This window comes from Musa acuminata, chromosome BXJ3-10, assembly GCF_036884655.1.
Source record: "Musa acuminata AAA Group cultivar baxijiao chromosome BXJ3-10, Cavendish_Baxijiao_AAA, whole genome shotgun sequence".
Classification (NCBI taxonomy): domain Eukaryota; kingdom Viridiplantae; phylum Streptophyta; class Magnoliopsida; order Zingiberales; family Musaceae; genus Musa; species Musa acuminata.
Genome location: NC_088358.1, coordinates 15,510,786 through 15,582,874, shown reverse-complemented (window position 1 = coordinate 15,582,874; position 72,089 = coordinate 15,510,786). Strand labels below are relative to the sequence as shown.

Genomic DNA, 72,089 nt, shown 5'->3' with positions numbered 1-72,089 from the left:
CAAAGGCATACTTGTATGAAATAAAAAGGAAATACATTTTACTTGAAAACTTCTCAATTCCTATCTTATTGTGTTTTCAAGGAGAGATTAATGAATGTTTTTTTTTATGAATCTCTTGAAAATGATTTTGATTTGACGATTTGAATTTGAATGAGATTTATCTTGATTTTTTTAGATTTATAACTTGAAATTTCTTATGCCTGAATAAAGACATTATATCATTTGATCTCCTACGTTTCTTTTTGCTATTTATAAAAGAAGAGATTTGTTAAAATCAATCATGTCTTGTGGCATTTATGATTTGATATTAATATCTTTCATGTCATAATTTTCATCTGACACCTTTGTATTTTTGTGATGACTTGAACATTTACACCATCATGTTCTTTCCTTCTTCTTTCTTATTTATAATGACAAATGGGGAAAAGAAAATAGCTAGCATCTCAAAAGAACCAAATTTACTAGCTTGCATGATAAAATTTAGATACGTTGAATCTCCCAAATGCATAAATTCTTCTTATACATTTTTTAGATCATGATATTGATTTCTCAAATTTTAGACTTGAATCTTCTTTTTGAATCAAGATTGTTTCCCTATCATTCCTTCTATATACAAAAGAAGAGATATGTCAAAAATCATGACTTGATCTTTCATTTTTGATAATTGAAATAATGATTGGAATATTGATGTAAATTTATTATTTATCTTTGTCATGCTTTGAAAATTGTTGTAAAAATCTTTCACTAAAGCAAAGATTAATAAGCCATTAATCACAAGAATCATCATGCATAATTTTGAAATATAAACTCATTAAACATGATTATTATATACCATTATATCATCAAGCATAGTTTCATTGAACATAAGGCATCTTTAATTAAAATCAAAAAATATATAAAAATCATCAAAATACACATTATTGCTTCTTAAGAACATACATAAGATTAATCTTATTTGGTTTACAAGCATTAGATTTATATATCTAATATTTTATTATATTTTCATAAAATATGCAATGGTCATTATCATTTTCAAAATTACTAGCATGATCCTTTTTTTTTACATTTTTATTACATCATTAAACATGTAATTTTTTAAGAAAATTTTAAAAATATATATAATTTTTCTAAACTAAATTAAAAATAACTTATGAAAAGTATCAAGTAATTTCAAAGTAAACTAAGGGGATTTTGATTAACTTGTCATCGAAAACCGTTAAGGCGTAGTTTGCCACCTCGCCTTTGTTGGTTTGCTCCTCGTCTTTGGATGAGCTCGATTCATCCTAGAGTACTTTCTTTATCTTGCATTCATAGCAAATAGTTGTAATCTTTTTAGTTTATTTTTATTCTTTGATTCTTGTTTTAAAAACTTTTTAAGCTTTATTGTGAGAAGTTCAAGTTCATCATCACTTGAGCTTTCGCTCGAGTGATCTTCTTTTGTTCTAAGTGCAAAATCCTTCCTGTTCTTTGGAAGGTTATTCTCAAGTTTGTCATGTGCCATATAAGTTATTTTATAGGTCATCAAAGATCCAATAAGTTTTTCGAGAGGAAAATTATTTAAATCCTTGGCCTCTTGAATGACCGTTACTTTAGTATCCCACTTTTTAGAAAGAGATCGTAAAACTTTATTCACAAGTTCAAGATTCAAAAAACTTTTACCAAGAGCTTTTAGACTATTGATGACATTTGTAAAATGGGTGTACATGTCTCCAATAGTCTCACTTGGTTCCATATGAAATAATTCAAAATCATGCATCAAAATATTTATTTTAGAGTTTTTAACTCTACTAGTAAGACTGTGTGATTTCGAATGTGTGCCAAATGTCAAAAGCCATTTTGTAAGTAGAAACCCGATTGAATTCATTTTTATCTAAGGCGCAAAATAGAGCATTCATAGCTCTAGCATTTAAAGAAAAAGTTTTCTTCTTCAAATTATTCCATTCATTCATTGAAGTAGAAGACTTTTGAATGTTGTTTTCAATAATATTCCATAAATTTAAATCCAAGGAAAGCAAGAAAACTCTCATTTGAGTTTTCCAATAAGTGTAATCCGTCTTATTGAATATGGGAGGATGAATGATAGAAAAGCCCTCTTGAAAGTCGAAAAGAGCCATTTCTATTGGGTGTTAAACCAAACGAGAAATAACGTGGTTCTAATACCAACTATTAGGAACGAGTCGGCACTAAGAGGGGGGAGTGAATTAATGCAGCGGTAAAAATATTGATTTCAGAAAATATTCGTTCGTTGAAAACCAATCGGAAAGATGTTAACTTAAAAACACTTACGTAAGCGTGTAATGAGGAAGTAGAGTAGTGAGCAAGTAAAATGATTTGCAGCAAAGGTAAACAGCAAAGTAAAAGGCAGTAAACCGATGTTATAGTAGTTCGATCGTCATGACCTACATCCACTCCCGATTCCTCTTCCGTCGAGGCCACCGGCATGCACTAACAGTCTTTCTTCAATGGGCGAAGACCAACTACCCTTTTACACCCCTTTTCTCATTTTCACAGGTTTAGGAGATAACCTTTTATAAGCACTCACTCCTCTCTAAACAGAATTCCAAACTTAAGCTAGAGGAGGGGATCTCTCAAGTAATTGCTACAATGTTTTCTCACTTTTAAGTTCTCTATGCTTATCTATGTTAACCAGGGATGAGAGAGGTACTTATAGGCCTCAAGTGGATTTAAACTTGGAGCCTAAAAATGTCTCATCCTCAGTTTTCGGGGTACTAGCGATACCACCGCTTGCAGCATTGACACTAGACGGTACCATCGCCTAACACCCTGCCACTAGGCGGTACCACCGCCTGACAATCTCTCGAAGACTGTGTTTGGGTGGTACCACCACTTGACATAGTCTCAGAGACTGTGCCACGACAGTGCCACATGTTGGGTCACTGTTTGGGCCTTTCACTTGGCCCAACAAAGCCCAAACTTGGGCCCAATTGATCCCTAATTAAGTTATCCCAATTCCAACTCAATTATATGCTAACTATGAATTTTAAGACATTCATTAAGCTAAATAAGTCTATAAGTCTAGGTTTCTTCCAGCGATCTTCCGGTGAACTTCCGACGATCTCTCGATAATGTTCTAGTAGACTCTCGGCAAGTTCCTGGACTTCACGATGATCTTCTTGGTGAGTTCCAACGAGCTTTGTTGGCAAGCTCTTAGACTTGGTCAATTCCGGCAGAACTTCCAATGAATGTTCGGGCTTCCGACGAACTCTCGAACTCCCACCGAAATCTTATTCTTAACTGCGGGGCTTTATTTTACTTTATGCATTGATCGCTATCATAGTTAATCTTGCACACTTAAAACAAACTTTTGTCTAGACAATTATTATAAAGCTTAAATCAAATGTTGTCTAGCATGTTATTGGTTCATCGATACTTCATCCGATTCTTCGACGCATCATCCTCTCTTGTGGCCTATTGCCTAATCAGCCAGTTGACCTCTATAACTCCGATTTCCTTGACGTAATTTTCGCTCTTATTGGCCCGATGCCTAGTGTTAGGACCGGAGCGGCACTAAGAGGGGGGGGGTGAATTAGTGCAACGGTAAAGTATGATAAACTTTCGACGATTTAAACAATTACGGAAACTTCATATGATAAAAGCAACGTTTTATTTGAAACCATTTCGATTGCGTTTTAACTTGAAGGTATATGTAAGAAGGAGACAAAGAAGTAGAGCATCAAAATGAAGATGGTTTGCAGTAATATAAATGACAATAAGATAAATGCAAACCAGAGAAGACGGTAGTTTATAGTGGTTCGGTCAATCGTGACCTACATCCACTCCTCTGATTCCTCTTCCGTCGAGGCCACCGGCATCCACTAATGATCTTCCTTTACTAGGCGAAGATCAACCTCCTTCTTACACCCCTCTTACAACCTCTTACAAGTGGTTCACCCTTTTACAAAGATTTCAATGAAAAGAAAGGAGGTGAACACTCAAGCTATTGAAAATAAGACTTTTCCTAAAGCTTTTCTCAACTTCTAGCTTCTCAAAAGGTTGTATTCTCTGCTAAGAATTGAAGGGTATTTATAGGCCCCAAGAGGATTCAAATTTGGGCTCCAAAATTTGAATTCTCTTGGGTTTCCGAGGCTGGCGGTGCCACCGCCTGTCAGTGGTGGTGCCACCTCCTATCAGTGTCAAACACTAACAGTGGACTAGCGGTGCCACCGCCCAGCCAAGCGGTGCCACCGCCCAGCTCTCGGGTGCTGGGCGGTGACACCACCCAGTCTAGGCGGTGCCACCGCCTAGGCCAATTCAGCTCACTGGTTGGGCTCCAAACTTTGCCTAAACCAGTCTGAACTCGGGCCCAATTGGCCCCTACTTGGGTTATAGGATTAACACCTAATTCTAACCCTAATTAACGTACTAACTATGAATTTAAAGACATTTTATAAGCTATTACAAAGTTCGTAAGTCAAGACTTCTTCCGGCGAGCTTCTGGCGAACTTCCGACGGTTTTCCGATAAACTCTCGGAAACCATTCTGTGGACTCCCGGCAAGCTCCTAGACTTCACGATTTGATCTTGGCAAGTTCCAATGAGCTTCTTCGACAAGCTCTGATCTTTCTCGAAGAGCTCCGCGAACTTCCAACGAACCTTTCGGCGAGCTTCCGAAAAACCCTTCGGCAAGCTCCCTACTCATTCTCGGCTAGTTCCGGCAGCATTCCCGACGAACCTTCGGACTTCCGTCGAACTCTCGAACTCCCAATGAATCCTTCGCGCTTGACTCCGATACTTTATTTCGCTTTATGTCTTCATCGTTATCGTAGTTAATCCTACACACATAAGCCAAAACTCTACTCCGATCTAGACAATTATTACAAAGCGAATTAACATTCTGTTGCCCGGCACGTCATTGGTTGGCGCTTCATCCGATTCTTCAGTGCATCATCCTCTCTTGCGGCTTGTTACCCAATCGGCGGTTGACCTTCGCAACCCCGATATCCTTGGCGCAATTCCGCTCTTGGCCCGATGCCCGACGTCCGAAGCCTTCTGCCATCCAATATCCTAACGTGATCTCCTCCGGCGCAACGTCAATTCTTTCTGCGTTAACTTGTCTAATCCTGATCGAGTAGACCTGCATCACTCAAAATACAGTTTAAATTATAAACACATGTTAAGTGGTTTCATCATCAAAATACGAGATTCAACAATCTCCCCCTTTTTGATGATGACAACCACTTGATGACGGAGTTAACCTTAACTCCCGGAGTTTAAACAAACTCCCCCTATCAATATGGCTTATTGATAGAAACTATTGGATTCAAGAATCCAAGCAACATGTCATCATAAACTTATGCATAACATGTCATGTCATCATACTTCTCCCCCTTTGTCATCAACAAAAAGGAGAAGTTCCTACTCTTATGTGTTTAGAGATAAAAAGTTCCATACATTGCATGAAAAACATAGTATCAAATTTTATCATCATGTAATCTGGCAATTAAAGATGTGTAAGTTTAGCATGTTTGCTTTTCTTGAGATAACAACTAATTGCTTCTCTTTAAACTACAAGCTAGCAATTTTCATGATATGCAAGTTGTAGGCTAGCAAATTTTTGCTTCCTTTGCAATGTTTGAGCTAGCAATTTTGCTTCCGTAACAAGTTAGCATGTTTTGTATTTTGAGATAGGCAAGATAGCACATTTGCTTCTTTTGAGATAGCAACTCTTTTGAGATAGTGATCTTAGCAAATTTTACATCATGCAAGGTAGCAATTTTTGTGATGTTCAAGATAGTAAGTTCTTTCTTCTCTTTTGAGAAGTGCTATTTTTCACTTCCTTTACAAAGTCCAAGCTAGCAAAGTGTTTGAAAAGTGAGCAAGTTTTCCCACATACAAGCTAGCAAAAATCTCGAAAGCAAATATAAGATAGCTTTCTTGTTGAAGTGTGTAAGCTATCGATTCTTGCTTCCTATTGTAATGTGCAGGTTGCAAGTCTTGCTTCTTGAGATAGGCAAGATAGTGATGTTCAAGAAGACAACTTTTGCTTCTTGAAATAAGCAAGTTAGCTATCTTTGCTACTTAAGATAGGCAAGCTAGCAATCAAGTTTTTGCATCTTCTTGACTTGTGCAAGCTAGCTATCTCCCCCTTTGTCATTGTCAAAAAGAAGGGAAGACCCTTTACATCAATTATGACAAAGGTAAGTATCAATCTTATTTGTGCATCATCATATTTTTAAATTAGAATATACACATTTTCAAAAATCTTATATTCATTCATGCACAATATTGAATAAATCGATCAACATTATGAGGATATCATACATGATACTAAAATTTTTAACTATTTATCAACATTTTGATCATGATACCAAGCATTCATCATTTAGAGTATTTATGATACAAAACATTAAATCAATATTTATAATACATCATTTTAGCAACAACTCATAGTATTTTAAATCATGATTTACATCATATGTAATACATCACATCATAATTAGAAAGCACAAGTATTGTATGCATCATTGCAAATCATAAACATTTCAAATCATCATGGTATTAATCTGTCAAATTGCATCCTGTCATGCATGATCATAACTTTTTCCCATTTTATCATTGTAAACAAGAAAGAATAAGGGAAGAACAAAATAGCGCATAATATTTCAATTATTTCAAGGCATACAAGCCATAAATCCAATGTCATTATGTCATGAAAGATAAGACCTCTTGAATTACAAAAGACATGATTCATTTTATCAAATCACTTCTTTTTATAAATAACAAAAATTGTAGGTGTACAAAGAAGAGATTGTGATTAAAAAAAATCTCAAGTAGTAAATCCAAGAAATCAAGATCATAATTTGAATACAATCTCATTTAAATTCAAATCGTCAAATTCATCAAAATCTCAACATTACTTTCAAGAGATTCAAAATGGTATACATAGATTTATCATAATAAACATCAAGATCAATAGGATAGAGAAAAATAATTTTTCAAGGAAAAAATATTTTCCTCTTTTTAGTTGTTTCAATTCATATGATTTTATTTCACTTATACTAAATAAAAACATGTATCATGTTTAAAACCGAAAGTGTAAGATTTATTACAACAAAGATTAATAAGGCACTTTCATTATGGTAAACATCAATAATCCATAAATCACAAGATTCATCATGCATAATTTTGAAATTTATTAAGCATGATCAATATGCATGACACTCATTTATTTTCAAAATATTCATCATGTTTATTTTCATGAGATTCACAAGAATGGTAAAATAAATTCATTAATCTCAATAGGATATAAAATTTATTTCCATTTCATACAATTGATTTCATGTGAGGGTGTTCAAGTTTTTTTGTGAAAACAGTATCATCATTTAAAATCAAAACATAAGTTTCGTCATAAAGCCGTCAAGACTAAACACATCAAAAATAAAACATCATGATATCACATCTAACATCAAAAGACTATCAAGAAATTCATACATAGATGTACATGCATTATGCCATCTTAATATGTCATGAGAATGTCATCTTAATTCGTCATAAAAATGATTCAACCAAAAACATGTTAATCCAAAATGAGAGTTTCAAATCAACATTTACTTCAAAAACTCATGCATGACATAAAATCATCAACATACATATGTATGGATTAATCCTAAGCATTATCACATATCATATTATCATCCCTAATATTGCATCATTTAACATTTCAAAACATAACATGCATGAAACTTTTGCAATATACTTTTTATGATCAAATTTTTAATTTTTCAAAGATGCTACAAAGAAAAACATAATATGATTTTTGAAAAATAATTTTTTATTTCCTATTCCTATTATCTAAATTAAGCACTTCATGAAAAACTTCAAGTAATTTCAAAATAATTCAAGAGAGTTGAGTTACTTACCTTGTAGTCGAAGCCCGTCAAAGCCCAATTCGTCGTTTCACCTTTGGAAGTTCTTGATTCATCCTTGGTTGCCTTCCTCTTCTTTGGCCTCTTCCTCCATTCAAGTTCATTGTTTATTTTAGATTTTTGTTTAATAAAGTTATTAAGATTTAGTGTTCGAAGTTCAAGTTCATCATTGTCCTCATCACTTGAGTCATCACTCAAGTGGTATTCATTTGTCCGGGGTTCCAAACCCCTATTCTTTATAAGGTGGTTCAAGTGTTCATTGTGTTCATCATATGCATTGTGCACCATTTCATATCTTATCAACGAACCAACTAGTTCTTCAAGTGGAAAAATATTTAAATCTTTTGTTTCTTGTATTGCGATTATTTTAGGATCCCACCTTTTTGGAAGGGATCTTAAGATCTTGCTTACGAGATCAAAATTTGAAAAAGATTTACCAAGAACTCTTAGATTATTGACGACATCCGTGAAACGAGTGTACATGTCGCCTATAGTCTCGCTTGGTTGCATTCGAAAAAGCTCAAAATCATGCAATAAAATGTTAACTTTCGAGTCTTTGACTCTACTAGTTCCCTCGTGCGTGATTTCAAGTGTTCGCCAAATATTAAAAGTCGTTTCACACGTAGAAATCTGATTGAACTCATTTTTGTCTAAAGCACAAAATAAGGCATTCATAGCCTTTGCGTTTAAAGAAAAATACTTCTTCTCCAAATCCGACCATTCGTTCATCGGTTTAGAGGGAAGTTGAAAACCGTTTTCAATGATATTCCATAAATCCAAATTCATAGAAATCAAGAAAACTCTCATTCGAGTTTTCCAATAAGTGTAGTCCAATCCGTTAAACAATGGTGGATGAAAAACCGATAAGCCCTCTTGAAAGCCATGAAGAGCCATTTCTCTCGGGTGTAAATCCGAAATGAGAAATATCGGGCTCTGATACCAATTGTTAGGACCGGAGCGACACTAAGAGGGGGGGGTGAATTAGTGCAACGGTAAAGTATGATAAACTTTCGACGATTTAAACAATTACGGAAACTTCGTACGATAAAAGCAAGGTTTTGTTTGAAACCGTTTCGATTGTGTTTTAACTTGAAGGCATATGTAAGAAGGAGACAAAGAAGTAGAGCATCAAAATGAAGATGGTTTGAAGTAATATAAATGATAATAAGATAAATGCAAACCAGAGAAGACGGTAGTTTATAGTGGTTCGGTCAATCGTGACCTACATCCACTCCTCCGATTCCTCTTCCGTCGAGGCCACCGGCATCCACTAATGATCTTCCTTTACTAGGCGAAGACCAACCTCCTTCTTACACCCCTCTTACAACCTCTTACAAGTGATTCACCCTTTTACAAAGATTTCAATGAAAAGAAAGGAGGTGAACACTCAAGCTATTGAAAACAAGACTTTTCCTAAAGCTTTTCTCAACTTCTAGCTTCTCAAAAGGTTGTATTCTCTGCTGAGAATTGAAAGGTATTTATAGGCCCCAAGAGGATTCAAATTTGGGCTCCAAAATTTGAATTCTCTTAGGTTTCCGAGGCTGGCGGTGCCACCGCCTGTCAGTGTCAAACACTGACAGTGGACTAGCGGTGCCACCGCCCAGCTCTTGGGTGCTGGGCGGTGCCACCGCCTAGGCCAATTCAGCTCACTGGTTGGGCTCCAAACTTGGCCCAAACCAGTCTGAACTCGGGCCCAATTGGCCCCTACTTTGGTTATAGGATTAACACCTAATTCTAACCCTAATTAACATACTAACTATGAATTTAAAGACATTTTATAAGCTATTACAAAGTTCGTAAGTCAAGACTTCTTCCGGCGAGCTTCCGGCGAACTTCTGACGGTTTTCCGATAAACTCTCGGAAACCATTCTGCGGACTCCCGACAAGCTCCTAGACTTCACGATTTGATCTTGGCGAGTTCCAATGAGCTTCTTCGACAAGCTCCGATCTTTCTCGGAGAGCTCCGCGAACTTCCAACGAACCTTTCGGCGAGCTTCCGAAAAACCCTTCGGCAAGCTCCCTACTCATTCTCGGCTAGTTCCGGCAGCATTCCCGACGAACCTTCGGACTTCCGTCGAACTCTCGAACTCCCAATGAATCCTTCGCGCTTGACTCCAATACTTTATTTCGCTTTATGTCTTCATCGTTATCGTAGTTAATCCTGCACATATAAGCCAAAACTCTACTCCGATCTATACAATTATTACAAAGCGAATTGACATTCTGTTGCCCGACACGTCATTGGTTGGCGCTTCGTCCGATTATTTAGCGCATCATCCTCTCTTGCGGCTTGTTGCCCAATCGGCGGTTGACCTCCGCAACCCCGATATCCTTAGCGCAATTCCGCTCTTGGCCCGATGCCCGACGTCCGAAGCCTTCTACTATCCAATATCCTAATGTGATCTCCTCCGACGCAACGTCAATTCTTCCTGCATTAACTTGTCTAATCCTGATCGAGTAGACCTGCATCACTCAAAATGTAGTGTAAATTATAAACACATGTTAAGTGGTTTCATCATCAAAATACGAGATTCAACACCTAGATCCATGGCCCGAAGCCTTCGGTCGATATGTCGACTGATCCTTTGGCTCAATGTCTAATCTTCTAACATGTTTTTCTCTGGCCCAACATTCTTGCTTTAATTATCTCTCCTTGATCGAAGCTTCCTGCATCACTCAAAATGCAAATCAAATTATAAACACTATCAATTGCCTCATGCTGCTTAAACTGGGTGGGTGCTAGTTAGAGCTTTAACAAGCATCGCCTCGTAAACTTTCAACGTTTTTGGTCCTTCCTCTACAAAATTTACTCATCGACTCTTCTTTCACTTAGTTGTCACTTCCAAGTAGATTCGCATTACTTCCGCTTTCGATTGGCATTTTGTTGGGAAATGAGGCGGATACTCTACTCTTAGTAGCACTAATCACCAATGGTGAGGATTTGACAACTATTGTCTTCTAATATCTTCGAAGGGTCTTTGAATATGTGCAGAGCTCCTCTGCTGGATAGATAAGAGAATCAGGGTACTTAGTTTCACCCATTCTCTTAAGGGTTGAGAAGGCAAAGGTTACATGACTTTGCCCGCCTCCTCGAGGTTGTACTCCATGCATCGAGCTGGTTACTGGCCTTCGCCTGCTCTTTGCTCACACTTCTGAAGCACTTGAAGTGTTTGCACTCCTTGCGTTGAGTTAGCTACTGTGATTCACCTTCTCAATGCCATCGAACTTCTGGAATGCAAGAAGTTTTCACCCTAACTTGGAGTAATTCTCTAATAGATTTGGTTACCTTTGGGATTGTACCGTCTTCTCCATCAACCCTACCGCCTACTCCCCTGAGTAGCAAAGGTACAGCACCGCGTACTGCCTGCTTCGTTCCTTGGTCATGCACTCTTGCATGACTCGAAGTCCTTCACTTTCGACTATCTTGATGAGAAGCTCGTTGACACTAGTCTTACGAAGTTCCTTGGCCTCTGCCCTTCAGCCTTGTCTCGATACTTAGAGTTTGCCTTTGCATGCTCTTGCTAGTCATAGGTGCCCAGCAAGCCAATCACGTGAGTGATGGCACGTGTGACTTGATACAGAATCTTTTTGCTTATTATATTTTGACGGATATCACTTTATAACTATTGCATATGTGTATATATATATTGTGATGTCCTTGGATTTGTGCAATGGGAATCGGATCGTGATGAGATCACGATAATGAGACCGATTCACCTTTAAACACATATCCTAAATAATTCCAGTCATAGGTTACTCGAGAGGGACATCGTGATAACCGGACAGACTAGTGTACTGTATACCCGTCCATATGATGGATGCAACTGGTCTCATAGTTGCTCGTGTAGGGACACTAGGGATACAGTACAGGTGCTCATTGGAGAATGAGTTCACTGATTGATCCGCTTACGGAATGCTGGATGGTTGATGATGCCTTATTGTCAGACAGCGATTCCGTAGTCCTAGTGGTATATCTGGTCCTTAGACTTGAGACACCAAGGATGTCCTGTATGAGTGCTCCACTCTTTGATACCAGACTTATAGGTTTGGCTGTCCCAGATCTAATACAGTTGGTCATTGGGAGTGGTAGTCAACCTTACGAGGGCTATTGAGTGTCGATAGAGGATCATCCACTCTCGGCGTCATGAGAGGAATATCCCATGTGTTCTTGCTCAGACAAATCCCTGGCTAGGGTCATTCGGGTTGAGAGAGAAAGAGTTCTCCGGGAGAATCCGATTAGAGCGAGACTCGAGTAGAAACCGTATAGGTCTGTCTGACAGCACCATGCTCGATATACGGTATCTGGGATATTAGAGGGATGAGGGACTATAGGTACACGGTAACTGAGGACAGATAGGTCCAATAGATTAGATTCCCCTGTATCGTCTGGGGACTACAGCGTAGTGGCCTAGTACGTCCGTAGTCGATGAGTCAAGTGAATTATTACAAAGATAATAATTCACTGAGTTAGAAGGAGTTCTGACAGGTATGAGTTACGGCCAGCTCGATATTGGGCCTAGAGGGTCACACACATATGGTAGGTATTGCGATGAGTCGAGATTCTGATATGAGATATCCGACGGAGCCCTTGTCTTATTGGATGCAGATCCAATACCTACTAGGGGACAACCCATTAGGATTTGACAGGGGACCTCTATAAATAGGAGGGATTCAGAGCCTCATAAGCTAGAGCCTTTGCTTGCCTCTCCTATTCTCCTCCCTCTCTCCACCTCAGAGTAGGCCCGAAGTTTTGAGGAGTGTCGTCGCAGCCCTATTGTGTGGATTACCGCTAGAGAGGAGGACGCTTGACCTCCTTTACCCTCTCCTAAGGATCTACAAGGAAACAGGGATATATGATCTCCCTAGGTAACACAATCTACTTTATACGCAGTTTTAAGTTTCGCGGATTTTGCACATCAATCTTCGCACGACAACGAACATCTCTTTGGGAATCGGAAATTTTGTTTTCTTGTTCTTCCACTGCGCATCTGATGTCGCCCCCAAGATTTCCCAACAGCTCTGCCTCCTCAGCCCCTTTCATGACCAAGCGCTCTCCCTCCATGAGAGCAAGGGATCGATGACTTTCGTGGAAGTCCCGCCTCTATGGTACCATGGCGCTGCCATGCCCATGGCCCTACTATCCATTGCCTCGCATCTGCATCCCTTTTTATCACAATCAGTAGATATGTCTCTATGGCACTCCACTGAGTCCACCTCCATTCTAACTGATGCTTGATTTTGGCTAGCCAAATCCCTCTGGATTTGTTGTCGCTTTCTCGCCCCTTTCGACCCCCAGCTTCAACACCTCTGTGTTCTCCAAACAGCTCCCTTTTAGTCGATGGAAAGACAGACTGCAACTCTCATGCATGGCCTCTGCCATCGCATTATAGGGTTTACACCGATTCTGTTCTCCTTAGCTTCCTTGGTAGCAACGTTCACTTACTCGACCTTGTCCTCTGATTTGTCGGGCTCCCTTAAGCGAATATGGGCTCTAGAGCAATCCAACTATCCAGCTGCTTCGATTATACCTCTACATGATCAAGTCCCTCCCATGGGACTCACTAGTACTTGCATTCGAACTTTTTCCTTGGCTGAACACAGCCCCCATATGCTGATGACCAAGGCTTTTATCCGATGTAAAATTCGATGCATGCATGGAAGACCCACCTCTATGGTACCATGGCCTTCACTCCTTGAATCCATAGCCCTTCTTGTCGTCATGTTGTTCACCAAAGTGGAGCTTCCAGTAGCTCCCGATCATACCTCTATATGATCTAGTCCCTCACGGGACTCATTTATGTGTATCGTATTACCATGAACTATTCCACCATGATCCGCTGTATCATGTCGCCTCCTGGTGATATCTCCATTGCATTCTGATCCTTGTGGGATGAACTCGAATTGTGATCCCTCCATGTGTGGCCTCTACCAATACATCGCAGGGTCTCTTCCACCTTCGATTTTGTTCACTCATTTGGCAATCGACCTTCATCCACCCACTCTTGGGTCATGCCTAGATGAAGCACTGTTCTAGGACAGTCCGTCGCCTAGTAGCTCCCGAGGTCCTCCCCCCCCCCCCCCCCCCCCCGACTTCGTTGCAATTAGTGCACCATTGTTTGTATCCTAGGCCTCTGCCCCTACTAGCACAATCTTCACTACGCACCGCTTCCTTCATGGTAACTTGAATGGCAACACTATGGCATATTCTTTAAGAGTACCTGCCTCCGCGTCCTTTTGCCCCGTGCTAAGGCCTTCTGAACCTAATTTCGCCTCTACAAGTTAAGTCGCCTTAGTTCCTCCATCAAATGCTTCTTCGAGATAAGGTGCATGTGCCCAGAAGCTCCCTTTATCTTTGGCACCATGTAAGATGAGTCCTCTCCGTTAGAATGAAGGACTCATGGAATAACATGATCCTGCTCTTGCCTCTGTAATAGTTTATGTCCTTGACCTCTGTCGAAGGAAAGCACTGTGCCTTTGCTCTATGTTCCATCTTCTATGCTGACTCCCTTCATACGGCTTGGGTACTTTGCCAAGTTACACCCAAGTTGCTTCGCTCCTCGTTTTTGCATTGAGTTGATGGTGGCCCTTGCACCCATCATTCCACGGGTCAGCCCTCCCTTGAGTCCAATCTCCATATCGACTCCAAGTGTGCCTTCATTTGTGTTGCTTTAGGTCGCTCCCCCACTTGATCTCGCAATGCATCCACCAATGCATTCTCTCAAGCGAGATCATGCGACGACTCCTCACCGCTTACTAGGTCCATTGTGCTTCATGTTGAGGTACTCCTCCTCAACATGTGAGGTCCATCCCACATGATTCTCCCTTTAGAGAGCCAGGACTTATCCCTCCTGGATAACTGTCCCATTGGAGCAACATCTCTCTTCGTTTCGAAGACCACCATCCCCTTGGACTACTCCGATTTGCTGAACAAACTGTCCATTGTTCTGCCTTCTGCAAACGTACTTACTAGATTACAACTCCACGTCAATACAGCCCCCGCTGCATCACTCAAGGCCTAGCAACATGCTGAACTCATTGCACATTTCAGCCTCCTACGGATGTATCCTTCACATGCCGAAGAGAAAGTTTTAAGACTCCATGGCGTCGAGTTTCAGTCGCCTTGGGATGGCCGCCAACATTCCATCGTCCACATACAAGCCCATGCATAAGTATCAAATTCTTCGAGTTAGCAATTCCCCTCATCTTTGTGAGCTTTGCATAACTCTTTCGGTCATTGAAGCACTATCAAGTATAGTTGTCAACATTGAGCCATAGCTCAAACTCAGCCATCCCACCCTTTGTGCGCTCCATATTCTTCCAAGCTTGCCTGTTCTCGTGGTGCCTCTTGCGCGAAAGGTTGGCCATTCCTCTGAATGCCAATCTCAGATGCCCGCTCTTCTGAACGACTCTTTTCCCTACATCTCCATGCCTGTTTTCCCCTAAACGGTCACGCGTATGCTGACTGCCCTCAACGCAGCCCCGCTAGGTCCCCTACGTTTGCATGCTAAGTGTTTCTATGAGAGCTTGTCCCGCTCTGATACCATCTGTCACGGACTTAGCTGGTTTTGCCTAAGTCGTGCGGCACCCTTGCGTGTCCGTCCACAAAGGTCAGCCTCCCCGAAGTCTTCCACGGTCTCTTAGGACCCATAAAAGAGAGAACGGGTTAGAGAAAATGCCTCATTCGGGATCCACAAGCAAACATTTTCGAAAACACTTCATAGATAATGCAAATTACAAACATGCTTTACAAGCTCTGAACAGTTGCACAACAAAAAATGGTCAACTACAGACCAGAAATCTCTCACAAGTGTCCACATGACACAACCTTTATTTACAAGCCTAAAGCGGCCACCAACCCAACTAAAATGGGACTATTAAGCCTTCGACCGTCCCTCTACATGTTGTACAAAGCATGAACATACCAAAAGACACAGACATACATAAGCATTACATCAAACATCCTGTTTAGGAGTTTGTCTATGACAAACTCTATTTACAAGCCTAAAGCTGTAAATGCAAATTACAAACAGACTTTACAAGCTCTGAACAGTTGCACAACAAAGGGTAAAATAGTCCATTATAGACCAAAAATCTCTCACAAGTGTCCATATGATACAACCTTTATTTACAAGCTTAAAGCGGCCATCAACCCAACTAAAATGGGACTATTAAGCCTTCGGTCGTCCCTCTACATGTTGTACAAAGCATGACCATACCAAAAGACACGGACATACATAAGCATTACATCAAACATCTTGTTTAAGAGTTTGTCCGTGACAAACTCTATTTAAAAGACACGGACATACACAAGTATCTACATGACACAACCTTTATTTACAAGCCTAAAGCGACCACTAAACCTAACTAAAATGAGACTATTAAGCCTTCGGTTGTCCCTCTACATGCTAGGCAAAGAATGAACATACCAAAAGACACGGAAATACATAAGAATTATACCAAACATCCTATTTAGAAGTTTGTCCGTGAGAGTGGTACCATTGCTCACTCTGGGCGGTACAATCACTTGATAGTGCTCGGAGACCGAGCTCTAGCGGTACCACCGCATGACAGCAATAACTGCCAATGGTACTACTATCCAGTCTAGGTGATACCACTGCCTAGAGTACCTGGGAGATTGAGTCCCAAGCGGCGCCACCGTCGGTCATGACTTCAGGTGCTAAATAGGCTATTCAACCGGCCTAATTCAGTCTTGTTAAAGGCCCAATTGGCCCCTAATTGAGTTAGTGGGATTACCTCCCAATTCTAAATTATATCTAACTACGATAATTAAAATATTTAAACAAGCAAACTCTATCTGGTATGTCAATTGATCTCTCAGCGAACTTCTAGCGAACTTCTTAGTAAACTTCCGATGAATTTCTCGACAAACTTCTGACGAACTCCCGACGAACTCTCAACGATCTCCCGACGAACTCTCGGCGAGCTCCCGACGAACTCTCGGAGAGCTTTCGACAAACTTCCGACACATCATCTGAATCTTCGACGTATCGTCCGATCTTTGACTCCGGCCCAACATCTGCTTTATGTCTTATTGCTATCGTAGTTAATCCTGCACACTTATCTCAACATATAGATTAGATCAAATAATTTATTAATTGATTTTATCATTAAAATCCTAGATTCAACATAAATAAACAGAACCTCTAGGGGCTATAGACGCATCTCAATGTAGTTGAGAGATTAAGTTTTTCCTCTCAATCTCCCTAATCCATCAATCTAAGTAGTCCTGTGAAAGTATAGTAAGAGAGAAGTGTCTAGTTCTCTTTGCGGATTCATAGCGATCTTAGATCTAAAGACAATGCCTTTGCAGATCATACAAAGATCTTCTTTTCAGATGGCATCAAAATGTTCTCATCGTAATATTGTTAGATCTAATTTTATTTGATTTCAATCCTGACATAAAAAATTTTCCACGTTACAATAGTATGATTATAGATTTTATGCTAACACTAATAACCAAAACCTGTTACTTGACCTTGCCATTGTTGTATGAATTGCTTGAACATTATCTGAGCTACAATAAATGATAATAACCGAGAAGCAGTCTACCAAAATTATAGTGTCAATTTAATTGTCATCTTTTTGTTGATTATTAAGGGTTTGCTCTAGTGTCACTGCTATCATAATTTATATCATTTCTGTATTGGTTTTAGCAGGTTCAATGAGATTTAAAAAGGTTAAGAATACTAAAAAGGGCCACCTTTGTAGTTTCAGTCCTATAAGGTATAAGGTAGATTGAGCTTTGTTCACAATTCATCACCCTTACAACCAAACGATATATTTTGCGAGAAGCCACAGTTTTCCTCTGGATAAGAGCAACAGCGGAGAGAAAAGGCAGAAAATAAGATAAATGCTGAGGAACTATGGAAGGGGGATGAGAAAACTCTATTAAGGAGAAGGTTTTGGCACCTTGAACTTCTTGGATGCTTAAGGAAGCTCAAGCAAGAGAGTTATGTGAAAGAGTATCGAGCGTAGCTGATGCCATTAGACTGCAAGGGATGTGATGATGGGAGTTAAAGCATAAGGGTTGGGCATTAGACAAATGTTCAGTAAGAACCAGATTTCAAGTATTGGAGGATTAAGATTCCTGTAGCATAATTTATCTCATTCTTCTGAACAATGGTTTTTGAATATCATATTAATCTCAAAATGTTTAAGAAATCTTTGGGTTCCTTTTCTGTTTTAAGGTAGATTGAGTATACATATTGTTCACCATGGTGAAAGATGCACAAGTTTATAAATGTTATATAGGTCTTGTTTAAGTCAGTCTTGCATTGTTAATAATGTTGGAAGTGGCCTTTTATGTAAATCTTTCTTAAATGTTAGGAGTGGTTTACTTTCTATGACCGTCATACCGTTCTTACCCAAAGATCTTGGTGATACCAGCATTGGTCCATTTTAAAAGAAAGAGAGGTTCAAAGTCCTCCATAGGATAAAGGAAAATGTGTATTGGATTCCAGAATCTGCTTGACACGTTTGTGATTGTTTAAAATTTTGGAGAGAGCTTCAGCAGATTCATGGATTGGACAAGGAAATAATATTATAGGCTGCACTCTTTACTTGTGAAACCTGCTTAATGATAAGTGTTCATGTATACCATGCACCAAGCAGGTTGGTTCATTTTGTTTTATCTGATACACTTCTTAATAGGTTGAAATGGGAAATGATGTGCATCTCAGAAGGGCATTCTCCTACTTTGATAAAGATGGGAATGGCTTGATTGAACCTGAGGAAACTTTGTGAGGCCTTAGCTGAAGATGGAACTGCTCCTGATAGCATGGATGCTGCAAATGACATCTCACGAGAAGCTGACACTGACAAGGTAGCTATCTCAACTATCTCTGGTTCCTACATCTTCATTCTCTCCATCACATTCATGCTAGAGTATTTATGTGATTGTAGGACGGGATAATCATGGCAACGATGAAAACTGGAACAGGTTGGAGGAAAGCTTCATGGCAACTGGATAAAAAAATGGATTGATTTAAAAGGACCCGACGGATATACAATTGTTAATGGGGGGCTTGAAGTAATCCAGATGCACAGTGATGATCATGGATTGGCTCGGAAGATGAATCCTGTCATCTTTAACTCTTCACTTTGGATTTTTGCTGCGATATATGCTAAATCAGACCATATTACTTTTCCTTATAAAGCACTGAACTTTTTTACTTCCAAGACCATATATTGTACCACATTGATGCATATATAGCTTCGATCATAACATATAACCCAGCATGTGGAACTATGCAGATATCTATTTATCAAATCAGGTGCATGGAATTAATCCTTAAACAACCTGCTGCTGAAGTTTGAAGCAGAAGCTCTCATATGAAACTTTTGGAGTTGGGTCTGCGTCTCTTTCTGGTTAGTTCATCTAATTCCGAATCACTTCTCCCGGTATGCAATCCAACAGAATGACCCACAGAATTTGAATCTGCTTCCTTGCAGGAAATGCTTCCATGGTAGTACGGCTCCATCAACAGGTTTAGGCTCATCCCTTAAAGGCAGCCATTCTTCAAGCTTTTGTGCTTTCTAGGTTACTGGTATGCTTGGCAGATCTGAAGTCAATGTCTCCATTGGTAGCAAGTTAGATCTTTGATTATGACGGACATTGTAGGGTAGTATATAAGATGAGACTTCCCCGTATGAGTATATTCTAAGTACGATTCCCAGGAAAAGCAGCTGAAAGTTGACAGACTGCCAAAACAAAACCTACCACTTAAATTTGGTTGGTTCAGATTTCTTGACTCACATGCAATCTGACAATTTGTTCATGTAGTAAGGTTTGACTTGGTATGGTAGACCAATCTGAATCAGGTTCAGTATAATGTATCAGATCAGAGTTGGATTATTATGCTGCCTAAGAAACTCAATCAAACCAACAGTTTCCTAGTTCCTTGCATTTTGCTTTAGATAGTTCTTGAGATCTTTCAGAATGAGACAAAGCAATATATTGGGTGAAGAACTCTGTTATATCCTTTGATTGTTTGGTAATATGTTACATCCACTTTGAAATGAAAAGGCTGATTAGTGTCAAAGAATCACACCAAACAAAGTTTCAGAATAGTAAAATGCCAGCCAGAACGTGTTAGATTTATGAAAAGTGGAGGTCTATTATTGTCCTTTTCGAGACTATAAAACACTAGTCATAAATTATGTGAATAAAGTTGGAACCTTCCAAAGAATATGTCAGAGGAGCATATTTGAATTATTATCACCAAATTTTGAATTATTTTAGTTTGAGAACCAGGGTCCGGTCACATCACAACAAGGCGGTGAACCTAACCTTACTTTATCTCCTCTTTGTGAAAAGCTAAAGTTTCATGGTCCCTGTTATACATGGAATTGAAACCCTATTTTATTCCATTTCCTGTCTTATAAGCAGTCTCGCTTATGGAGAGAGCACTAATAGAAATTAGGATAACATTCTTTTTAAATTGATGAATTTATGTGCACATGCAAACTACAAATATTTTACGGCGTGGGTTGCGTGACGCACCGGGCGGTGACCGGACCACAAGGGGAGGACCGGCGGGCATCAGAGAGGGAAAGCAAAGTATCAACGGCTCGGAAAAGCTCCGCTTCCCTTTCCCAATTCTAACTCACCTACGTTTGGTACTATACCCGCGTGCTTACTCGCTGGAATGACCACAGTCATCGTCTCTAATGCATACGACAGAGTGGGTATGTCGTGAGGCATGTACGTTATAATTTTAGCTCAGAGAACAGATACGACCTGCCCCAATCCGTTAGGCGTCGCATCGCACGTGGACCAACTTAACGAAGGTGGATCCGATGCAATGCTAGTTGTGCTGGTACATCCTACAATTCGTTCGTGGCAGTGCCTCATTTTTGATGAGGTTATGTGGGGATGGAGGTCGATAGTGAAAGATGGGTTCACTGCAGCGTGGCGAGAACACGATCCCGCCTTCCATCTTTCTCCTCTCTCTCCTCCCCCGTCGAAGGCAGCCTGCTGCTTCGAATCCTATGGTCCATGGCGGCGCCGCGGGTGGAGGATGTGATCGCCTTCCTCACGGCGCGCGGCTTCTCCGCCGCCGCCGCCGCCCTGCGCGACGACCTCCTCTCGAGCCGCTCCCCCGGCGACGCCGCGGGCGACCTCAACCTCGATCTCGACCTCGACGTCGGATCCGCGCTCCCGCCACTAAGGCTTCCGCCGCCGTCCCGTGGTGGAGGGGGCGAGGATGCGCTGCCCAGCGCCGCCTCCAGCTCCTCGGATGCGTTCCTCAGCCTCGGCTCTTCCCCATCTGGTACGCGATCCAGGGATCCTGGACTATGGTTGTTTCTTGATCTCGGCACCCGACGTCTCCCTTTGCTTGCTCACGGAAACCGATTTGCTGTGACTAATGCGCTGCTTTTGATGACCTCTCGATTAGAGAGTCGAATCGCTTATAAAGAATTTATCGTTTCCTGAAAGGATAAAAAACGCTTCTTTTTCGACAAATGAGTATTTAAACGTCAAATGTGAATGAAGTGCCATTGCGAAAGCCGAGCTGATTTGTACGCTTATCCTAAACTTTAGATGAAATTTTCAGTTCTCTAAGGGAAAAATGCATCTTTTTGTTAAACGAGTAGCTATAGATCAAATCTTGAATTGAGTTGTGATTCCTGCTCACTTAGATTTCCTGGAACAGAGCTTCTCAATCCCTATGGAGTCTGGTCACCAGGTCGAGCAAGATCGGATGACGAGTCAACCGATATGCACTCAGAATTTGGGACTGCCCGAGAGTATAATAGCTACTGGTATGATGACCAGTATGGAGGATCTCGCAATGATCATTTCTTTGTGAGGACCGACTCTGGCAGATTGCGTAGTGAGGACAAATTCATCATGTCCACAGAGGGGGAGGAGCAGTTGAGGAAGCGAGACAATCTTGATTTTTCAGCGAATGATCATAGGTATGAGCATGATGATGATGGTTGCGAAGGATGTGCTGAGATTTACAGCTCTCCGTTCCCTATTTGCGATTGCTGCCGTGGATTGAAGATGCATGACAGTGACGAGGTTGCGGAAATGATTAGGAGCTCGAGTTCAGCTATTTATGGCCGCTATCAGATATTAGATGACCAGACGGAGAGGTTGGATGAATTTGGGGAGGATGAGTTTCAATTGAGAAGGGTATCTGAGCAGACTGTGACTATTGTTTCTGCAAGTGATCTCTTTCATGACAGAATCCAACCTGAAGAGAAGGAAAGCCCCGAATTGGGTTTACCGGAGAAGGAACTGCGGATGCTTGATAATAATGTAGTTAATGCTAGTATCGATTCCACAAGTGAGTTTCTTATTTATTTCCTATATTCTCTTTTGGTAAATTTAATATGCTTATGACTGGATTTATGCATACATGACAATTAATTTCTGATGAGAGCTCCAATTCAGCTTTATTTTTTGCTTCATTTGCAGTTTATTGAAAGGATTCAATCAAAAAAAACTTTTGTTTCACTGTCTCCTTGTACATTATGTTGTGCCTTCGTTTCACTTTTCTAATGTGACAGCGCACCCATATCTAGAATCTCATGGACATGAGCATTGGCTTTGCTTATGTTTCATTTTCCAATTCCTGAATACAAATTTTTCAAGAGGTTCATCCTGCATGACAGATTAGTGAGGATGTTACTGTTTAATGCTTATATGTACCTCAGTTTTGCTGCATGTCTACCAAAAAATATCCTAAAAACACTATACTGTTTGTCTTGTGAGAACTTCTATTAAGATCTCTTGCATTATATCTAAACACAATCAGAGCATGAGTGCTTTTGTTTTTTTTGTTCCATGTGAACTTGTTGGTTTTTGCAGTTCTAATCATCATGAAAGTTTGTTTCTGAATGCAGACTGTAATCTTATATGCAATAAAGATCCCAAGGGAGATTCATACAATAAAGAAGTAATTTTTGTCAATGAGACGGATGAGGAGGTGCTACAAAAAAGAAATTACAGTACACCACCATTTGAAGAGAAAGCTTTCAAACAAGGTGCTAATGATGCCTGTGGATTCAATGATTGTGGAACAATTGATAGAGAATTCCAAGACAGTGGAACCACTGACCTTAAAGGAGAGGATGATATTAACGATGACCTTCATCTTTACAGTACTTGTGAGGATGAGCTGGAAGTTTTCGACTTGAGAATAATTCATCGTAAAAACAGGTTAAGAATCACATTTTCTTCCTACAAATTTTGGCATAACATAGCGAACAAATAAAGAAAAAACTATTGTGCTGATATTGTTAGGTGATCAACTACAGGACCGGCTATGAGGAAAATAAACATTTTCCAATTGTTTTGAAGTCAGTTGTGGCAGGCAGATATTATGTCACAGAGTATCTTGGTTCAGCTGCATTTAGCAAAGTTGTTCAGGCACATGATCTCCACACAGGAATGGATGTGTGCCTTAAAATAATAAAGAATGATAAGGATTTTTTTGACCAGAGTTTGGATGAGATTAAACTCCTCAAGCATGTTAATAAACATGACCCTTCTGATGAGCACCACTTATTGCGCCTTTCTGACTACTTCTATCATCAGGTATGTATTATCTGGTTTTATATTTTATCTCCAGCTTGCCATCAAACTCTTGTTTTTCCTTGTTCCTTATGGCTATCATATTCACATCTCACTCAATAAAAATCATTTGTTCATATTCCTATCTAGATAATGATGAAGTTTCTTTTACGGTTACATTAGTCAGTTATCGTGGATGTTCTAACCTGATCTGAGTTGCAAACCATTATGGACTGTCGTTGCATATCTTACTTCACGTAAATTGTTAATTCATAGAACTGAATATGCATGGTTTACAGGCCCAAATATGAAAGCTTACCTATCAACGGTGCAAGAAGCACATTGAGTTGAACCACCTGTGTAGTGGACTACATGTCATACATACTTCTTACTAGGGAATGATTCTGGAAAATGTTTTGGACCTTGGACCTTGGACCTTGATGCGGATGTCAAATATATGATCATGGGAAATTGTAACTTCTTGATTGGTCTCACATCAAAAGTTCAACGAAGAATGTCGCATGGTACATATGGTTAAATAGGTCTACCACTAATAACTTGGACTAAAACATATATTTATGGTTCTAGACCTCTAAGTTATTAGGCTGGTCGGTTTATCGAGCCAGGTCATGATAGAGCAAGCATGATAAATGCTTGTATTTTTTGAGCATCTAGATTCTTAATGTAAACCTGAAACATAGAATTTTCAAAATGACAAGCTCTTGTGACAATGAGATCCCACTGACCATTTACTTTATCCCATTATCCAGTACAGAAGAAGACCATTAAGGATAATCTCCACAAAGGACCTCAATGATCATCGAGTAAGCTAAGGTTCTGTTGCTAGAATCCAAAGGATACCATGCCCTAACATCAATTCATTCCTTTCAAGGATTCAACAGGATATCTAATTTTTCCAAGAACTGGTGCAAATCTCATTGATGCAGTCCATATTACTGCACCATCATATGAAACTAATACTTATATATTTTGATATGGATATGGATGAATTTATTGACTTTTGAGTCTTTGGACTTTAAAGATAGCAATATTAATTTTCATTGAGTGGTCAGGGAAGAACTTCTCTCCTAGACTGCTTTGAATTCATTATGTAATTTCTTTCATATGCTTTCCAAATTGGTACTCAAATATCTGAAATTTTTATCAATAAAATTTTCACATTTATGAGTTGGTTCTGGTTTTTCTTGGTATTCTGTATATACGTGTTCTTTTTTAAAATTGGTTATAACCTTGGGAAGCAAACATATCATTGTGATACACTAATTCTAGTTGATAGAGAAAGTGTACTGACATCAATAATTAAATGTTACAGGAACATCTTTTCATTGTCACAGAATTGCTCCGATCCAACCTGTATGAATTTCAGAAATATAATCGTGAATCAGGCGATGAAGAGTATTATACATTGCCCAGAATACAGGTATATCATTGACTCATTGTAATTCATGAAAAGAAGTATGGTATTTAGTCGCAATTAGGGAACTATGATTGGTATAAGGAATGACAAAGAAAGCACACAGTGTACTGTCAAGGGAGTTTGCAACGTATTTCTGGTCTTGTACCAAAATGGATTTCTTTCAATAGAATGCACACACTTAAATCTTGTCATTAAGATCCATATCATGCAAGCCCTTTCATGGGAAAATTTCATTGAAGATTAAACTCTTGTTTCTCAAAACACCTCTCTCTCTTGTGTCAGTGATTGCCTTCTCATTTTAAATTTCTCTTGTTCCTATTGGTAGGAAGAAATTGTGATGTTAATAATTGTTATTTATTTCATTGATATTGGATTAAATATATTATCCTCCTCTTGCAGGCTATAGCTCGACAATGTTTGGAGGCATTGGAGTTCCTGCATCATTTAAGGATAATTCATTGTGATTTGAAACCTGAGAATATTCTTATCAAGAGCTATAGCAGATGTGAAATTAAGGTTATTGACCTTGGAAGCAGTTGCTTTGAGACAGACAACTTATTCTTATATGTCCAGTCTCGTTCTTATAGGGCCCCTGAAGTTATTCTAGGACTCCCCTATGATCAAAAGATTGATATATGGTCTCTTGGTTGCATCCTGGCTGAGCTTCACACTGGTGATGTAAGTTCCCATCTTATCTTATTTAAGCTAAATCTTTAGAATATAATCTTCTTTATTTATTGGCCAGGTCCATATTCAAGTATGGCAGCTGTTTAAAAGTTATAAGTTCTTGAAACAATGCAATTCAAATTTCAGCATGTTTCTACCAATAGGTTGTTTCTTGTTTATGATAAGGTCGATCCTATTCTACCTAGGTTAGTAGGTGATTGAAGTATTTTTACTGCATAGGCAAAGCTGCTTCTATTGACCTTCTCCGGATCCTGCATTTCCCTTAGGTTGTTTCTTGTTTGCCTTTACTAAGAAGCAATAGTTAATGTTTCATGAGTCTAGCATCCGAAAAGAAGTCTGATTGAGAGCTTCAGAGCCAAGCATTGTTAAATTATCATTGTGCATTCAATTCCTACAAATGGTTTAAAGAGTGTCATTATCATTCTAGATTACATAGCCTTCAGTTTGGAGGCTTCCCAGTGTTTTTAATAGGTGCTTTGGCACTCGCCTAGGCACTCATGGGAGGCAAGGCGAGACCCGAGTGCCTCACACAACTCCAGGGCAACGCGCTTCATTGAAGCGCCACTTGGGCGCTCGCTTGAGCCCAAGCTCAGAGCGCCTCTAGCAAGTGCCTGAGTGAAAGTGACATGTGCTAGAGCCTGGTTCGATTTAATAGGTTCGTACGTTTAATTGAACCGACTAAAGAGAAGAGCCCTAACATTAAACCACACCCCCCCTCCCCCCGCATGCTCGACCCAACTTTGAAACCCTAAACCTTACGTTCTGTAACGGACAAACTTCTAAACAAGATGTTGGATGTAATGCTTATGTCTGTCCGTTGTCTTTTGGCATGTTCATGCCTTGTACAGAATGTAAAGGGGCGGCCGAAGGCTTAATAGTCCCATTTTAGTTGGGTTGGTGGCCTCTTTAGGCTTGTAAATAAAGGTTGTGTCATGTGGACACGTTCGAGAGCTTTTCGGTCTGTAATGGACCATTTTACCCTTTGTTGTGCAACTATTCAGAGCTTGTAAAGTCTGTTTGTAATTTGCATTGTCTATGAAGTGTTTTTCGGACATGTTTGCTTGTGGATCCCGATTGAGGCATTCTCTTTAACCCGTTCTCTCTTTTGTTGGTCCTAAGGGACAATGGGAGGCTTCGGGGAGGCTGACCTTTGCGGACGGACGCGCGAGGGTGCCGCACGCCTTAGGCAAAACCAGCTAAGGTCGTGACATTGTGGTATCAGAGCGGGACAAGCACTCATAGAAACACTTGACATGCAAATGTGGGGGACCTAGCGGGGCTGCGTTGAGGGCAGTCAGCACACGCGCGACCGTTTGAGGGAAAACGGGCATGGAGATGTAGGGAAAAGAGTCGCTCAGAGGAGCGGGCATCTAAGATTGGCATTCAGAGGAATGGCCAACCCTTCGCGCAAGAGGCACCACGAGAACAGGCAAGCTTGGAAGAATTTGGAGCGCACAAAGGTTGGGATGGCTGAGTTTGAGCTACGGCTCAACGTTGACAACTTTACTTGATGGTGCTCAAGGCAAGCGAGGCGCTTGGCAAAGGACGAGACCATGCAAAGTGGAATGAGTTGCTCAGCGACCGAAAGAGTTGTGCAAAGCTCACAGAGGTGAGGGGAATTGCTAACTCGAAGAATTCGGTACTCATGCATGGGCTTGTATGCGGACGATGGATTGTTCGTGGCCATCCCAAGGCGGTCGAGACTCGGCGCCATGGAGCATTGAAACTTTCTCTTCGACATGCGAAGGATACGTCCGGAGGAGGCTGAAGTGTGCAACGAGTTCAGCATGTTGCTAGGCCTTGAGGGGTGCAGCGGTGGCTGTATTGACGTGGAGGCGCAATCTAGTAAGTGCGTTTGCAAGAGGCAGAACAATGCACAGTTTGTTCAGCAGATCGGAGTAGTCCAAGGGGATGGTGGTCTCCGAAACGAAGAGAGATGTTGCTCCAATGGGACAGTTATCCAGGAGGGATAAGTCTCAGCTCTCCAGAGGGAGAATCATGTGAGACGGACTTCACATGTTGAGGAGGAGTACCTCACAAACAACAACTCCACGAAGCTCGATGGACTGAGCAAGCGGCGAGGAGTCGTCGCATGATCTCGCTTGAGAGAATGCATTGGTGGATGCATTGCGAGATCAAGTGGGGGAGCGACCCAAAGCAACTCAAATGGAGGCACACTTGGAGTCGATATGGAGATCGGACTCAAGGGAGGGCTGACCCGTGGAATGGTGGGCGCGAGGGCCACCATCGACTCAATGCAGAAACGAGGAGCGGAGCAACTTGGGTGTAACTTGGCGAAGTACCCAAGCCGCATGAAGGGAGCCAGCATAGAAGTTGGAACATGGAGCAGAGGCACAGCGCTTTCCCTAGACAGAGGTCAAGGACATGAACTCTTGCAGAGGCAGGAGTAGAATCATGCTGTTCCCTGGGTCCTTCATTCTGACAGAGTGGACTCATCTTGCATGGTGCCAAAGACGAAGGGAGCTTCGGGGCACATGCACCTTATCTCGGAGGAGCATTCGATGGAGGAACTAAGGCGACTCAATTTGCGGAGGCGAAGTTGGGTACAGAAGGCCTTAGCACGGGGCAAGAGGACGCAGAGGCGGGTACTCTTGAAGAATATGCCACAGTGTTGCCATTTGAGTTGCTATGAAGGAAGCAGTGTGCAGCGGAGATTGTGCTGGTAGGGGCAGAGGCCTAGGATCCAGGCAATGGTGCACAAATTACAGCGAAGTCGGTGGACTTCGGGAGCTACTAGGCGACGGACTGTCCTAGAGCGGTGCTTCATCTAGGTGTGACCCAAGAGTGGGTGGATGAAGGTCGATTGCCAAAGGAGCGAACAAAATCGAAGGTGGAGGAGACCCTGCGATGTATTGGCAGAGGCCACACATGGAGGGTTCACAATTCGAGTTTATTCCACAAGGATCAGAATGCAATGGAGATGTCACCAGGAGGCGACATGGTGCAGCGGATCGTGGTGGAACAGTTCGTGGCAATGCGACACACACGACATGTCCCGTGAGGGATGAGATCATATGGAGGTATGATCGGGAGCTACTGGGAGCTCCGCTTTGGTGAACAACACGACGGCAAGAAGGGCTATGGATTCAAGGAGTGAAGGCCATGGTACCGCAGAGGCGGGTCTTCCGGGCGTGCACCGAATTTTGCATCGGATGAAAACCTTGGTCATCAGCATATGGGGGCTGGGTTCCACCAAGGGAAAAGTTCGAATGCAAGTACCAGTGAGTCCCATGAGAGGGACTTGATCATGCAGAGGTATGATCGAAGCAGCTGGAGAGTTGGACTGCTCCAGAGCTCATATTCGCTTAAGGGAGCCCGACAAGTCAGAGGACAAGGTCGAGTAAGCGAACGTTGCTACCAAGGAAGCTAAGGAGAACAGAATCGGTGCAAACCCTACAATGTGATGGCAGAGGCCATGCATGGGAGTTGCAGTCTGTCTTTCCATCGACCAAACAGACTGCTTGGAGAACACAGAGGTGTTGAAGCAGGAGGTCGAAAGGGGCGAGGAAGCGACGATGAGTCCAGAGGGACTTAGCTACCCAAAATCAAGCATCAGTTAGAATGGAGGTGGACTTAGAGGAGTGCCACGGAGACATCTCTACTGATTGTGAAGGAAAGGGATACAGAGGCGAGGCGACGGATAGTAGGGCCATGGGCATGGCAGCGCCATGGTACCGCAGAGGCGGGACTTCCGTGCAAGTCATTGATCCCTTGCTCTCACGGAGGGAGAGCGCTTGGTCGTGAAAGAGGCCGAGGAGGTGGAGCATGCAGAGGCAATCTCCAAGTACCGAGACAAGGCTGAAGGGCAGAGGCCAAGAAACTTCGTAAGACCGGTGTCAACAAGTTTCTCATCAAGATAGCCGTAAGTGAAGGACTTCGGGTCATGCAAGAGTGCACGACCAAGGAACGAAGCAGGCAGTACGTGGTGCTGTACCTTTGCTACTCAGTGGAGTAGGCGGCAGGGTTGATGGAGAAGACGGTACAATCCCATAGGCGACCTCATCTATCAGAGAATTACTCCAAGTTGGGGTGAAAACTTCCTGCATTCCAGAAGTTCAATGGCATTGAGAAGGTGAATCACAGTAGCTAACTCAACGCAAGGAGTGCAAACACTTCAAGTGCTTCAGAAGTGTGAGCAAAGAGCAGGCGAAGGCCAGTAACCAGCTCGATGCATGAAGTACAACCTCGAGGAGGCGGGCGAAGTCAAGTAACCTTTGCCTTCTCAACTCTTAAGAGAATGGGCGAAACCGAGTACCCCAGTTCTCTTATCTATCCAGCAGAGGAGCTCTGCACAAGTTCAAAGACCCTTCGAAGATAATGGAAGACAATAGTTGTCAAATCCTCACCAACGGTGATCAGTGCTACTGAGAGTAGATTGTCCGCCTCATTTCCCAACGAAATGCCAATCGAAAGCGGAAGTGATGCGAACCTACTTGGATGTGACAACTAACTGAAAGAAGAGTCAATGAGCAGATTTTGTGGAGGAAGGACCCAAGACATCAGAAGTTTGCGAGGCGATGCTCGTTAAAGCTCCAACAAGCATCCACCCAGTTCAAGCAGCATGTGGAAATTTTGAGAGACTGGCGCACTAAGGATGGTCTTTTCCTTCATTTGGTGGATCCGCAGGAATCAACGAGGATCAATACAACTTAGCCAACCCCACACCAGAGTCAGAGTCATTGGCGAGTTGAAGCAGCATGGCGGATCAAAGGTTCGACTACTCAGAAACAGCAGCGGAGAGCAGCTGGGAGCCAGGAGGCGCATTGTAGCTGGAGCGGAAGATTGAAGACTCAGCAAAGGCGAAGAGTTGCAGTGTTCACAAAGGCTTCGACGAGGACGTCGAAGGGATAAGTGGGGGAGAATGTAACGGACAAACTTCTAAACAAGATGTTGGATGTAATGCTTATGTCTGTCCGTTGTCTTTTGGCATGTTCATGCCTTGTACAGAATGTAAAGGGGCGGCCGAAGGCTTAATAGTCCCATTTTAGTTGGGTTGGTGGCCTCTTTAGGCTTGTAAATAAAGGTTGTGTCATGTGGACACGTTCGAGAGCTTTTCGGTCTGTAATGGACCATTTTACCCTTTGTTGTGCAACTATTCAGAGCTTGTAAAGTCTGTTTGTAATTTGCATTGTCTATGAAGTGTTTTTCGGACATGTTTGCTTGTGGATCCCGATTGAGGCGTTCTCTTTAACCCGTTCTCTCTTTTGTTGGTCCTAAGGGACAATGGGAGGCTTCGGGGAGGCTGACCTTTGCGGACGGACGCGCGAGGGTGCCGCACGCCTTAGGCAAAACCAGCTAAGGTCGTGACAGTTCGTCGCTATTGCTTTCGTGTGCAACTCCCTCCACTGCCATTGCCTTCATGCATAACTCCCTCCACCACCATTGCTTTCGTCCGAAGCTCCCTCTACCTTCGCACGCAGCTCCCTATGTAGCTGACGCCTTCATTTGAAGTTCCCTCTACTGTCGATGCCTTCGTCCGAAGCTTCTCTGCCACTGTCACCTTTGTCTGAAGCTTCCTTTGCTGCCACTACCTTTGTTCGAAGCTTCCTCTACTATCGCCACCCTCTTCTTCCCCACCTTCCTCCATAGTGTCACGAACAAAATTCTAAATAGGATGTTTGATGTAATGCTTATGTATGTCCATGTCCTTTGGTATGTTCATGCTTTGCACAGCATATAGAGGGACGGTCGAAGGCTTAACAACCCCATTTTAGTTGGGTTTGATAGTCGTTTTAGGCTTGTAAATAAAGGTTGTGTCATATGGACAATTGTGAGAGATATTCGATCTGCAGTGAACCATTTTAACCCTTTGTTGTGCAACCATTCAGAACTTATAAAGTCTATTTGTAATTTACATTGTCTATGTAGTGTTTTTTGAAATGTTTGCTTGTGGATCCCGAGTGAGGTGCTTTTCTTAACCTATTTTATCTTTTGTAGGTCCTAAGGGACCATGGGAGGTTTTAGAGAGGCCGACCTTTGCGGACGGACACGCAAGGGTGCCGCATGACTTAGGCAAAACTAACTAAGTCCGTGACAGATGGTAACAGAACAGGATAAGCACTCATAAAAACACTTGGTATGCAAACATGGGGGACCTAGTTGGGTTGTATTGAGGGCAGTCAGCACGCGCGACCGTTTGGGGGAAAACGGGCATGGAGATGTAGGAAAAAGGAGTCGCTCGGAGGAGCACGCATATGAGATTGACATTCAGAGGAATAGCCAACCCTTCGCGCAAGAGACACCACGAGAACAAGTAAACTTAGAAGAATGCATAGCCCACAAAGGTTGGGATGGCCGAGTTCGAGCTGCGGCTCGACGTTAACAATTATACTTGATGGTGTTCAAGGCGAGTGAGGCGCTTAGTAAAGGATGAGACCATGCAAGGTGGAATGGGTTGCTCAGCGACCGAAAGAGTTGTGTAAAGCTCATAGAGGTGAGGGGAATTGCTAACTCGAAGAATTCAATACTTATGCAAGGGCTTCTATGCGGACGATGGAATGTTCGCGGCCATCCCAAGGCGACCAAAACTTGGCGCCATGGAGCATTGAAACGTTCTCTTCGGCATGAGAAGGATACGTCCGTAGGAGACTGAAGTGTGCAGCGAGTTCAGCATGTTGCTAGGCCTTGAGTGGTGCAGCGGGGGCTGTATTGACGTGGAGTCGCAATCTAGCAAGTGCGTTTGCAGAAGGCAGAACAATGCACAGTTTGTTTAGCAAGTCGGAGTAGTCCAAGGGGATGGTGGTCTCCGAAGCTTTCAGAGGGAAGGAAATGAAGAGAGATGTTATTCCAACGGGATAGATACCCAGGAGGGATAAGTCTCGGCTCTCTAGAAGGAGAATCACGTGCAACATACCGCACATGTTGGGGAGTACCTCAAAAACAACAATTCCACGAAGCTCAATAGACCGAGTGAGTGGCGAGGACTCGTCGCATGATCTCGCTTGAGAGAATGCATCGGTGGATGCATTGCGAGATCAAGTGGGGGAGCGACCTAAGGCAACACAAATGAAGGCACACTTGGAGTTGATATGAAGATCGGACTCAATGGAGGGCTGACCCGTGGAATGGTGGGCGCGAGAGCCACCATCAACTCAATGCAAAACGAGGAGCGGAGCAACTGGGGTGTAACTTGGCGAAGCACCCATGTCACATGAAGGGAGCCGGAATAGAAGATAAAACATGGAGCGGAGGCACAGAGCTTTCCTTGGACAGAGGTCAAGGACGTGAACTCTTGCAGAGGCAAGAGAGAGATCATGTCGTTCCACGGGTCCTTCATTCTGATGGAACGGGCTTATCCTGCATAGTGCTAAAGACAAAGGGAGCTTCGAGGCACATGCACTTTACCTCAGAGAAGCTTTTGACGGAGGAAATGAGGCGACTCAACTTACGGAGGCGAAGTTGGGATCAGAAGGCCTTGGCACAGAGCAAGCGGACGCGGGTACTCTTGAAGAATATGTCACAGTGCTGCCATTCAAGTTGCCATGAAGGAAGCGGTGCGCAACGGAGATTGTGCTTGTGGGGGGTAGAGGCCCAGGATCCAGATAATGGTGCACCATTTTCAACGAAGTCGGTGGACTTCAGGGGCTACTAGGCGACGGATTGTCTTAGAGCGGTGCTTCATCTAGGTGTTACCTAAGAGCGGGTGGATGAAGGTCGATTGCCAAAGGAGCGAATACAATCAAAGGTGGAAGAGGACCTACGATATGTTGGCAGATGCCACACATGGAGGGATCGGAATCCGAGTTCATCCTACAATAATCAGAATGCAATTGAGATGTCCTCAGGAGGTGACATGGTGCAGCGGATCATGGTGGAATAGTTCGTGACAATGCGATACATACAGATTGTAGCCCGGTGAGGAACTATATCATACGAAGGTATGATCGGGAGCTACTGAGAGCTCTACTTCGGTGAACAACACGATAGTAAGAAGGGTTATGGATTCAAATAGTGAAGGCCGTGGTACCATAGAGGCGGGTCTTCCGTGCGTACATCGAATTTTGCGTCGAATGAAAGCCTTAGTCATCAACATATGGGGGCTATGTACCATTGAGGGAAAAGTTCGAATGCAAGTACCAGTGAGTCCCATGGGAGGGACTTGATCATGCAGAGGTATGATTGAAGTAGTTGGAGAGTTGGATTGCTCCAGAGCCTATATTCGCTTAAGGGAGCCCAACAAGTCAGAGGACAAGGTCGAGTAAGTGAACGTTGCTACCAAGGAAGCTACGGAGAACAAAATCGGTGCAAACCCTACAACATGATAGCAAAGGCCATGCATAGAAGTTAAAGTCTGTCTTTCCATTGATTAAAGGGGAACTGCTTGGAGAATACAGAGGTGTTGAAGCAGGGGGTCGAAAGGGGCGAGGAAGCGACGATGAGTCCAGAGGGACTTAGCTACCCAAAATCAAGCATATGTTAGAATGGAGATGCACTCGAAGGAGTGCCACAGTGCCTCAGAGGCAGATCTACCGATCATGAAGAAAGAGATGCGGATGTGAGGTGACAGATAGTAGGGCCATGGGTATGGTAGCGCCATAGTACCGCAGAGGCGGGACTTCCGTGAAGTCATCGATCCCTTGCTCTCATGGAGGGAGAGCGCTTGGTTGTGAAAGAGGCCGAGGAGGTGCAGCATGCAGAGGCAAACTCCAAGTACCGAGACAAAGCTGAAGGGCAGAGGCGAAGGAACTTCGTAAGATCGGTGTCAACGAGCTTCTCATCAAGATAGTCGAAAGTGAAGGACTTCGGGTCATGCAAGAGTGCACGACCAAAGAACGAAGCAGGCAATACGCGGTGCTGTACCTTTGCTACTCAGGGAAGTAGGCGACAGGGTTGATGGAGAAGATGGTACAATCCTAGAGGCGACCAAACCTACAAGAGACTTATTACAAGTTGGGGTGAAAACTTCCTGCATTCCAGAAGTTCGATGGCATTGAGAAGGTGAATCACAGTAACTAACTCAATGCAAGGAGTGCAAATACTTCGAGTGCTTCAGAAGTGTGAGCAAAGAGTAGGCAAAGGTCAGTAACTAGCTCGATGCATGGAGTACAACCCTCGAGGAGGCTGGTGAAGTCAAGTAACCTTTGCCTTCTAAACTCTTAAGAGAATGGATGAAACCGAGTACCCTAATTCTCTTATCTATCCAACAAAGAAGCTTTGCATAGGTTCAAAGACCCTTCGAAGATAATGGAAGACAATAGTTGTCAAATCCTCACCAATGGTGATCAGTACTACTGAGAGTAGATTATCCGCTTCATTTCCCAAGAAAATGCCAATCGAAAGCGGAAGTGATGCAAATCTACTTGGAGGTGACAACTAAGTGAAAGAAGAGTCGATGGGCAAATTTGGTGGAGGAAGGACCCAAAACTTCAAAAGTTTGCGAGGCGATGCTCGTTAAAGCTCCAACAAGCATCCACCCAGTTCAAGCTACATGAGACATTTGAGAGATTGGCGTATAGTAAGGATGGTCTTTTCCTTCATCTGAAGGATCTACAGAAACCAAAAGGGATCAACACAACTCAGCCAACCCCATACTAGAGTCAGAGTCATTGGCGAGTTGAAGTAGCATGACGGATTAAAAGTTCGACTACTCAACAACAACAGCGGAGAGCAGTTGAGAGCCAAGAGGCACATTGCAACTGGAGCAGAAGATTGAAGACTCAATAAAGGTGAGGAGTTGCAGTGTCAGCAAAGGCTTCGACGAGGACATCGAAGGAATAAGTGGAGGAGAATGTCACAGACAAAATTCTAAACAGGATGTTTGATGTAATGCTTATGTATGTCCATGTCTTTTGGTATGTTTATGCTTTGCATAGCATGTAGAGGGGCGGTCGAAGGCTTAACAGCCTCATTTTAGTTGGGTTTGATGGTCGTTTTAGGCTTGTAAATAAAGGTTGTGTCATGTGGACACTTGTGAGAGATATTTGGTCTGTAGTGGACCATTTTGATCCTTTGTTGTGCAACCGTTTAGAGCTTGTAAAGTCTGTTTGTAATTTGCATTGTCTATGTAGTTTTTTCTGAAATGTTTGCTTGTGGATCCCGAGTGAGGTGCTTCCCCTAAACCGTTTTCTCTTTTGTAGGTCCTAAGGGACCATATGAGGTTTTAGGGAGGCTGAACTTTGCGGACGTACATGCAAGGGTGTCGCACGACTTAGGCAAAACTAGCTAAGTCCGTGACAATAGGCTAGTTACTTCTCTTCTTAATGCCTCTTTAGAGTTGTTTGGCATTGATTAATCCCTCTTTAGAACTGTCCTCAGTCTGTCTTTAAAGTTGTTTAGATTGTTCAATCCTTGTTTGGAACTGTTTATCGCTAGTTAATATATTTTTTATAATTTAGTATTCTGGAGCACCTCGCTTCACTTGGGCGGGCGCCTAAGCGAGTGCCTAGCACCTTAGGCGTTTTGGGAACTTGGTGCCAAGGTTTGCCATATTAAGTTGTATCGCTTGGTATGGGCGGTACGTATTGGTTTAATAGGGGATCGGTATGTGGATCGCCCGTTATCGAGTAGTACTCGTTACATGGCCCCGTATCGGACGATACAAAGTTTGTACTGGTCAGTAATGATTGAAATCTGATTGTTACTAGCCTATATTAGTCGGTAATGATCGGATTTCGACCGTTACCAATTGAGGGCTCAGAGTGCCCTATTTCAAACGGTCAATTTGACTACTTGAGCTATAGGAAAGGATTTTGAACCCTTTCGTCCACCACAATTGTCCACCAGCGTACAAAGGCAAAGGCAAAGGCAACGGGGAAGACAATAGTATCAGTCGCACTGTTGGAAAAAATCGAGTCGAGCAATAAGACACATTCTCAATCGCATTCAACAACCTGCTCGATCCAGAGACATGGCAGCGACGTGGACAACAGTGCCTCGACCAATGATGGCGACAATGCCGAGGAGTTGATGGTCTCATCTACCCAATTTGAGAGTGATGCATGGATAGAGGAGCAACATTTTACACATACTATTCAAGATTTAGATCATGGAGTTCAACGAGGTACTAGTCAAGCTTATACACGAAAGGAGAAGGTAGTATGGTGACATTGAGTAGATGCGATAGAGCTTACACGACGTAGACACAGAGCGAATCTCATCGTATTCATAGTTGTCATATTATGGAGAATCTTACGAATAAAAACAGTACGGTGATAGTTAGTTATACTTCTTCGAGCAATAGTACAGTGATTGATCTTATGATACGGAGCAACAAATTAGTGGCGAAAGTAGAAGCTTTGATATTTTTCATGCTCCGTAGTAATACATGCCATAATTGTCCTTGCCTCAGGCACATGTGGTTCACGACGATCAAACTACGACCATCACCACATCGATGCACTAATGACATACGGTGTATCAGTATACTATGTTATGGGATCATTTTCAAGATTGAGTCCAGCAAATATATCAAATTGATATATAGATACATAGGATCGAAGACCTCGATCCATCACCCATAGAGTTCCATCATTCTTTTTGGTAGTAAAATCAGGTATATCCATCGATTGATTACTTGATTCATTAAATCTTAAAGTTTAAATTATTTAAAATATAATCTAACAATTCAAATCATGTCTTTATAGATAATTCAATATGAATAGAAGAAATGTTTGGAATGTACCACAAAGTTATTCCGCAAAGCACTAAAAAGATATGTTCCTATTCTTTCCTAATTTAGTTTATTTTTGCTAAAATTATACTAAATTGATATTTATTTCCAACTTAAAGACCCTAATCTAACTTTTTATTTTTTATTTTTCAAGAACTTTTGGAGCTATTTTCGGTAATTTTATCGAACCATCGATATGGCCAAGTGTACTGACATATGGTATGCTCGTATGCCTCGATACGTACTATACCGATGGTTGGTTGGTATATTGGTACGGACCAATAAGGCGAACCTTGCTTGGTGCCTAGCATTTTTAAAAACACTAAGGCTTACAAAGTTAAGTATAAAAGATGCAGGAGTCATTTGACAAAAATTAAGAAAAAAGAAAACATTTGATCCGGACCTCTCTCTTTTTTGAGACTTAATAATCATAGGCATGCTTTTTGTAATCCTAGAGCAAGAGTATTGTCTTCAGAGGCAATCATTTCAGCTGTCTCAGAGCAACTAGAGCATACATTTTTTGTTATGAGTATCACCATCTATTGTACCATTTGTAATTAGCATTTTAACCCTAGGAAAAAATTTGAAATATCTGTGTTATGCTAGTCATAAACTTTCCAGTTTTGCCTGTGATATCTTTTAAGCCATTTCTGTATCCTCTGTCAAGTGGAAGTATCATATATTATGTTAGTAATAGGACTCTGAACCACTACATTATTTCATAAAAATTATAAAAGAATAGGAATAGAAGGTAGATACCATAGGTAAAGGTGAACAAATCTTAAATGGTTCTTCAATATGATTGTTGTCTAGTGATTAGATAAGAAAGTATTGTTAGAAAGCATCTATGGATCTTTTTTTTCTTAGTATACATTCTGCAGCCATCAGTTCTTGGTTACAGAGGGTTAGAGACCATTAGGTCCTCAAAGAGTTTTTACTGCTAGAAGTTCAACTAGCAGGTTGAGGACAAGTTATTAATGTCTTGCAAGTCATTAAAATTAATTGATAACACATTCCTTGCGTTCAATATTATTATGCAAAATAAGGTTTGCAATTTCGGTCCGTATCGATGTACCGAGCCCTGCTCAATACGGTACGTACCGAGGTACACTGACAGTATGCCCAAAATGAGCTGAAAAACCTCCAAAAATACTAGAAAAATAGAAAAAAAAAGTTAGAATAAGGTTTTCAAGTTAGAAATAAATATAAATTTAGTATAATTTTAGTAAAAATAATGTCAATTAGGAAAAAATAGTGTCACATATCTTTTTGAGGCTTTAAGAGTAGTTTTATGGTACATTCCGGATCGTCCTTCCGTTAATATTGAATTATCTATAAAAAAAATTTGAATTGTTAGATTATTTTTTATACAACTTAAGCTTTAAGATTCAAACGAATTAAGTAATAAACCGATGGATATACCTACTTCTACCACCAAAAAGAACGACGGGACTCCACGTGCGGTGGATCGGGATCCTCGATCCTATATATCTGTATATTAATATGATCTGTTTGTCAGATCTAATCATGAAAATGATCTCACGACATAGTGTACTGATACATCGTATGCCAATGGTGCATCAATGTGGTGATGGTCGTAGGTTGATGTCGTGAACTATATGTGTCTGAAGTGGCTCTTGAGGCAATGATGAATGTGGCATGTATTGGTGCGAAGCATAATGAATGTCATAACTTCTATTTTCGCTATTGATCTATTGCTTTGTATCATATTGTTGCTCGGAGGAGTATGACCAACTATCACCGTACTGCTGTTGGCCGTAGATTCTCTATAATACGACGGCTGTGAATACGATGAGCTTCACTCTATGTCTACGCCGTGTAGGCTTTGTCGCATCTGTTCAAAATCATCCATTGGCTTCTCCTTTCGTGCATAAATTTAACCAATATCTCGTCGAGCTCCATGATCTAAATCTTGGGTGGCATGTGTAAAATATTGCTCCCCGGTCCATAATGTCACGGACAAAATTCTAAACAGGATGTTTGATGTAATGCTTATGTATGTCTGTGTCTTTTGGTTTGTTCATGCTTTGCACAACATGTAGAGGGACGGTCGAAGACTTAACAGCCTCATTTTAGTTGGGTTTGGTGGGATGGTCGAAGTTCCCTCTACTGTCGACGCCTTCGTCTGAATCTCCCTTTGCCACTGTCACCTTTGTCTGAAGCTTCCTTTGCCGCCACTACCTTTGTTCGAAGTTTCCTCTACTATCGCCACCCTCTTCTTCCCCACCTTCCTCTATAGTGTCATAAACAAAATTCTAAACAGGATGTTTGATGTAATGCTTATGTATGTCCGTGTCTTTTGGTATGTTCATGCTTTGCACAGCATGTAGAGGGATGGTCGAAGGCTTAACAGCCTTATTTTAGTTGGGTTTGATGATCGTTTTAGGCTTGTAAATAAAGGTTGTGTCATGTGGACACTTGTGAGAGATAATCGATCTGTAGTGAACCATTTTGATCCTTTGTTGTGCAACCGTTCAGAGCTTGTAAAGTCTGTTTGTAATTTACATTGGCTATGAAGTTTTTTCGGAAATGTTTACTTGTGGATCCCGAGTGAGGCGCTTTCTTTAACCTATTTTCTCTTTTGTAGGTCAAGGGACCATGGGAGGTTTTGGGGAGACTGACCTTTGCGGACGAACAAGCAAGGGTGCCGCACGACTTAGGCAAAACCAGTTAAGTCCGTGACACATGGTGGCAGAGTGGGACAAGCACTCATAGAAACACTTAGCATGTAAATGTAGAGGGCCTTGCGGGGTTGCGTTGAGGGCAGCCAGCACGTGCAACCGTTTGGGGGAAAACGAGCATGGAGATATAGGGAAAAGGAGTCGCTCAAAAGAGTGGGCATTTGAGATTGATATTCAGAGGAATGGCCAACCCTTCGCGTAAGAGGCACCACAAGAACTAGCAAGCTTGGAAAAATGCGTAGCGCACAAAGGTTGGGATAGCTGAGTTTGAGTTACGGCTCAACGTTGACAACTATACTTGATGGTGTTCAAGGCAAGCGAGGCGCTTGGTAACGGATGAGACCATGCAATGTGGAATGGATTGCTCAGTGATCGAAAGAGTTGTGCAAAGCTCACAAAGGTGAGGGGAATTGCTAACTCGAAGAATTCGGTACTCATGCAAGGGCTTATATACGGACGATGGAATGTTTGTGGTCATTCTAAGGCGACCGAATCTCGACGCCATGGAGCATTGGAACTTTCTCTTCGGCACGAGAATGATATGTCCGTAGGAGGCTGAAGTGTGCAGCAAGTTCATCATGTTGCTAGGCCTTGAGTGGTGCAGCGGGGACTGTATTGACGTGGAGTCGCAATCTAGCAAGTGCGTTTGCAGAAGACAGAACATTGCACGGTTTGTTCAGCAAGTCGGAGTAGTCCAAGGGGATGGTGGTCTCCAAAACTTTCATAGGGAAAGAAACGAAGATAGATGTCGCTCCAACGGGATATATATCCATGAGGGATAAGTCTCGGCTCTCTAAATGGATAATCATGTGCAACGGACCGCACATGTTGAGGAGTACCTCAAAAACAACAACTCCACGAAGCTCAATGGACCGAGCGAGCGACGAGGAGTCGTCGCATGATCTCACTTGAGAGAAAGTATTGGTGGGTGCATTGCGAGATCAAGTGGGGGAACGACCTAAGGCAACATAAATGAAGGCACACTTAGAGTCGATATGGAGATCGGACTCAATGGAGGGCTTACCCATGGAATGGTGGGCTCGAGGGCCACCATCAACTCAATGCAAAACGAGCGGAGCAACTTGGGTGTAACTTGGCAAAGTACCCAAGCCGCATGAAGGGAGCTGACATAGAGGATGAAACATGGAGCAGAGGCACAGAGTTTTCCTTGGACAGAGGTCAAGGACATGAACTCTTGCAGAGGCAAGAGCGGGATCATGTCGTTCCATGAGTCCTTCATTCCGATGGAGTAGACTCAGCTTGCATGGTGCCAAAGACGAAGGGAGCTTCTGGGTACATGTACCTTATCTCGGAGAAGCATTTGATGGAGGAACTAAGGTGACTCAACTTGCGGAGGCGAAGTTGGGTTTAGAAAGCCTTGGCACGGGGCAAAAGGACGCGGAGGCGGGTACTCTTGAAGAATATGCCACAGTGTTGCCATTCAAGTTGTCATGAAGGAAGCGATGCGCAGCGAAGATTGTGCTGGTTGGGGCAGAGGCCTAGGATCCAGACAATGGTGCACTAATTTCAGCGAAGTCGGTGGACTTCAAAAACTACTAGGCGACGGACTGTCCTAGAGCGGTGCTTTGTCCAGGTGTAACCCGAGAGCGGGGGGGACGAAGGTTGATTGCCAAAGGAGCGAACACAATTGAAGGTGGAAGAGGCCCTGTGATGTGTTGGTAGAGGCCACACATGGAGGGATCACAAACCAAGTTCATCCCATAAGGATCAGAATGTAATGGAGATGTCACTAGAAGGCGACATGGTGCAGCAGATCGTGGTGGAACAGTTCGTGGCAATACAATACACACGAACAGTTCGTGGTGGAACAGTACGCGGTGTTGTGCCTTTGCTACTCAGTGGAGTAGGCGGCAGGGTTGATGGAGAAGACGATACAATCCCAGAGGCGACCAAAACTATTAGATACTTACTCCAAGTTGGGGTGAAAACTTCCTGCATTCCAGAAGTTCGATGGCATTGAAAAGGTGAATCACAGTAGCTAACTCAACGCAAGGAGTGCAAACACTTCAAGTGCTTCAGAAGTGTGACAAAGAGCAGGCGAAGATCAGTAACCAGCTCGATGCATGGAGTACAACCCTCGAGGAGGCGGGCGAAGTCAAGTAACATTTTCCTTCTCAACTCTTAAGAGAATAGGTGAAACCGAGTACCCCAATTCTCTTATCTATCCAGCAGAGGAGCTCTGGAGAGGTTCAAAGACCCTTCGAAGATAATGGAAGATAATAGTTGTCAAATCCTCACCAATGGTGATCAGTGCTACTGAGAGTAGATTATCCGTTTCTTTTCCCAACAGAATTCCAATCGAAAGCGGAAGTGATGCGAATCTACTTAGAAGTGACAACAAAGTGAAAGAAGAGTCGATGGGCAAATTTGGTGAAGGTAGGACCCAAAACTTCAAAAGTTTATGAGGCGATGCTCGTTAAAGCTCCAACAAGCATCCATCGAGTTCAAGCAGCATGAGACATTTGAGAGATTGGCGCATAGTAAGGATGGTCTTTTCCTTCATCTGAAGGATCCGTAGGAACCAACAGGGATCAACACAACTCAGCCAACCCCACACTAGAGTCAGAGTCATTGGCGAGTTGAAGCAACATGGCGAATCAAAAGTTCAACTACTCATCAACAACAACAGAGAGCAGCTAGGAGCAAAGAGGCGCATTACAGCTGAAGCAAAAGATTGAAGACTCAACAAAGGTGAGGAGTTGCAGTGTTGGCAAAGGCTTCGACGAGGACGTCGAAGGAAAAAGCGGGAGAGAATGTCACAGATAAATTTCTAAACATGATGTTTGATGTAATGCTTATGTATGTCCGTGTCTTTTGGTTTGTTCATGCTTTGCACAGCATGTAGAGGGACGGTCGAAGGCTTAATAGCCACATTTTAGTTGGGTTTGGTGGCCGTTTTAGGCTTGTAAATAAAGGTTGTGTCATGTGAACACTTGTGAGAGATAATCGGTCTGTAGTGGACCATTTTGACCCTTTGTTGTGCAACCGTTCAGAGCTTGTATAGTCTATTTGTAATTTGCATTGGCTATGAAGTGTTTTCAGAAATGTTTGCTTGTGGATCTTGAGTGAGGCGTTTTCTCTAACCTGTTTTCTCTTTTGTAGGTCAACGGACCATGAGAGGTTTTGGGGAGGCTGACCTTTGCGGACGAACACGCAAGGGTGCCGCACGACTTAGGCAAAACCAGCTAAGTCCGTGACAATACACCACCCTCAAATTGTGTTAGATGAGACCATTGACTCCTTGGCACTGTCGCCATCATCGATCGAGGCATTGCTATCCATGTTGTAGCCATGTCTCTAAACTAAGCGGGTTGTTGAATGTGATTGCGAAGGTATCTCGTCGCCCGACTCGATTCTTTCTTATAGTGCAACTGATGCCACCGCCTTCCCCTTTTCCTTTGCCTTTGTATGCTAGGTGGACGATTATGACGATTGGGTATCTCTAGTTCCTAGAACAGTTTGACTCGATCTTGTTCAGTTCCTTTTGCAACATTCTAATCGAGGGGGATTTTCCTCCTGTTGGGGATGTGTTTCCTCTTCTTCTATTGTCTCGATGATAAAACGTAAAGGACGTTAAGGATCTCTCGCCTCATCAAGTGGAGGATCCTCCTCTTGGTTTTTTGTCGCTTTAACCCACTCTAACATCGGCTCTGAATTTTCGTTGTAGAATTGGAGGTCAATAGGATCAACCTCTATTTCCTATGTGGCTCTTTGTCTAGCTCGGCACATCATAACTTTAGTCATATGTTAAAGTGGACATATATCAATTTCTCCAATCGTCTATATGATAGTTTGTTGCGGACCTTCATGTGAATCAATGCGAATGTTAACCAATTATGTTCGCAACAACTAGATGTTGTCGTTTGTGAAAGTACACGGACGACAACTTTTCTTAAATTTGGTGCATCCCCTCCAAATTATAGCCACCACTCAACTACAAAAAAATATAAATAAGACTTTATTAGCATAACAAATAATTAATATTAAATATAGTTTATTGTAACGACACGATATAGCTATAACATCGGAGAATGAATCAATTATTTCTCGAATCAATTGACCCTCTATAATAGCATCAGTTGCATCAGTAGTGTTTGACAAGAGTCAATATATAACATTTCTTAGTGCCGACAATAAATCTGATCGCGTTCCAAGACTATACTGAAATTGAATTACCGGGTTTAGATAATATGCTACAAGACATAATTTTGTTAGTAGGAATTTTTTATACATTAAAAAATTATGAATTAAATTACACTGAATATGAATTTACCTGCATTATGAACTTACCTGAATTTATCTTGGTCCATATGAACTTCAATCCTACAATTGATGATCTGTAAGTATTGGTCAACCGTAAAATCATCTTTGAATGCTTTATTAACCTCCTCTCTTGCTATAATCAGCATATGCCGCAGATAAGACATTTATAGACGCTTGTCCATATTGACCTTACGTGAAGTGGTTCCACACCTATTATGATTTCATTCACGGTCTCCTAAAATCTAGAAGAAAGAATGGTCTTTTCTATCTTTCCATCACTCGATCTCGAATACCTGGATTCGAACTATTCCTGTAAGGTGACCATTGCCTTGAGGCCTTGCCTCTTTTGCTATATTGACTTTAAGGCAATGAAATTTGTAGCAAACCGAATGACTCTAAGCTTGAGTATCTTATCATTTATATACTTTTGCATTAAAGAGTGGACCCAATGATGATTATATATAAACTTTGTAATCGACTGTACTCAAGCTACACACTTATTGATTAATAGTAGCTCGCTAATATCCTTCAATATTAGATCCATGCAATGAGCTGCACATGGAGTCCAAAACAATGTTTTCTTTTTTTCCATCAATTGTAAACCGACCTTCTTGAAATTGACTCCATTGTCAGTGACTATCTGGACAGTGTATTATGGTTCGATCTCTACTACGGTGTCCATTAAATTTTTAATATAGTTTGCATCTTGAATCTGGACTTATAAAACACGACCCGTCTATTGCAATAAACAAGAAAATTGATGATAGTCATTCTTGTTAGTTCTATCCAACTGTCACATATAAGTGCCACCCCATATTCATCCCATTGCCTCTTGAAGAATTTGATCTAATCTTTTAGTTCTACCACCTCCCCATTTAAATACACGTCATGGGTCTCCCTCGGTGTTGGGAGGTTGGATTCCCGTGCCAGACTTTTGAATTGAGGAGACTATGCTATAATAATATGGACTTTGGGTTGTGTTTGTTGAAATCCTGTGGAAGGTGAACCATTTTGCAATTGCCTTCCTAATATCTTGCCTCTTTTCTTTTGTATATGCATCGTCAATCCGTGTCTATTTCACTATTTATGGAGGACAAGCTTGCAGATCAACATTAGTAATATCTAGTGTGAACCTCCTGCTAAGTCTTCTCATAAAACCACGGATTCCACTCTACCTCATGCTATCAATTCGACTTAACTAGGGAGGGGCAGTTGGTTACCTCATGCTGGTCAACCTCTGGATTCCTTGTAATGCAGATCCACTGCCACCGCCATGCTCCTATTGTGAGTAGGTCATTAATGTCTCATTGCTTCCTCGTACATATATTGATGCTCCAATAATGCACGAATACTAGCTCTGAGATCCGGGTCAATTTTATCGCCGCGACCCTTATAGTCATCATAAACTGGTTTCTGCATAACCCTATAGTATTTTCCCTCAACTCTTGCCTTCTTTTTTCATTGTATCTTCTCTTACATGTTGTAACTTATTTTGAAATGATTTGCGAACCTCCGTTGGAACCTTCTTGCATTTTGCAACATTGAGATACCTGCAAGCCAAATGCATCTTCCTACAAATGATTCCTCCACCCTTGTCGACGTAGTCACAATAAATGCACTATCAATAATGATGGTTCCTGTTCATCTTTTGGGTATGATCCCAAGTGTCATCATGTGCCTATTCCTTTGGTGTCATGTTTTTATCAAATTTAAATCAAATAAGCAAGTTACGATTACTCTTGATTTAAAATAACAAAGTGTAATTATATGTAATGTTATAATGAACCTTAACAAGGTGCATTAATTACGTAGAATTGACTCAATATCATTAAATCATCATTAAAACCACCAATCACAGTATTAACATAGTTAATTAAACCCTAATTAGTCCTCATTCACCACTATAAACAAGTCAAATACCCTAATAGGTATTAAAGACATTGAATTAACCTAATATTGATCAAATTTTGATTAAATCATCATTAAAACCATTAATTGCAGCATTAAAAAACTTAATTAAAACCTAATTAGCTTTATTTTACGTAATTTTGATCTAATATAGATCAAATAACGATGAAATCATCATTAGATACACTAATCACATTATTAACATAATTAATTACCCATTAATTATTTCTCTTTTAATACTATAAACATGTCAAACACTCTAATAGGTATTAAAGATATTTAATTGACCCAATATGGATCAAATTTGGATATCATCGTAATTAAACACATTAATCACAGTATTAACATAGTTAATTAATTCATAATTAGTTCTTTTTCATCGTTATAAATATATCAAACACCCTAATAGGTATAAAGACATCGAGTTGACCTATAAATCAAATTTCGATTAAAACATTATTAAAATCACTTTTTGTAGTATTAAAAAACTTAATTAAAACCTAATTAAACTTATTATACCATCACAAACATATGATCCAATCCTTAATTTCAAAAAAATCAATATTAAACACGTTAATCACAATATTAAAGACCTTAATTACTCCCTAATTAATACTATTCTCTTATCAAAAACATATCAAACAACATATTAGACATTAAGTCATACATCACATAGAATAGGCTTAATCATCTCATAAATCAATAAAAATCTAGAAAAAGAATATATACCTCTTGATTAGAGTATTCTTCCTCTTAATCCTCTCAAATTAGTCTTCTAAATTTGATCCGATCCATAAATCATCGCTTTGTTAAGTTTAGGAGAGTGAAAATGTGAGAATAAGAGAGAGATGTGAGTGAAAAAATGTTTGAATTTAAGAGATTAAGTGAAATGAGTTAAAAGAGGGGGAGTAAGGGGTTCAAAAATCTTTTTTTGAGCCTTAAATGGTTAAATTGACCGTTTGAAATAGGGTAATCTCAACCTTTGATCGGTAACGGTCGAAATCCGACCATTACTGCCTGGTACAGATCTCGTATTGCCTAATATAGGGTTAAGGCACTGTTACCGCCCGATAGAGAGCAGTCCACGTACTATTATTCTCTCTGATTGGTCTGTACCGCTCTTACCGGGCAATGCCCATCAGTAACGCAATCCTTGATGCAAAATACTAACATTTTCCTTGTTTTCCGTTGTCTCATAAGTTTGCTTAATATGAAGAAACTGAAAAATATGATTTCTTAAGCATGTCTTGAAAGAAACTTGTTGCTTTTTGTGAGATGCTTTGGAACATTTAACTATTTTTCATGCTAGGACCTTATTAGTGTATATAGAATCATGCATGATCTAGAATTTCTGTCCTACATCAGGTGTTATTTCCAAATGACTCGGTGGCCGTGATACTTGCCCGTATGATTGGTATCCTTGGTCCAATTGATGAGGAGATGCTTGCACTAGGTCAGGAAACAAGCAACTTCTTCACTGTAAACTATGATCTTTATCACAGAAATGAGGTTTGTGTCTCTCTCATGTCTATCACTTGATCATTCTTTTTCTAACTTGTTACTGTAAGCTGTATAGGATCCTTAAAAGATGGCCCTTAGTAAGCCACTAGAACATTTATGGGATCTTTAAGAAATGTCCTTTGGTAAGCCACTAGAAATTCTACTGTAGGTTATACCTGCCATAATCATGGCTCCAACTTAAAAGTCCTACGATATACCAATTCTGCATACCAGTCCAGTGTCATACTTAGTATATTGGTGTATCAAGTGTTAGTCGTACCATCCAGTAATAAAATATTAAACTTCTTTTTTGTCCGATAGTGGGGTATGAGTAATAATACCAGTCTTCAAAACCTTATTACATATTATGAAGATAAGAATCACATAAAGTAAAACACTAGTTTTTGGCTTATTATAGTTTTAACTCTCCTGGTGGAATTGCAATATATGTGGAATGGAGATAAAGGGACGCAAAGTAGCTGAACCCTATATACATCAGTATGTTCCATCGTATTCGTTGTGTTAACTCAAGTTGCTTAGTGAACAGTATTAGTTAGAATTTTCTATTAGTTTTTGGGAAGTCACTGAAACATAATTTAAAGAAAAAGACAAAGAAAATAGCTGATATCAAAGATCAAATATGACTTAAAAGGATGACCAATGTGATTAGGTTCATAAATTCTCATCTTGGATGAATAATGATATTGGAAAGATGATGAACAAAGAAAATTATCTAACTTGGAAGCACATATAGCATAGTTACAGAAATCTCTCATTTTTGTATTTACTACAAGGGAATATTGATTCTCCAAATTCGTCTAATCAGAGGATCTTTTTCATTTTTTATACACTCAAAAGTTGAATAAAGTCTTCCTTAAGGGGAGAATCCGAAACGGTTAGGGTCTTCATGTCTGGTTCAACTTGCATAGTATTGGTAGAGGAAACCTGTGTAAGCTTTAAATACCAGATTTTATATGGTCCATCTTGTGGATTTTTCTCAGAACACTTTTATCTTCTTACAATAACATCATACCAACAGCCACAAGTTGATCAATGTTCCCCAACTGCCTGATTGATTATAATTGTTCTGTAAATACACCAGGCACTTTATGCAACATATTAACTTGTTTGGTCTGGTGTTTTGGTGCCATTTCAACTGTCAACATGCTGAATGAGGCATCTGCTTATAGAAGCTATGGAAGATATTGTTTAGATCTAAGATCTTTGCACCGCTGCACGAGTGTTTGCAAATGATGAACTTAAAAATCATCATCAGCCTAAATTATACTTGCTGCTCAAGAGACTACAGTTAACTGATAAAAATTCTGAGTAGATGTAAGGTCTCATTTTTTTTATTCGAAAAGGAAACTCTAATTTACTCTCAAAAAATCATAATTCTCTTTTTATTGCCACCTTTTTACAGGAAGGAGACCAAGTGGAGTACTTAATACCAGAAAAGTCCTCACTGTCGCATCAACTGCAATCTTCTGATGCTAAATTTATTGATTTCCTTTCTTATTTACTCCAAATAAACCCTAGGAGAAGACCGACAGCAAGTGAAGCACTAGAACATGAATGGCTTTCCTTCTCGTACCAGTGAATCTGCTAAAAGTTTCACTTTGTGCATGTTAAGTTGGATAAGGCAAGTCTATCCAAGCATATCATGCATCATTTCGCAAGATTCCTCAGCCTGAAGTTTCAAATTAACCTGTTGTTGTGTGTCTGCAATTCAGCACCCCAGTTTACCACAGTGAGTGAATATACATGTACGGAACATGTAAATATCGGGAAAATCATGTGTTAATGTGTATAGTCGATGGCCTTTTGGATTATGTGACATGAATTTGTGTTCCTCATACACGGTTCTTTGGAGGCTGGAGAGAATCCAGCTTAGTTGTTTTCTTTTTCTTCTTAATTTTTCTATCTGTAATTGCTGGGCTTGTCTCTTTCCTGCATGTCATAATGGGTAACTCCCAACTTCTGTAACAGATATCTTGATTACAGTCAATTACTAACTGGTTTCAGTTCCTTATCAGCTCTGTAAGCTTCAGAAACTCATCTCACGTCTCAGCATATGTGACTGAATCTTTTAACATCAAAAGGAGAGTTGCTGCTAAGAGACTATTTCTTCACTGGCCACATCTTATATCAAGTGACTTGCATTCATGTGGTTTTTAGCTCTCTGTGAGCTCCATCCTTTAATGAAATTTACTTAAAAATTGTGAAAAAAATTATTTACAAATTCATGGGATTAACTAAGAAATATATTCTCTATCGAGATATTCGATTGATTAATAGTGCATTATTGCATGAGTCCACGTGTAAACATTTTGTACGTTATGTAATGTAATAATTTTTTTAATATTTAATAAAAAATAAGAAATGTATCCTGATCAATGTAATCACCAAGACACAATTTATTGTTCCACCAAAGAATCTTCCAGTGCAGAAGCCTTGCAGATTTGGGCATACATTCTTAATCGGTAGCCATGTCTTAAGGCAACAAGCATGTCAATCATGTCCACTATTTTATCCTCTTGGGAGATAATCTGTGTCTTTGTATGATTCTCAAGGATAAAAGCTATTTTATCCTGTTTAGCTACCTCAAGATGGCTAATCTCCAATTGATGGAATGGTCCGTGTTTACATTACCAATCTGTTCTTCTAGAGCAAATAGTTCCTATAAAATACGAAATAGATAGCAGATACATTTAGGTTGAAGTAATTATATGAAAATAGAGTGGGATGAACAAAACCCACACTTTTACCTCATAACTCATGTTGTCTATGTTTAGTCTCAAGTCATGGCGCTCATCAAATGGATTCCTTCATCACAAATAGAGACTGCACTGTCAAGGCATGATGGACTATGCTCCTCTGATGCACAAAATTAAAGATTGAGCTTTTGAGTATTTATTTATTTATTTATCTATACCTTGATCGATTATTTACAAAATTTGTGCTCATAGCACTTGGTATTTATCTCCTCGAAGAATCCTTCGTTTCATTTAAATCTCAGCTGTATAATTCTCCTTATATATTGTATGTATCAAGAACAATTTTGATCGTCAACCCAATATAACAAGTTGAATCGACCTAACCTAGTTTTTGTTAATCATGTTGCCTTTAAAGCTCAAATCGAATGTGCTAATTTGGAGTTCTTGGTGGAGATGTCGTGAAGTGACCAGACTTGTAAAGATTAGCATCTGAATAGGCTCCTATTTGTAGTGTAAAGACCCTTAATCATATGCAATTAAATTGATATATCTACCATATCATACATATCATATTCATACTAAGCTGCAAGTAGATGGTAAAACGAGAAAGAGCTGACTCACAACTGTTCATAAAACAATGAAGAGAAACATAAGCCCAACTTACAACCTTCAAACCACAACCCTTCAAGTTTCGACAGAGTAGCAGTTTCCTAACGTACCCTGGCAGCTACATCAGGAAGCTAAATCATCAGAAAACTCCGGACGTGTAGGGAAACCGTGGCATCTTTTTGCTGCACAAACAATTTAAACCGTAAAAAGTATTTATGCCTGTGTAACGATGTGCTAATTGGTAATGCTGCTAGGGTGAGATGCACATGAGAGATCCAAAGCAAAGCATTAGGCATCAACATTAGAAGTCACGTCTATGCCAAGTTGTTCATTCCTATAAGCCTACGACATTAAAGAAATCCTTGAAAGTGCAAGAGTTTTTTAAGTGCAGATCCCAAGAACAGTGTAAATAAAAGAGATTAAACCATAAGTGACAGAGCAATGCAAAAGTGTTAGCCCTAAAACAGGCGCCTGTAATTCCCATAATAGTCATCGTCGTAATCGGAATCATCGTAGTCCTCATCCTCCTCATAATCCTCGTCTCCATCTTCATCATCGTCCAATTCTGAATCCTCATCAGATTCATACTCGAACAATGGGCACTTACATGTTTGGGTTTTGTTCTTCCATTCAGCCCCACAGGTGTAACAAAATTCGTATCCACACCTGCATATTCATATATTATGAATTATCCTCATTGAACAAAGTGTTATGATGTTAGAATTAGATATATAATGTCAATGGGCATGCACTAGGGTGGATTAGAGTCTGAAGAAAACACTATTCAAAGAACATTGACAAAATCACATGGTTCAAAGAAAAAAATTGAAATGAGGAATTTTAAAATAAAACCATTGTTATAGTCTGATCCTCTCTTAACCAAAATGTTGGTCAAACCATTATTATCTCAAACTCGGACCTCCATCAACCTAGGAGTCCAGAGAGTCATTATCGACAAACAATGTCTTTTCCTTTTATAGCTCAAAAACATTTCAGTTAGCAGTCCATCAGGCCACGAGTCATTTTCAGTATTCTCTTTTCGGTAGATGCAGCCAACTTGAGTTAGCTACCACTATTACAGAGGCGGATTGAAAATCTCTTGGAAGGCTTAACCAAATAGAAGAATCAAGAAATAAAAGGCAGCATTGACCATTGAATTAGATGGATCATAAAGATACATCTTTCAAGAAGAGCATGTGCTGGAGCAGACATTATTGGCACTACTCTATTTCTGTAGATTGATAAGATAATAGAAATAATTTTCAATTCACTAAAACATGAGCTTACAAAAGAACAAACAGTAATGTTGCCAAAATATTCATAGGTTAATTGTAAGTAAATTTAGATAGCCCATCAAACACCTAATGTTTGCAATTTTCTTATGCAAAACACAACAGTGGAATGGAAAGGCATCTCATGTTATGCCCATATGACCAATTGCCATGATGAATGACACATGTTGGCATGAGTCAAGATGCACTGTGCAAAAGATGAGCAAAACATGCATCCCAATCTATGACACAGGTGCCAAATATGGTTAGACCACTTTTTGGCCAGTCTTGACCTACACAGGAGCACACCAAACGATATGAATCAAGGCATTATCATGCCAAGGAGGTATCAACAAACCCCTGAACCATTACATGATAATTTGTGCATTAAACCATATCATTATGTCAAGAAACTATTCCAATTCTAGAGTTATAATTTGCACCAGGCTCTGAGAACCTCAGGATCATAATGTAATGCGTCTTTTCTTCAACCTAAGCAGACACCAAAGAGGATGCCATTTCTTTTCTCTAGAAAAGGAGATGAATGATTATGTATTTAATCGATGAAAAAACAAGACAAACTAAAAAATAATGAGTCTAAGTTCTGTGGAGGATAAAACAGAATGAAACTGTAAAAGAGAAATGCTTATTCACTGACTCTATATACTCAGTATAGGACAAAAGCACATAGCGCACTATAAACCCAAATAACACAACTACTATTATTACCAAGATCTCAAAATATGGGTAAGATTGGTATGTAGTACCGATCAGTATTTGCCCTTCAGATCAAGGATCAAAATTGGACCATATATATCAATGCCAATCAGTATTTTTTATCTATGCTTTGGTGAGGGTGATATAAGTCGGTATAGCAGTCTGATATACCTCTTTTGTATGAGTTTGACAAGGTGTTGAAACCAATATTAGATTGAGGTTTTAAACCTTAACTATCATTATCCCAAAATAAATTCATCTAAGACTATTTTAATTTTGTTTTTATTTGCACTCAAAGATGAAAAGGGAAGAGAAAACAAAGTGAGCCTTAAAATGCAGAGAAAGAGATACCATCATTCTCTTTTATGTAACTCGCAGCAGAACAACAAAGCTAATACCAGAAAGGTCCAAAGTCCTTACAAGTAAAAAAAAACTGGTACTGATTCTTGATGTAAGGTTCCATTGCACTACTAATTAACCAACCAGTATAGAATAATTTGATAAAAGCAGAACATACAAGATGATACAATCATCCATCAAATATGCAGTCAGATATAGAGCATAAACCACAGAAGGTGACTTCTGTCAGATTAGCATGTGCTATATTCAGGGATGAATCATCAAGAACAAGGCTACTTGAGCTACTCAAGGTTACCTGAGAATGAAATTTATTCTATTGGATCAGAAACTCGTGTTCTTTCCATTTGCTTTTCTGCTGTTTGGTTGGTAAAAAACAGTTAGATTGCTGTTTCAAATATATGAGACCTGCTATGTCAATGACCTACATATAAGTTAGTTCAACAGCTTTTAAATGAAGTCATTAGTAATCTAGTATAATTTAGTTCATCATGAATTAACTATCTCATGGACAAGATTTCCAAATAAAACTACAGACACCATTTGTCTTTCTGAAGATCTGTCATTAGATTTAAGAGATATTTCGACATTGGCCGTTTTACATAAAATAACTGAGTGCTTTTTCTTATAATCCCAACTCTTCTTTGAGTCTAAATCATATTATATTTCATACTTATTTGATTAAACCATCTAGGAAATTAGAACCTTGCATTGATGAAATTAGAACAAATCCTTCTGCATCAAGCTTCCAAGTCAGAAAATTTCCACCATGGTTATGCCATTTCAATGACCATGAGTCTTGGTCCAATAATAAGGATATATTTTGGACTAGAATTATCAAGGTGGTTAAAGAGGTAAGGTTGTGTATATTGACACTCAAACCTTGCATTGGCGGAGAACTCGTACTCCTTATTTTGGTTGTCATTTCAATATTATTTATTTTCCATCAGCTCCAACAGGTACTTCTGCCACTCTGAACAGACAATCACTTAAGCTTCGTTTTTGTTTCAGCAAACACCACAATGACATAGAAGTATACAGTGATGAGACACTCTATCATGCCTCCACATGTTCAGCTAGATGGACAATGCACCATAGCTGGTGTAATTGAATGAACCGTTAAGAATGAATTAATCTCTGGGCAACCTGAACTGTAGATCTTATACTTCTAATCGTAGACTTCTTATTAAACTGTACAAAAGGGCATACTCAGTGCACTAGGCTCCTGTCAATGCAGAGTCTAGAGAGTGTCAATATACATAGTCTTCTTTCTATATTATCTAAATATAGAGAGACTGGTTCTGTGACATGAACTTGGTGTACCAGATAGACCTTACCATTATACCAAGGTCAGCCCTTCACATTGAGCTGTTAGAACATAAAAATCACAAACACCAAAGCTGACACATTCATGTCAAGAAGTTTTTTTTCTCTTTTTGAGTCCAGTGGCAACTGTTGGTTATGAATCATGAAATATTCACCCTGAAATAACTCACCAACTTAGAATTACAATTGCACTAGTTGTGTAACAGTAATCCTCTCTTCATTAGTTACCATCTCATTCTATATTTAGGTTTTCTCTTAAGTCCTATGGTTGGTAGGACACATTAAGAATTTGATTGATCTATTTGACAAATAGCAGCTTGTGTGCAAAAATTTTCATGTTACAAATTCTAAGTAACCATTTTATTAATATAATGAACAACAAAAATAAACCAGACAACAAAATGAAAAATATACAAATAAAATAAGAAATCAAAGTCCATGAGAAATCAGCATATCGAAAACAACATAGGTCCAATAGTAAACAGCCTAGAAATTATGTGTAAAGAGACACGGAACAAAATATTACCTGCATGTCATGTGAAAACAACCTTCTGTCAGTTCAATCATGTGGTTGCACTTAACACACTGGCGCCATAACTTTTGCTTTGCAAGGGATTGTAACTTTGTCTCTTCTGGATGGAGATGTGGATTTAACCTCTTGAAGTCAGAGCATGATAGTCTCTCATGCCAAGGAACCTTACACCTAATGCAAAAAGAACCATTGCATTTGCTACATTTCCTTAATCCAGATGCATCAACATTCACTTTCTTAAAAGAAGACTCCAACTGAGGGCAAATTGCTTCACTTCTTGACATCAGAGCTGAGCACCTAGGGTATGGGCAGTAAACTCTTTCAGTTGCAGGTATTGATGCCTCCTTTAGACGCTGACCCATAATTTCTAGTAATCTAGGTGGTAAAAATTTCCTAGCACCTTCTGTATCAAGCTTCACTTCGCAGCCATCTTGTGGACAACCAGGTAGTATTCCATGATGCAGTTTAACTTCGACATGCTGTTTCATACAGGAGAAACAAAACCTGTGCAAACAACCATCCACAGCAAACATTTCAGAAGAATCGTTAACTTCCAAACAGATATTGCATGTCTCCCTCAGAGCTTTGAGGCCAACTAGGTCCACATTCTTGGACAGCTGAGAGTCTAAGACATCCCTTGCTAATCTGAATGCAAATCTGACACGGCAACGTGGCAGCAAAAATATTTGGCATTTTTCAAATTTTCTCTGGAGCATGTGGACTTGATTGATCATGTTGGCAAGTTTAATCTTTTTAATGCCCCATATACCTTTAACCTGTAAATGAGACCAGACATTACATGAAATGATGGAAAGGGGATATGATATGATCCTTTTGTTAGGAAAACAATCAAACAGTTACCCTATTAATAATTTGTGAACATCCAAATGGGTTGAAATGAGCATATGGAAAAATGACACATATATGAAACAATGCAGATTGACAAGGATAAAAGCAACTCAATGCAGATTGGGCTAGGATTACAAAATGTAATAGTTGGAGGACCTGAACTACAGCATAGTGTACTGGGTTTATATCAACTTGGTATGGTTGAAAACACATACCATCAACCTACACAATCATTCATCAGGATGGTGTTTAGTTCATGTTGTTGAATGTTGATTAAAGAAAATCTCAAGCCAGCATCAATTGGGGTTAGATAGGCTTGATCTTGAACTCGCAGTGAAAATCAACCCACACCCAATGCGAACTTAATCTATCCCATCCCAGCGATTTCAATAGGCGCTCGGGCACTCGCCTAGTCGCTCGGGTGAGGCGAGGCGAGGTGAGGCCCGAGCGCCTTGCTTCATGTCCAAGAAGCGCGCTTCAAAGAGACGTCGCTTGGGCGCTCGCCCGAAGCGCCCGGCGCTTGGGCTCGGGCGAGCGCCTGGGTTAAACCAAGTGACCCTGGTGCTTTAGTTCGTTCCGATGCTTTAGTTCGTTCAATCGAACCAACTAAAGCACCGATATTAGCCTCCCAGTATCCCTCTTGCAACTTCCCCAACCCTAACCCTGCTCGCGATTCTGCTACCAACATTTCCTCTCCGCTGTTGCTGCCTCTCTCCACTGTCGTTGCCTCTCTCCGCTGTCGCTGCTCTTCGCTGCCATTGCCATTGTTGTTGCTCACCGCTACCACTATCACTGCTCGTTGTTGCCATTGTCGCTGCTCGGCGCTACTATTGCTGCTCGCCGCTCCCGCTCTCACTGCCGTTGCTTGCTACTACTGCTGCCGCTGCTCTCAGTCAACAGCATTGGTCTTACTCTTACGTTGCGCTCTTGCTACCGCTGTCGCTGCCACTATCGCTGCTCGCCCATGCTTGCCATTGTCGCTGCTCCCGCTGCTCGCTGCTGCTATCTTACTCTTATTCACTCATCTCACATCGACTCGATAGTCTACTGTTAACAATATATTAATAGTATATTGTTAACTATATACTAGTAAGTAGTAACAGTATTTTTATTTATTAGATTAATAATATATTATTTTGATTTATTACTCAATTTTTTATTTATTTAAAATTATTGTTATTGTTTTGAATTTTGAGACTTTTTGTTAATATGATCAAGGTATGCAATTTCGAATAATACCGCCTGGTATGGGCGGTACGTACCAGTTCATCAACTGATCGGTACACCGACCGCCTGTCAGCGGACGAAAAAAAAAAAAAAAAAAAATATATATATATATATATATATTTATATATATATATATACACACGGGGTGATGTCGCCCCGCGTAGGAGAAGGAAAAGACGTCGCCTTTTATAAAAAAAAATATATAAATATTTATAATCTTTTTTATATATAACATATATTTATTAATTTATATATATATAAATATAAACGAGACGACGTCGTCAAATTATATATATATATATATATATATATATATATATATACCGAGTGGTATACCGAACGGTATATCGCTCGGTATACAATATCATACCGTACCGAGCGAACATTGAAACTTCGGTACGGTACGATATTGCGTACCTTGAATTTAATTATATCATATTTTCTTAATTTAATATCATATTTTATTTAAATAATTATATTTATTAATTATATTTATTAATTATATTATATATTTTTATATTTTAGTGTCTTGCTTCGCTCGGACGAGCGCCTCGGGCGTTTTTGGACCTTGGCGCCTAGTGATTTTTAAATCACTGTCCAATCCAAACCTAAACACTGCCTGTATCTACAAAATAAGTCATATTACATTTTTAAAAAATATTATTTGATAGAATCTTTATATTTAAAACTGAACCTCATGTATTTTACTTGTATACAACTTAAGTAACCCAATCCAACACAGAACAACCTTAACCCAACCAGAATTTGGATTAGATTAGTGTTGGGAAAGCCTTACGCTGAGATCAGTTTGGGGTTGATTTCTAATATGGCTCAACCTACCCATGTTGTAGCATGAACTCAGACATCAAATATACATATAAGTTATTCTTATAGAACTAACACCTTTCACGGTTCAAAAGTTCAAATGAATAAAATTGTCATAAGCAAGTCAAAACTATAATCTTGAGCAAAAGTTTCTAGATTATGTTTACTTTCACAAGAAGACAATAATCCTGATTTTCACAGGAATAGAATCCTTTCTTGCCTGTGAATAAGAATGACCCTAGTAATAGTATGCTCCAAAAGCTCAGTGTAACATCAAAATGCCCATTGGACACATCAGATTCAACTAGAATGCTCAAGTGAAGTTGTGTTGCTGGATGAACTCCCCCAGTGGTTTCATTTTCAAAATTTTGAGTATGCAAAAATAGATTTCATATGAAGTTCAAGCTTTTAATAAATTTCAACCAAGTTGCACCAAATCAAAGTCCTTTGTTACCTTATATCATGAATGAATGCTCTGATATCAGAAATTTTAGCAGAAATCAGGGGAAGAAAAACATAATCTACTCTAAACTGGTTTGGCATACATGTCGATAGATGAGGTGAAGATGATGTGCTTCATTTGTCATAGTGGAAGATAAGAGTAAACCAAGATCATAAACATTGTGAGTTCTTGATAATGTTCAAGAGGATATATATTCTACAGATCATCTGTTAGTCCAAGTTCTGCAGCTTGAACTTCTCTAGTACATAAATGTTTAGATTGATAGAATATTCTACTAAACTGGACAGCTGGTCCATGTATTTTATCAGAAAAAAAATCCTTGATTATTTCGAGGGAACTTCATAGACATATCCATATTTCTTTCTAATGCCAGATAATTATCAAATTTTGATATTGATCATGAAACTCATTTTAAAATCGAACATCAAACTAATTGGTCCAAGAACAATGAACAAGTTGACAGATGAATCTATAATGCAGGTCATTTGTTTCCCCTCCATGTACAATGAACTGACAGGTTAGCTACAAACAATAGTGCAAATTCTGAAAATGCTCTCTGACATCAAGAGAACATAGCTTGATAGAGAAAGTAATCATGGTACTCATTAATAATGAAAAGATATACACAAGCAATATCATTGGAAACATAGTGCCTTTTTGGGATCCAATGCAGCCTGAGCAGCATACCATATATATAAGTAGAGGCAGAAAACAAGATGAAACCATAAATGTGTCCTGGGTAGCTGCCATTGGCCAGCACCTATATTGTATACATTTAGTTACCTCTCTTTAACTCCATCTGATTGTGGAAGGCCAGACATATGGATTTCATGCTTAGATCGCAGATAGACTCTTATTATACTCACTGCATCACAATTACCATCCAGCATATATTTCCTCTTCCTTCACCAACTCCTCTTATTCCTTCCATACATGCTAGTATACCATGTACTGATACACCAATACCGGCTGTACTTACCAGTTAGATATGGGACTGGTACAGGGTCTGGGACGAGATTGCATTCCTTGCAAATGATTATACAAATGAATACAAAATGTAAACATGAAAGAAAATAATTCAATAAACCATAATAAGATCTTTGTGAATATACTGACAACCAATTCTGAGGAATTATAGGAACCAACTTATTATAAGTATAGTAACTAGTATATCACCTTCTTATCTTGATATATAATCTTTGCAGCAATGCCAGAAAAGGGTCATAGTTTTTATATCATTTTATATTCATATTCCTTTGACATACCATGACTTTTGAACATTTTGTATGATGTAATATCTTTGAGAACTCATAGTAAGCATACAACTATCTATCCACCTATAATTCTTTACTGTTCAAGCCAAGAGAAGAATAAGAAGAACAATTGCCCCAACATAGTAACAAATCAGCTGGACAAAATCTGCAAGCATAACATGAGCATGCAATATATATTGAGTCCCTCCAAAATGAGCAGAAGGAAACCTGATATATAAAAGAAGGGTTTCAGCATCTGAGAGAGCAAATACAATACCAGCCAATTATGTGGTCAAAAAACTCCCAGAATACGATATTAAAGTAAGAAAAGAAAGTAGATATCTTTTAGTCATTAATCTCCACTACAAGATCGAAGTCCATATCTACCATCTCAAACTGATAACACTGATCAAATCCAAATTCCATCATTTTTCATTTGTTGCGGATTTGTTTTCTCAAGGACAATGGAACGATGAAAGTCTTGATCTTCTTTTTTGACCTGTCCTAGGAAAAAAAATTATGCTCATTGGCATACCTCTTGAACCTGATGAGAATAAATGGATACCGAGACATCACCTAAAGGGATAATTACTGCTAAATCAACTTATTCCTTTCTTAATTCCAATGAATATGAGGCAAATGTGCATAGGGATTGGTGCCACATACTTTGGCACACTCCTAGAGTTAAAAGGTATTTTGATAGAAGTTGCTGCTTGGTCGACTCCCTAGTGCTGAAAGACCACATCATCTGGGCATTAGCAATCGACTATGTCCTCTTTGTGGGCTTCATGCTGAACGCTGTAAACAACTTTACTTGTATGTTCTCTAACGAGATCAGAAAAATGTTTGAACAAAATTGTTCCGTTCACTTTTGCTTTTTTAACTATTGGAAGGATGGTAAGTGGTTGGCTGAAGGAAATGATGATCACAAGAAACATGGTATGATTCTTAGGAGTCTCATTGCCAATGCACTTTGGTGGATTTCAAAGACCCATAATAATGCTATTTTTAGTAGTATTAATGCCAATCATAAAGGTGTATTCTATAAAATTATTGCTTCTATGGATCCAGTGATGAATGATTGTGTATTTGATGGAGATAAAGTGGTATGATCATTGAGAATTAGGTGGGAACGACTTAGCTTGGATTGGATTAAATTAAATTGTGGTGATTCTTGGAACTTAAAGAAGGAAGAGGGGATCGGTTTTGTCTTAAGAAATGATACAGTTAACACTTTGATTGTTGAGTGCAGGTAATGAAGAGGGCAAATGTGTACTCTAGTATGAGGTGAAGGCTATTTTTGAGGAACTAAAGGCTGCAAAAGCAAGTGGTGTGCAAAAAATCCATATTGAATATGATTCATTGGCTGTTTTTCGGTTCTTGCAAGAGGAATCCAAACCACTGTGGATGGTCCATAATGTAATTAGAAATAACCACATTTTGTTGGGGAAATTTTTGAATTATAAATGGATGCAGGAGCAATTTTGTTTATATGTTATTTGAATAAATTTTACTATTTTAGAGATATTTTAAATATGTCATAAGTGTTGATGAACAAATGTGCCGTGGCTGGTGAGTCAGCACGGCTCAGTCCACGAGTCGATGTTGGGAGTCTTCTGCTGCCTAAGTTGGACGCCGAGGTAGGCCGGGCCCTCGCGACGGGGTGTTGATCAGTATTTCTTAGTCCGGGCGCCGTCTGCGTTGAGCAGCGTCTCTCTGTTCCCGGGCTGGTTGGCAGCTCGCCTTCATTCGCTGGATGGCGATTCCCAGGTCAAGACGCTCGTGGCTCGCGGGTGGTCACTTGCCTGCAAAAATGGCCTTCGTCGGGTAATTCCCGACTTTGGCCCCTCCGACGAGCAAGTCAGTAGTTGTTTTTCCCTTCTCTTTTTGCGTTCTCCCCCCTTTGGCTGGATGCCGACCAGGGGCTTTTATATTATTGTACGAGGGTCGGTCGCACGCGGGTTCGACGTGGCGACTGATCCTCGAGGGATGAGACGATACTATGTGGCCGCTGTCCCGGGATGCGCGGGACGGCGTCAGACAACACCGCCCCGAGCTTCCGGGATGGGACATGCCAAACAATGCCTCGGTACGGATTCTGACTTAGCGTGTGGGGGTGCTCCCCTTACTGACCCGGCATTGGTTGTGACGTGTCCTGGACCCAAAGTATGCCTTATCAATAAGTTACCACATGGCAACATCTACTCAAGGAAAGGAAAAAGGACAAAAAAAAAGGAACAAATCAAGTTTGTTATTTGATAGGGCATATTTTGGCCCTAGATGAATCACAGCAACGTCACATGCCATCAGCCGCGAACCTGATGCCACACGTCGTCAGAACCGCGAGGTGCACGCCACGTCAGGTTCGGTACCGATACACTATGCGACTTGACCGTCCCGAGAGCCCGAGGCGGTGCCGTCTGACACCGCTCAGGCACCCCCAAAGACGCCATCTCGTCAGAGAAGTCGTCTCGCCCTCACGAAAGTCAGCGGCCATACCGAACCGAGGCGCAACCAACCCTTGCACGCAGGTATAAAATCCCCTGTCCAATGCCCTGCCGGGGGGGAAGGAAGAGAAAGCAAACGGAACTGACTTGCTCGTTGGAGGGACCAAAGTCGGGAAGCACCCGACGAAGGCCATTTTGCAGGGAGGTGGGCACCCCCGAGCGGCGGGCGTCTTCACTCCGGAGTCGTCATCCGGTGCGTAGAGGAGGGTGGCCCGTCGGCCCGGATCCCGACCAACGCCGGTTTGCAACCCCCTTCCCAAGGGCACGCCCACGTCGCGAAGAAAAGCAGCCAACCACCCCGGGGACGAGAGGGCTCAACCCGCCACAAACAACACTCAAGTCGGCAGGACTTGGAGCGTCAACCCCCACCCACTCACGAGGACTCAATCGACCCCGCCAGTCCGACCCTCGCCCGAGACGCTCAAGAGGCGTAGCCACCTCATCTTCCTACTCATTCCACCAGGAGTTCCCGACGTCGGCCCGCTGACCTAACCGTGTTGACTCATCAGCCACGGTACTTTTATTCACTAACATTATTGATTGAAGATTATAGATCTTGATTGAGGATCTTAAAGATTCATCTCTATAAAGATTATAAAAGTCTATCAATCAGTACTATCATAAAAAAGATTAACCTTCAAATCAAATTAAAAATATTATCTTCTTCAAAGGAAAAAACATATTGTATATTTGATTAGATACAATTGTAATTTTTTATTTTTTTATTTTTTTTATTCTTGTTTGTAGTTGGGCCTATAAAAAGGACTAGAACATCGTAGTGAAGATCAATTAGAAGATGAATCAATGAATGAATTCTTTTTCCACCTTGTGTGTAAGTGGTAGTATAAGACCACATTTGTTTTTTCCGATGGAAAATTCCATTGTCCACATGCAACACATGGGGAGATCGGAGTCTCCTCTTTGAGCCAAAACAAGTCTCGTAGTTATTTAAGTTATTATCCTTTATTATCTCTCTTTCTATCTTAAAAAAAATCCATTGATACTTGTCCTACTTCATAGGTTTTATCATATTTATCGAAAAAGCAATAAGGTTGCAAATTGTTGCTACTCGTCCTGCTTCATAGGCTTTCTCATATTTATCAAAAAAGCAATAAGGTTGCAAATTGTTGCTACTCATCCCACGTCATAGGCTTTCTCATATTTACCGAAAAAGCAATAAGGTTGCAAATTGTTGCTACTAGTCCCACCGTCATAGGCTTTCTCATATTTACCTAAAATGCAATAAGGTTGCATACTACTAGCTCAGTATTTTCAACGACCAAAATGCTCTCAAAAGTGGAATGACCCTCCGATTTGTTCTTGTTACCTAACCTTGATGTAAGGGAAGATTTCTACACCCGTCTTCAAAATTTTTTAAAAAATATATCTGCAATTAGTATCGAACAAACTAAACTACCATGCAAATAAATAGGGTTTTCAAATTCCTAATCGAAAGCCATCAGTTATGATCTCAAGGTTAACTGGCACTTCTGGAAACCCTAATTCCACCACTAAGTTAATACAAAAAATTTTAACAATCTGAAGAGCAAGCTGAACTAGAACAACAACAATGTATTAGGGATCTTCTTAATTCTTATAGGCAAGATGAAATTGCTAGGCGGAGCATAGAATCCAACGAAGCAACAAACTCACATGATTGTAGAGCGTCCTGTAGTCGCAGAACACGCGAAGCCTCTTGATGCCCAACGAGATGACCGCGTTCAGGCCCTCGACCAGCGCTTTCGCCTCCAAAACCTCGCGACAAGTCCCAGCGGCCGAGACCGGCACCGGTTTCTGGATCTTCAGCACCGGATTGTCTTTGTGATCGCAAACGGCAACCCCAATCGCGGCGAGGTGGACCCAGGCGTCCTTGACGAGGACCCGGCTGGCCATGCCCTTGAAATAGAGGCGGAAGGTGGGCTCGTCCACGATGCGGGCCGCCTCAATCGGTCGCTCGAACTCGTCGCCATACTCCTCCCACTCGTCCTCGGGCATCTCGAGGATCTCGCGGGCGAAGCGCTCGTCGTGGGCGCAGCGGCGGAGATCGTCGGCGATGCGGCGGAGCTCTTCCTGGCACCGGTCGTTGTCCTTTCTCTCTAGGTGGAAGCGCTCTAGCTCGAGGGCCTGCAGGCGCATGACTTGGGCGAGGCCTTCGTCGTCGTCGTCTACTTTACCACCGGCAGATGCAGCGATGATCGGCGGCAAGGCGGAGGAGGAGGTGGCGGCGGCGGCGGTGGAGGAGGAGGGGCGGGAGGAAGAGGGGCGATGGGAGGGATGGAGGGCGAGGGAGGCGGTCATGGCCTCCTCCATCTGTAGGCGAAAGGCGAATTCGAGGTCGGACTCCGCGGCGGCGGCGGCCATGAGCTTCCGGTGTTGGCTGGAGACGAGGATGTCGAGGTCGTCCGCCTCGCTCATGTCACTATGTCATGTTCCTTCGCGACTCGTGCGAGCGTAGAAGAGAAGTAGACGTGCGTGCGAGGGGTCTTCCGCCCTTTCTGCTCTCTATTCTTGCTTCTGTTTCGGCTTTGTACGGGCTTTAATCTCGACCGACCGTATTGAACGAGTGGAAAGTATTGACTCGTCTTTAAGTATTTATTTGTAGTTGACTTAACACCTGATCCGAGTATTATATTAGACACTAAATCTTTATAGATTATATGCCTTTAATAAAATTAATATTATGATATTATCTATTTAGAGGATCAAATCGCACGAGGATTATTGTTTGATACCTGAAATAAATTCACTAAAGTGGGACTAATTATGACTCATCTTTATCTCATTTTAACTTCTACGTTACATTGAATATTTTCAATAGATCATTCAATACGATGCAGTAGAACTTTTAGTGATTAAGGTGTTATGTACCCCAATATAAGGAAAGAGTTTATGTCTTGATGTTTATGACTCATATCATAAAAGTTTGCCAATTTAAAGCGTTAATAAAATTACACCGAGTTTAACCTTGTAATCTTATTGTATAGATTATATAATGATGTAGGATGAGTAGCAACGAATTTTTTTATAATAGAGAAATAAAATGGGAGAAAAAAGATAATAATTGAATGAAAAAAAATAAATAGATAATTATCATACTCACTTTAGGAAAAATAATTATGAGCTCATCTACAAGGTGAAAAAAAAAATATTTATTTACTTTTTATTGATCTTAATTATAATATTGATAATATTCTTGACTGATAGACTTTGATAATCTTCAATTAAGACATTTTTTTTTTTTGTGTTTGCTTACTTTTTCTCCTTATTGAGTATATATTATCATACGACAATTTATTATAAAATTTAAAATATCTCTAAGTTAATTAAATTTATTTAAATAAAAAGATAAACCAAATTGCTCCTGCATTATATACTTCCCCTACATAGAAAATCTCCTCGAGTTTATATAATCGAAATATAGATCAACCTTGATAATATAACATCTTGACTAAATCAAAAGCTCTAATACTAAAATCTAAGGTAAGATAAATAGTAATAATTTATGTTTTCATAATAGAGAAATAAAAAGATAGAAGAAAAATATAATAACTAAATGATAACAACAAAAATAAAAGATAGTTGTAGTATGAAAATAATTATGGCCTCACAACACTCATACACAAGTGAAAAAAAAACTTAATTCATTGATTCATATTTTGATTAATCTCAATTATAATATTTTTACACCTTTTTATAAGCCCAAGTAAAAATAATTATAAATATATTTTTATTATAGACTTCTCTAATTGATCGTTTTGTCGACTATCATATGTCCTTCCTCACAATCAAGATTCGGGTACCTGCATTCTAGAAGTCATTCAGTTCCTTGAAAATTTTCTCTATGAATGTTGGTTTCTTTATTTTTCACTTTAGAGACTAAGATGATCTTTCTAGGATGCTTGAATCTGACTTGTGGTATATTTAGAACAAGCTCCTCATTCTTCGATCCTGAAAATATGATTTTCAACTAAAGAATATCAAATTTTTTACTATTCTAATTTGAGTAAAATATTCAACATTTTTTTTATGTGAACTTCTAAATTTGTCAGCATTATTGCTAGCGACATTAGAAAGCTATTTTTTCTATAGACCAGCTCACCAATTCTAAGGAGAGTATTGGATTTGTACTAGTGTGCGTAGATGTTTCTACTACTTCAAATCTTTCTTATGTCCTATACTTTTCCCTTAATGATGCTAAAAGACTATATTGTTAGGCTACATCATGAATGAAAACCCGTAGTAAACACACAACTAAATGGGTCCCGAAGCAGCCAATAGCTCCTACTTTCTATCTCGCCTATGTCGATGGAGATCCCCTCCACTATTTTTGTTTCCGTGGCTTTTCTAGGCTAATTACTTCTGTGCCAATTGTGTCATAGGCAATTCTTATTTTAGTTGTATGTGATATTGGTCCTACTAAGTTAGTGAATCTTGTGCCACTTAAGTCTATACAGATTGTCTCTATTATCTCTGCATTAGTTATCTATGGTATTGGGCTTCCCATAGGACATGCAGATTGTCTCTAGTATCTACGTCGCCGTGACAATCTCAATAGCTTTGGTGCCCTCATGAGTACTGATATAATTGATTTCGAGGAGGTGAAAGAAGATAGATATTTTATATTTGTCAACCTTTAATTTTATTGTGCTTGAGTCTCACGTACTTTCAACTATAACTAACATACCACATATACTTTAAACTATATGCTAGCATAAATAATATGTTTATATTTTAAAAATATGATAAATGATATGCTCATGTTTTCAACTTTTAAGAGTGAAATACATTGTTTCCAAAAATATCATTCTTAGTAATCTACGAAATATTGATTGAGCATGCATAAGTATTAATATTTACATTAAACATAATGTAACAAGTTTAAGTATACTAGCGAACTTGAATATTAGGTTATGATAATAGGCATACATATAGTGACTAGAAGTGGTGGTTGAATTTGTTGGGAAACCTTTAAGAAACATCACATGCAAAGAGAAAATAAAAATAAAAAATCAGTTTCCCAAAATAGGTTTATTGAATCGTCATGAAGATCGGGAGTGAAAAACTTATAAAAACTAAAAACTACATAAGATAAGTGAAATACTCTCACCTAGGAGAGATCGTATATCTCATAAACTATAGATCCTAGTCTATGGATGATGGAGCTCTTGCAAACTTCTTTTTAGCGGTGATTCACATGATGGATGAAGCGGTAAAGCACCTCCTCTCATGACATGTACTTTCTTTGCCTTTGCATACTACCACGTATTGGCAAAACAAGAAGGGGTTAACTCTTCTTACTATCCTCATGCACAAGTAGGGGCTGGTGGCAAGGGAAGAAAGAAGAGGAGAACCGCTTCATCCATCATGTGAATCACCGCTAAAAAGAAGTTTGCAAGAGCTCCATCAGTCACGTATTGGCAAAACAAGAAGGGGTTAACCCTTCTTACTATCCTCATGCACAAGTAGGGGCTGGTGGCAAGGGAAGAGAGAGGAGGAGAAGAAAGGAGGTGAGCCGCCAAAGGAGTCTAGCCCATGATCATTTGGTCCCTTTCTTATTTATAAAGAGTCCTTCTTACTTTAACCCTAATGGATCCTGCCCTATTGGGTATTGCATCTTTCTCCAATTACCTTGACATATTAGAAATTGAATCTCTTTCCAATTGTCCACTTTTAGCCTTTATTGGGTTTTGTTGAATATCATATTTTGATGATGAAATCAATTGATGAAGTTATTGTTGAATCTCGAATTTTGATGATGAAACCAATTGATAGTATTTATTTGATTTGCGTTTTGAGTGATGTAGGAAGCTTCGATCAAGGAGAGATAATTGAAGCAGAAAAAATCATGTTGGGCCGAAGTGGAACATGTCAGAATATTAGACGTCGAGCCGAAGGATCGGTCGATGTGTCGGCAGAAGACTTCGGGCCAAGAATTCGGGTATCGGGCCAAGAAGAGCGAAAATTACGTCAAGAAAATCGGAGTTGCGGATGTCAACTGGCCGATTGGGCAATAGGCCACAAGAGAGAATGGCACTAAAGAATTGGACGAAGTGTCGAACCAATGACATGACCGGACAACATTTGATGAGCTTTATAATAATTATCTGGATTGAAGTAGGTTTTAGGTCTAATTAAGTCGGTATTAACGTGAAACAATATCAACTCAATTAGGAGCCAATTGGGCCTAAATTAGGAGTGATTTAGGCTCATTGGGAGGCTCGTTCAATGACCCAAATGTTGGGCCACACGATGGCACTACCATAATTGGAGGTAGAACCGCCTATGAGTTGAAAAACTTAAAAAATCCGATCTCCGAGGTTGTCAGGCAGTGGTACCGCTCAAACAAAGTCTCCCAGGTGGTAGTACCACCAAATTGGGCTATGGTACTGCCTAGTGTCAGGCTGCAGGCGGTGGTACCGTCCAGTGCAGGCGTTGGTACCACCCATACCCTAAAATCTCGGTGATTTAAATTTTAGGCTCCAAATTTGAATCCATTTGGGGCCTATAAATACCCCACTCTTTCTTACTTAGAATAGCAAGAATTGGGTGGAAAAGGGGAAAGAATTCTTGATAAGAAAGAGTTGAAAAAGATTGAAAAGTGTTGAGTGTTCCCCTCTACCTCTTAGAGTTTAGAGTTCATTCTAAGAGAGGTGTGAAACTTATAAATGTTCTCTCCTAAGCTTATCAAAAGGAGAATAGAGTTGTAAAGAGGTAGTTGGTCTTTGCCTATTGAAGGAAGACCGTTAGTAGATGCTAGTGGCCTAAACGGAAGAGGAATCGGTAGAGTGGATGTAGGTCACGACAACCGAATCACTATAAATCGGTTTGCATTCTTATTCTATTTTTAATTCTAACTAATTTACTTACTTTATTTGCTCATTACATTCTTGCAAACGCTTTAAAATTAAACACTTTTTTAAATCGATTTTCGACAAACGAAGATTTTACAAAACCAACATTTTTATTTGCTGCACTAATTCACTCCCCCCCCCCCCCTCTTAGTGCTGACTCATTCCTAACAGTTGATATCAGAGCCACGTTCATTTCTCATTTGGTTTAATACCCAAGAGAAATGACTCTTTTCAGCTTTTAAGAGGGTCACTCTTTCATTTATCCTCCCTTGTTTAATGGGACAGATTACATATATTGGAAAACTCGAATAAGAGTTTTCTTGCTTTCTTTGGATTTGAATTTATAGAATATTGTCGAAAGCGGTTTTCGAAGGTCTTCTCTTCTAATGAACCATTGGAATGATTTGGAGAAGAAGACTTTTTCTTTAAATGCTAGAGGTATGAATGCTCTATTTTGTGTCTTAGACAAAAATAAATTCAATCGGGTTTATACTTGCGAAATGACTTTTGACATTTGACATACTCTTGAAATCACATATGAATGGACTAGCAAAGTTAAAGATTTGAAAATTAACTTTTTGATGTATGATTTTGAATTATTTCATATAAAACTAAGCGAAACCATTGGAGATATGTACACCCATTTTATGGATGTCATCAATGGTTTAAAGGCACTTGGTAAAATTTTTTCGGATTTTGAACTTGTAAACAAAATTTTACGTTCTCTTCATAAGAATTGGGATTCAAAAGTAACTACCATACAAGAGGCAAAAGACTTAAATAAGTTTATACTCGAAGAACTTATCGGATCTTTAATGACCTATGAAATGAGTTGTATGGCACAAAACAAACATGAGAACAACCTTACAAAGAATAAGAATGATTTCGGACTTGGAACAATTGAAGACTACTCGTGCATAAGCTCAAGTGATAGTGAACTTGAACTCCTCACTATAAAATTTTAAAAGTTTATGAAACAAGAATTAAAGAACAAAAATAAACTTAAAAAGAACGCAACTACTTGGTATGAATATAAGAAGAGGGAAGCACTTTGGGATGAATCGAGCTCATCCGATAACGAGGAGCAAACCGATAAAGGCAAGGTGGCAAATTACGCCTTAACGACTTTCAACGATAAGGTAACCAAAACCCCTTTGCTTTATTTCGAAATTACATGATGTATTTCATGAGTCATTCTTAAATTAGATTAGAAAAAATTATATATATATATATTTTTAAAAATTATATATAATTAAAAAAAATATATATGATAAAAATGACAAGTTTAGGAATCATGCTTATCCTTCTAGTAATTTTGAAAATGATCATGAAAATTGTATGCTTTATGATAAAGGAACAAAATATTAGACTTAAATATAATGCTTAAGATAAATCTTATGTATGTTTTTAAGAAGTATTAATGTGTATCTTAATGATTTCTATATTACTTTTCGATTTCATTTAAGAATGTTTTATGATTAATGAAATCATACTTGATGATTTAATAATGCATAATGATGATTTTAAATTATGTTTAATGGTTTTATATTTTGAAATTATGTATGATAATTTTTGTGGTTCATGGCTTATTGATGTTTGTCACAATAAAAGTTGATTTTTCAGTTTTGAACAAGATGGATGGTTTTCATATAAAAAACTTGAGCATATTTATATGAAACCAATTACATAAAATGAAACACATAAAAAGGAAAATCTATTGTCATTGAACTTAAAATGATAAATCAAATCTCTTGTTTAAAGAAGTCATATGTTTAATGTGTTATATTTTTGGACATGATGATGAAATTTGTTTTTCAGTTTTAAACGTTGATGCATATTTTTATTTGGCACAAATGAAAAAGGCTTGCTTGAAATAAATCACATGAATTGAAACAACTAAAAATAGGAAAGCTTTCTCCTTAAAATATGTTTCTACTTTATCGATTTTTTTTTTCAAAAAGGAGAGATTAATGAATCTATCTATGTTTCCTTTTGAATCTATTGAAAACAATTTTGATGATTGGACTATTTGAATTTGAATAAGCTTTATCTTGATTCTTCGAGATTTATAACATGAAATCTTTTATGAATCAAGATCTCTTATTTGATCTCTTATGTTTTTCTTTGTCATTTACTAAAGAGGAAAATAATTCAATTTATGATCTTGGTTTCTTGATATTTAATACTTGAAATCTTTCTATGAATTAAGATTATTTTCTCCTTGTTTCTTTTTTCTATTCACCAAAAAAGGAGACTTATCCTCGATGTTTCTTTTTGCTATCTACTATCTAAATGAATCATGATTTTTCAGAATTACAATTTTTATGATTCATAATGAATTGAGAGATTTTATATGCATGAATTGAGATCTTATTCTCCTACAAGATTAAATGAATTTTATCTATATCATGATCTTCTAAGAATTCTTTTTGTTATTTATTTAAGAGGAGATTTGTTAAAATGAATCATGGTTTCTCTTGATTTCTTAGAATTATAACTTAAAAATTCTTTTTATAAATCAAGATTATCTACTATGATTCTTTCTTTTCGCTATTTGAGTCATCCAAAAAGAATCATAATTTTTATCTTGATTTTTTGAGATTTATAGCTTGAAATTTCTTATGCATGAATCAAGATATTATATCATTTGATCTCCTAAGATTTCGTTAGGAGATTTGTTAAAATGAATCATGTCTTTTGGTATTCACATGATTATATCTTTCATGCCATGATTTATTTATGATACTCCCTTGTATTCATTTAGTGTATATCTCATCACCCAATTAATTTTTCTTGATATTCTTCATATGATGAAATGAATGTGATGATTTGAAATTATGCATGCAATACTTATGATATTATGTTGATGCATACAAATGAGAAGTTATGATCATGCATTGTAGGATGTAATGTAATTTGACATTTTGATACATCATGATTTGAATTATTTATGATTTGGAATGATGCATGCAATACTTATGATTTTATTATGATGATATATATGATGT

General features: G+C 39.8%; 2 protein-coding genes across 3 annotated transcripts; one reads left to right on the top strand and one right to left on the bottom strand.

Annotated features, from left to right (window-relative positions):
- The first annotated feature begins 20,764 nt into the window (after positions 1-20,764).
- LOC135651696 (uncharacterized) lies at positions 20,765-49,609 on the top strand. 2 transcript variants are annotated; one of them, XM_065172012.1, is made up of 8 exons: positions 20,765-21,177; positions 21,562-22,200; positions 22,760-23,075; positions 23,174-23,453; positions 24,763-24,870; positions 25,267-25,545; positions 47,443-47,586; positions 49,001-49,609. In XM_065172012.1, exons 1-8 carry the CDS (start codon positions 20,781-20,783, stop codon positions 49,175-49,177), a joined length of 2,340 nt encoding a protein of 779 aa, XP_065028084.1. In that variant the 5' UTR covers positions 20,765-20,780; the 3' UTR covers positions 49,178-49,609. The 2 variants fall into 2 exon arrangements, with proteins under 2 accessions (XP_065028084.1, XP_065028085.1); XM_065172013.1 differs by lacking the exon at positions 47,443-47,586.
- Positions 49,610-51,177: 1,568 nt separating this feature from the next.
- Positions 51,178-64,738, bottom strand: LOC103999856 (E3 ubiquitin-protein ligase RSL1). The gene is made up of 3 exons (XM_009421736.3): positions 63,884-64,738; positions 55,101-55,882; positions 51,178-51,569 (listed from the first exon to the last, which is right to left on the bottom strand). The coding sequence occupies exons 1-3, from the start codon at positions 64,643-64,645 to the stop codon at positions 51,362-51,364; spliced, it is 1,752 nt and encodes a 583-aa protein (XP_009420011.3). The 5' UTR covers positions 64,646-64,738; the 3' UTR covers positions 51,178-51,361.
- Between the last annotated feature and the right edge of the window lie 7,351 nt (positions 64,739-72,089).

Bases quoted from the DNA above. Each gene is read 5' to 3' on its own strand.
- LOC103999856 (XM_009421736.3), bottom strand. From the start codon at position 64,645: ATGAGCGAGGCGGACGACCTCGACATCCTCGTCTCCAGCCAACACCGG. The intron at 55,883-63,883 runs GTGAGTTTGTTG...TCTCATTTACAG, and splicing joins ACAGGACGCTCTACAATCAT to GTTAAAGGTATATGGGGCAT. The intron at 51,570-55,100 runs GTAATATTTTGT...ATGAATATGCAG, and splicing joins TGTTTTCACATGACATGCAG to GTGTGGATACGAATTTTGTT.
- LOC135651696 (XM_065172012.1), top strand. From the start codon at position 20,781: ATGGAGGTCGATAGTGAAAGATGGGTTCACTGCAGCGTGGCGAGAACA. The intron at 21,178-21,561 runs GTACGCGATCCA...TTCCTGGAACAG, and splicing joins CCTCGGCTCTTCCCCATCTG to AGCTTCTCAATCCCTATGGA. The intron at 25,546-47,442 runs GTAAGTTCCCAT...GTCCTACATCAG, and splicing joins CTGAGCTTCACACTGGTGAT to GTGTTATTTCCAAATGACTC.